Below are 72,089 nucleotides of genomic sequence, written 5' to 3'. Positions count from 1 at the left end.
GGCCAACATGGTGAACCCCCATCTCTACTAAAAATACAAAAATGAGCCCGATGTGGTGGTGTGCACCTGTAGTCCCACACACTCAGGAGGCTGAGGTAGGAGAATCACTTGCACCTGGGAAGTGGAGGTTGCAGTGAGCTGAGATTGCACCACTGCACTCCAGCCTGGGAAACAGAGTAAGACTGTCTCAACAACAACAACAACAAGAACAACAACAACAAAGAAAGTGAAATTACTGATTTTAACAATCGTGTTAAAATGATGATTGACATTTTTCTGATTGGGACCTCAGGCAGTATCTAATTTAACTATAAAACTTGAAATGGAAATTCAGAGAACTGAGTGACCTGTGTAAGGGCAAGTAGCTGAGTGGTAACAGGTCTCAGTGTCTCAAATCCAGGTTTTCTGATTCATTATTCTTTTTAATAGGTCAGTGGGCTCCAAACATATTTATGATCATGCATCCCTACTAGTAAAACCAAATAAACATTTTGAGCCAGTCCTTCCAACATCTTTGTACTTATGTTTAAAATGTTTACATGTGCTACTAACTAGTATATTAATCAGATTATACAATATATTTTAAAAATACATTTTTAAAGGACAAAATTGAAAATAAATAGTATACAGAAGATGTAGAAATTTTTTCATCTCCCTGCTTTGGAGCAAGGCCACTCAGACTTTTATCTTAGTAGGACAAAATGATTTATGTCATTTATGTCAGGGAAATAAAAAGTCCTTAATGGTTATAAGCAAGGGGTAACATACTTCCATCCCTAGTGCCTTATTTCCACAACACCTTGGTCCAGGAATGTTTATTAAACGACTGGCTCAGGACTCATTTCTGCACATTTTTTTTTTCACTGTAGTTTTTTTGTTGTTGTTAAGTTATACCACTCTAGTTTGATAAAAGAAAAGATTAAGACCTTTATTTATGAAACTCAGAAGGTAAATTTTATGCTGTGTATTGAAAAGTGCATTTTTTTCTCTAAATACCACACATATCTGTTTCATCTCTCTTTAATTCCTGGGAGAGCTGATGAAAGAGAGCTGTTTTTCTCCTTAGGAATTTCCTTCAGATTATTCTTATTTCAGTACACTAATCTTCTGTTTTTAAGTTTCTTCTACAGAAATTACACATATCTCAAAGCCAGAGGATTTTTATTTCGAATTTTCAAAGGGTAGCAGAAGGAAAGGAGTGCCTTGAGACCTAAGATCTTGTTTCCAAAGGAGGCCTTAGAAGTAACAGGGAAGGCTTGGAGTTTGGCAATGAAGGAGGTAGTGGGAGTAGGTGGAGGGAAAAGTAGATATCAATATAAGCAGATTATCTGTAATGTTTTACAGAGTGTTAAGGGTCTTTATAAACACAAACTGCAAGGAACCTGGGATCTGACAGCTGTGGGAGGAATGCCTGTGAGGAAGGAGGAGAAACAGAAGGTGTGGTTGCTAATTTCCAAACAACAACAAAGAAAGAGATGTCAGCCATTTTAATGGAAAAAATAAAGCCCCACAGGATGACAGATGACGGAGCACAACTAGCCAGCATTCATAATGCTGGGACCAAATATCTTTCATGAAACACTCAGACACAGATCTTTAGTGTTATGTTTCCCTGAGTTGGTAGAGAAAGAGATTGGATTGATCCCATGCTTCATCAAAGATGCTGGAGTTAGACTGGAAAGTGAAGGAATAATTAGCTTGTGGAAATATCCATTAAACAGATAACCTTATACTTGTTCACTCAGACCCCAGAGAGAGCCAGGTAAAAATTTCCTTCTTTTTCTCTCTCTCTACATAAACACATAAACAAATTATAGTAGGTAGGTCATGGGAGATTACTGAATTACACTGCTTAATTTTCTGAATTTACAACTGGGAGAGAAAAGCCTTCCTTTCAGAATCCTTGATGAGTGAGCTGATGGCAGTGACAGCACTTACCTTGACTTGTGTAAACAAATAGGACTGATGGGTGGCAGCTAGTCCTGACTCATACAGGTTTTGTACCATCAAAGGTTTATATCCTCTAAAATAAAAGTGACAAGAAAGAGAGTGAACTATCAGAATAATTCCTCCCAGCTGCAAGATTTGGTGCTAGGCACTGTCAAAGGCAAAGTGTGCCTGATCCAGTTAAGAACTCTCTCATTCTTTATGGAATTTGAGTATTAAATGAAGCCCCAAGATTTCTGGGTTCAGGTTCCATTTGTTTACTAACTAAAATAAAAGAACCCACAAAACTGTTCAGGAGGCTTTGTGCTTCAAATCATTCTTACCAAACATGTTGATGAGTTAAGTATAAATTAATCAGAAACATATGGTTCAAATTTCTGTGAAAATCCACAGAGTATATTAAGGGAATTAAAGGGAAATGTGTTAGGCCAAACATATTTAAGAATTTGACAAAACTGAAATCTAACAAAATAGTTTAACATGTTCTGGTGTGTCTATTCCAGTTTATTCTTTTTTAATAGTGTGTTTTCTCAAATGCCTTAAACTTGCATTTTTATATGATGTGATAAATCCATAAATAATTGTAGCATATAATCATGAAGTTACCAATCTAGTTCTTTATATGAATCTGAAATATCAGATTTATCACAGCAAATGATGCTATAGTTAGACAAAATTCAAATATATAAAAAAAATTAAGGAATTTGGACCAATCACAAATAAGCTAAGTTGTGAAGTGGTGAACTCAAAGTTATGTAATTTATTGAATTTAAGTCATTTCAAGCATATACATTCTTTTAATTTATTCATCACAATTTAGTATTGTTTAAAGCACTGTCCATAGGTGTTTTGGAGCAAGGAAGATTTTTAAAAAATAAATAAGTCAAATGTGGCTCATGCCTTCAAGGAAGATAGATGACTTTAGGTAAACTATGCTAAATTATCATAAACTCAGAGATATGATATTACTTGCTGCATAGTTTAATTATAAATATTATAGAATTTCTTTTTAAAGCGGCTCTTCTAAAGTGAGGAAAAGTTTATTATTCCCCAAAGAAAGCATTCATAGAGTTAATATTCATGTAACTTAGGGTATTACAGAAGACAAATTTTTCTCACTCTAAAAACAAATGGAAATTATCTTGTACTTAAAGTCCTTAAACATAGTCTGACTTTTTAAAATTAACAGTGCTTCAAGCTAAAGAAGATTAGGTTAATTAGATTTTGTTATTGTCAGACCCTGTGATATTTTAGGGTCCTTTAGTGACTCCTTCTAATTTCACTAAAGAATATTATACAAAAATGAATGTATAAAGCATAGTGGGGAAGAAAATTTCTTATTTGTTTTCTAATATCAATATATCACTCAGAACCATAGTTCATGTGAATGATAAAAAAAGAAGAGGAAACTTGAGCTTTAAGTGTCAGAAGATACCTAAAGATAACTCTCAAAAAGCATCTCACCAAACTATATTTCTGAAGGAAACATGAAGCTTTATGTAAGATGTATGCACTGAGGCACTTACCTTCATACAAAAATATAATTGTCATGGTGTTTATCGTTTTCATACTTTCTAGGTGTCCTGGAGAGATTATTTTCCTTCTTACCTCATCTTTCTTGGAAAATGCAACATGTTAGGCTGACAATATCTTTCAGCCAATAGGGTTTGATAGAGGCAACTCCTTGGATCTGAGCCTTTTTTGGGGATGTGGTAATTTAGGGTCCCTGCTTAAAATAGAACTCTTCCCTGACAGAGAACTAAGGCATGGGTGAGGCCACTGCAAAGAGCCAGGCAAGCAGGACCCAGCCAAACTGTGGGGGTGACGTTGCCACCCCAGTGTGTCTGTAAGGCAGAACATTGAGCCAAAGAGGATTGTTCTTGAGGTTTAAGGTTTCATGGAGCTTGCCTTGCTAGGTTTTGGACTTGCTTGAGATCTGTCACTCTTTTTTCTTCTTTCTTATTTTTCTCTTTGGAAATCGGAATGTTTATCCAATGCCTGTCACACAATTGTATTTGGAAAGCAAATAAACAGCACAGCTGGAGAGGAATTTTGCCTTAGGATGAATTGTACCTTGAGTTTCACCCCTATCTAATTTAGATGATATTTAGATGCTAATTTGAACTTTTGACTAGAGTTGATACTGAAATGAGTTAAGATCTTTGGGGCTGTTGGAATGGAATAAATGTATTTTGCATGTAAGAAGGATATGAATTTTGGAGGGCTAGGGTGGAATGCAGTGGATTGAATGTTTGTGCCCCCATCACAAAGTTAGTATGTTGAAATCCTAACCCCCAATGTAATGGTATTAAGAGGTAGGCTCTTTGAGAAGTACTCAGGTCATTAGGGTGGAACCCTTATTAATATATTAATGTCCATATAAAATGGACCCCAGAGACCTCTTTCCCTCTCTTCCTGCCATGTAAGAACATAGCAAGAAGAAACTGTCTATGATCCAGGAAGCAGGCCTTCACCAGAGACCAAATCTTCCAGTACCTTGATCTTAGACTTTCTGAGCCTTTAGAACTATGAAAAATAAATGTCTGTTGTTTATAAGACACTCAGTTTATAGTATTTTGTTATACCAATCCAACCTAACTAAGACACTGTCATTAGTTGGCATCTAGGCAGTTATGGTCCTTGAAATATATGTTCTGATTGAGTCCAGTCCTATTGGAGAGATGGTCATGTCATGGAAACCTCATTGTTGGAGCTGTTAGCTTGAAGTGTAAGGGTGCTAGGAGGGTAGAAAGCAACTGTAGTACTATGGGCAGCTCTGATGAGTGGAGGAGTGGAGCCTTGGAGCTCCCAGTCTGTGGAGAAATCAGACAGTGTGTTTTTTATTATTATTCTCAGTATGTGGACAACTATAAAGTAGATAATTTGTGCCCTTCTGGAGGTGTTTAGAGGCATTTGTGGGGAATTATCTGTGTATCAGGAACTGAGGGCTCTCTAAAGAGCATGACTAATTCAGATTCTGGCTCGTCTGGCATCGGTACCTGAGATCTCATCAGTGAGTGTAAGTCCAGGAGCTGAATCTTGAAAGAGCTTTGGTTCTTAATGGGGATAGGGGGCTGGGAAGTGGAGGAAACAATAGCAGGAACTAAAGAATCGCAAGAATGGCTTCAAATTAAGGTACAGTTTTATTCCAGGAAAAATGCAAGGAATTCAAAGAAGAGTGAAGTAGGAGTAGAATATTGGGGTAGTAGTGAGAAGTAGGAATGAAATTTGGTGAACCTCAAAATCAATTGTCTAACTTAGTTAACTTGGGACACAAATTATGCACCAAGACATTAAAGATTAGCTTTTTATTAGAGGCAATTCCAAAGCAGCTCAAGAAACCTGTTTCACTGAGAATATGATTCAGCATTTCAAAAATTTTAAAAAAAGACTTCAATGATTTTAAGTATAAGAGAAACTAATAGAACTAACAATTTTTCATAGCCTAGTCTATCTTAATATATGGCCATTTCATTATATCATTTTCTATATTTGTCTATATTTTCTTTCTCTCTCTTTCGTTCTTTCCTTCTTTCTTTCCCTTTTTTTCTTTCCTTCTTTCTTTCCCTTCCTTTCCTTTCCTTTCCTTTCCTTTCCTTTCCTTTCCTTTCCTTTCCTTCCTTTCCTTTCCTTTCCTTTCCTTTCCTTTCCTTTCCTTTCCTTTCCTTTCCTTTCCTTTCTTTCCCCTTCTTTCCTTCTCTTTCTTTCTTTCTTTCTTTTCTTTTCTTTTCTTTTCTTTTCTTTTCTTTTCTTTTCTTTTCTTTTCTTTTCTTTTCTTTTCTTTTCTTTCGAGACAGAGTCTCACTCTGTAGCCCTGTGGCATCATCTCAGCTCACTGCAGCTTCAGCCTCGCGGGGTCAGGTAATCCTTCCACCTAAGCCTCCTGAATAGCGGGGACTACAGGTGATATGCTCGGCTAATTTTTTGGTTTGTTTGTTTTGTTTTGTTTTGTAGAGATGGGGTTTTGCCATGCTGCCCAGTCTGGTCTTGAACTCCTGGGTTCAAGTGATCTGTCTGCCTGAGACTCCCAAAGTGCTAGGATTACAGATTGAGCCACTGCTCCTGGCCGGATTCTTATTAAATAAAGATTCCATGGAAAAAAAAAAAAAATAGACCAGATTGTGATATTTTAAAAATTGCTCATAAATAGCTCTTATTATTTTGAGGTACGTTCCATCAATACCGAATTTATTGAGCGTTTTTAGCATGAAGGGCTGTTGAATTTTGTCAAAAGCCTTTTCTGCATCTATTGAGATAATCATGTGGTTCTTGTCTTTGGTTCTGTTTATATGCTGGATTACGTTTATTGATTTGCGAATGTTGAACCAGCCTTGCATCCCAGGGATGAAGCCCACTTGATCATGGTGGATGAGCTTTTTGTTGTGCTGCTGAATCCGGTTTGCCAGTATTTTATTGAGGATTTTTGCATCGATGTTCATCAGGGATATTGGTCTAAAATTCTCTTTTTTTGTTGTGTCTCTGCCAGGCTTTGGTATCAGGATGATGTTGGCCTCATAAAATGAGTTAGGGAGGATTCCCTCTTTTTCAATTGATTGGAATAGTTTCAGAAGGAATGGTACCAGCTCCTCCTTGTACCTCAGCTGTGAATCCCTCTGGTCCTGGACTTTTTTTGGTGGGTAGGATATTAATTGTTGCCTCAATTTCAGAGCCTGCTATTGGTCTATTCAGGGATTCCACTTCTTCCTGGTTTAGTCTTGGAAGAGTGTAAGTGTCCAGGAAATTATCCATTTCTTCTAGATTTTCTAGTTTATTTGCGTAGAGGTGTTTATAGTATTCTCTGATGGTAGTTTGTATTTCTGTGGGGTCGGTGGTGATATCCGCTTTATCATTTTTTATTGCGTCTATTTGATTCTTCTCTCTTTTCTTCTATATTAGTCTTGCTAGCGGTCTGTCAATTTTGTTGATCTTTTCAAAAAACCCACAGCCAATATCATACTGAATGGGCAAAAACTGGAAAAATTCCCTTTGAAAACTGGCACAAGACAGGGATGCCCTCTCTCACCACTCCTATTCAACATAGTGTTGGAAGTTCTGGCAATCAGGCAAGAGAAAAAAATCAAGGGTATTCAGTTAGGAAAAGAAGAAGTCAAATTGTCCCTGTTTACAGATGACATGATTGTATATTTAGAAAACCCCATTGTCTCAGCCCAAAATCTCCTTAAGCTGATAAGCAACTTCAGCAAAGTCTCAGGATACAAAATTAATGTGCAAAAATCACAAGCATTCTTATACACCAGTAACAGACAAACAGAGAGCCAAATCATGAATGAACTTCATTCACAATTGCTTCAAAGAGAATAAAATATCTAGGAATCCAACTTACAAGGGGTGTAAAGGACCTCTTCAAGGAGAACTACAAACCACTGCTCAGTGAAATAAAAGAAGACACAAACAAATGGAAGAACATACCATGCTCATGGATAGGAAGAATCAATATCGTGAAAATGGCCATACTGCCCAAGGTTATTTATAGATTCAATGCCATCCCCATCAAGCTACCAATGAGTTTCTTCACAGAATTGGAAAAAACTGCTTTAAAGTTCATATGGAACCAAAAAAGAGCCCGCATTGCCAAGACAATCCTATGTCAAAAGAACAAAGCTGGAGGCATCACGCTACCTGACTTCAAACTATACTACAAGGCTACAGTAACCAAAACAGCATGGTACTGGTACCAAAACAGAGATATAGACCAATGGAACAGAACAGAGTCCTCAGAACTAATACCACACATCTACAGCCATCTGATCTTTGACAAACCTGAGAGAAACAAGAAATGGGGAAAGGATTCCCTATTTAATAAATGGTGCTGGGAAAATTGGCTAGCCATAAGTAGAAAGCTGAAACTGGATCCTTTCCTTACTCCTTATACGAAAATTAATTCAAGATGGATTAGAGACTTAAATGTTAGACTTAATACCATAAAAACCCTAGAATAAAACCTAGGTAGTACCATTCAGGACATAAGCATGGGCAAGGACTTCATGTCTAAAACACCAAAAGCAATGGCAGCAAAAGCCAAAATTGACAAATGGGTTATGATTAAACTAAAGAGCTTCTGCACACCAAAAGAAACTACCATCAGAGTGAACAGGCAACCTACAGAATGGGAGAAAATTTTTGCAATCTACTCATCTGATAAAAGGCTAATATCCAGAATCTACAAAGAACTCAAACAAATTTACAAGAAAAAAACAAACAACCCCATCCAAAAGTAGGCAAAGGATATGAACAGACATTTCTCAAAAGAAGATATTCATACAGCCAACAGACACATGAAAAAATGCTCATCACTGGCCATCAGAGAAATGCAAATCAAAACCACAATGAGATACCATCTCACACCAGTTAGAATGGCAATCATTAAAAAGTCAGGAACCAACAGGTGCTGGAGAGGATGTGGAGAAATAGGAACACTTTTACACTGTTGGTGGGATTGTAAACTAGTTCAACCATTATGGAAAACAGTATGGCAATTCCTCAAGGATCTAGAACTAGATATACCATATGACCCAGCCATCCCACTACTGGGTATATACCCAAAGGATTATAAATTATTCTACTACAAAGACACATGTACACGTATGTTTATTGTGGCACTATTCACAATAGCAACGACTTGGAATCAACCCAAATGTCCATCTGTGACAGACTGGATTAAGAAAATGTGGCACATATACACCATGGAATAATATGCAGCCATAAAAAAGATTGAGTTTGCGTCCTTTATAGGGACATGGATGCAGCTGGAAAGCATCATTCTTAGCAAACTATCACAAGAACAGAAAACCAAACACCGCATGTTCTCACTCATAGGTGGGAACTGAACAATGAGATCACTTGGACTCGGGAAGGGGAACATCACACACCGGGGCCTATCATGGGGAGGGGGGAGGGGGAGGGATTGCATTGGGAGTTAAACCTGATATAAATGACAAATTGATGGGTGCTGACGAGTTGATGGGTGCAGCACACCTACATGGCACAGGTATACATATGTAACAAACCTGCACGTTATGCACATGTACCCTAAAACTTAAAGTATAATAATAATTTTTTAAAAATCACTCAAATAATTTAAAAAGAAAGAGGGCAAAAACAGACATGTTAATGGTAATAAAGAGAGCTCTGTTATTAGGAAGATAGAGTATCTTGAAGACTTACTCTACAGATAGAATGTAAAAGAGATAAAATAGGTTTTTGGAACTGTATCTGTATAGTTTAGATTGACCAATCAATTACATGAAACCTTTCATCTCTTTTGCTTTTTGTCAGAAATCACAATACTTGGAATTTTAAATGATAAGGAGTCACTTTAACTATCCTAATGAAATTTAGTCTACCTTCAGCACACCAATCAATTGCTTAGTTATTATCTCTTAAAGTTAATATGGAAGTCTACTTCACTTGAGGGAATATGTTTTCGGCTTCAGATTAAGGAGGATGAATTTAGCAAATGAATATTTACTTCCTCTGCAGTGAAGTGAAAATAAATTTATGAGAGCTAGTGATTGTACATGCTTCTGCTTCGTGTTGTCAACAGCATTTATTTGTCATCTCTCTCTTCCTCAAATGCATGCTGTCTCACACCTCTCTGCAAGAACATCCTTTTCTACCATCTCAGCAAATTCTTACCTTTCAAGTAAGAAGTTCCTAAACTTCCCTCCAGCTGCTCACAGTTAAGTACACCCTACCCTGTTCTCAATATGTGTTTTTTATACTTTTAACAATAATTTCAAAAGTGTATACATCTACCTCCCTGTTTTTGTGATGGTTGCATAACACAGTGGTAAAAAGCCCATGCAGGGGCACTATACAACTTAGACTCAAATAAAAGGAACTGGCTCTGAGATCTTGGGCAAGTTCCTCAGGTCTTGAGGTCTTTCTGTTCTCACTTGTAAGATGAGGGCAATAATTTAATTTACCTTACAGGCTTTTTTTTAAGGAATAAATGAGTTAATATATGTAAAGAACCCACTTATATTAATATATGTAAATGAGTTAATGTATGAAAAGATTTGTATTTTCTCATCTATTATATCTATAGATTTACATATGTATAATTCTCATAGTCTATGTTTATCAAAAAATGTATTGGTATAAATATTGCTGAAAAATCTTAAGTTATATACTCATATTTCTCCATGCTGTATTTATGTAGCACAAAGAGGGCACTTGATAGTACACAGTTAATGTTATAGAAAGTTAATTCTAATAGTAAAAGTTAAAAAGTACTTTGAAGCTATCCACATTAAAACAGTTAACCAGAAGAGTGCCAGATCTTCAATACATACTGCCTGCCGTCCTCCGAATTTAAATTCTCAACCTTACTTTAGAAAAATAATGTTTACCAGCCAGGCAGAAGAGACCTAAATAAGCTTACAACTTAACTAATTTTGTCTTCATTCCTTCTAAAATATGTGGAATATGTTTGCTTTACTGTTTAAAAGTGTTGTTTTATTGATCTTTTTATATGATCCCTTTACAGCAAAAGGTTTTGATATAGTTGAATAGTATGCTATAGATTGTGTAATAATAACGACATGTTATTAAGACCTGGTATATATTTTCCCTTATCACTTGCCTGCCTTTCCATTGATGTTTTAATTTCTATCATCCCTCTCAAGCCTCTTCCCAGTTATTCCAGGAAGTGGGTTCCCAGTGCTAGTCAGCTGCCTTTCTTTTGGCATTGCTTCTTTAGGAAGTAACAATCACTGGGTCTATTACTCATGTCAATTATTCTTCCCTTCTTCAAATTCTGATTTTGATAGAAGAACAGCTTTTCCCTTTGCTCCTTTATTCTGAGAATATATTTCAAGACTCTATTATTTTCAGCTAAAATACTTTTCCTATGGTTTGGCAGTCATTTCTTTCACCCATTACTAAAGCTAAAATCCCTTATCTTGCTTCTAGTTATTTTTATATATGACACCTCCAAGAAATTACTAGATTTCTTTATATTTTTTGAAGGATTTCTGCATATAAAAGTTTTATGTCCCTTTCCCACTTTAGTGTAGTGACCTATAATTTCCTTGTTCTAGTGGTTTTAACTTGAAATATTTTCAATTGCTGAATCTTGAGCTCTTTCTTAAATCTATTTCATCTTCCTGCCGTAGGTTTCCCAGAAGCTCTCAGAGAACCAAATCAAGATGCTTTTTTCTTTCATTCAAAGTCCGTCCTCTAATTATTCCTATCATATTCTGAGCTGAATTCATACTGAACTCTTATCTGGTCATCTTACGTATATTTTCCTAAAAGTTGGATAAAATATATTTATGTTTCCTGCCCTTTTCATTGTGGTTTGTTGGCCTCAAAAACTCTTTACATAATGTAAGATTGGGCTTCTGAAACCCCAAAATCTTGCATCTTCTCAATCTAGCTGTCACCAATAGCTTTCTCAATTTTTTTTTAATTAGACAAAAAGATACGGGCTTTTCTCTTACCTCAGAGATAGTTTTAAATAAAAGAAAATGCAATCAGATGCGAAAAGAAAATACAGTCTTCCTAGGAGGCAGTTGGGAGGGCAATGAACACAGAGCAATTTCCCAGTAACATGGGGCCTCTGACGTAGGCTAAGAAAGCGCGGAAAACCTCGCAGGAATATAATTAAAGAACTTAAAAATTCAGAATATATTCTCCTACTTCACTAAAATGATATCTACCATCAACAAACAAAGCAACAAAAACAATAACAAAAAACACTGTTTCTTTAAGAAAGTCCTCATCCTGGTTCTGCGTTAGTCATGGAAGTTACTATATTGTTACAGTACTTTTACTCCTAAAAAAAATCCCATGTCAAATTCTTCTGCTCTCCTTCTCACTCTCCTCTACTGTAATTTTAATGTCTATTTCATATAATATGTACACTGTACATATTATTTCATTTAATCTTCACGACAATTTACAAATTAGACATTAGTACCTCATTTGCCAGATGAGGAAATTGAGGCTTCAAAGATTAACTTCTCAAACTGATTCAGCTAGAAACCTATTTGGGACAAATACTAACACATATATATTATGTATACCCTCTATCCCCTTTCCTGCCCCAGTGCATTTTCTTTTTAAGTGGAGAATTCCGTAAAAAATTAGAGAGATGGAAACTCCCAACTGGTAAGCCACAGAAGTATTGGCTCTAGTTTAGTATTAAAGGGCTTTCCTGATGGCCAGAGATTCGGGACTCCAGGAAGTTTCATTTTGTAGGCCTATATGAACAAAAACACATGAGTTACCATAAAGAAAGGACATAAAATATTGTGAGGGGCACCATGCCAATGATTCCTAAGTTAGAGAGGAGGAACTGCAGACCGGAGATTCTATTTTAACTATCATTGTATCCTCCCACTAAGCACATTAGCTGATGCTACCCCGTAGGTACTTAATAAAAGTTGAATTAATTAATAATGAGTGTATAAAACAAGGTGAATCAAAGGAAAAAAGAATCAATGATTGTTAGGGAATCAGACAGGGACACGGAGAACATCAACATCTGATCTAGTATCTGACACATATTAGTGGTAGCAATTGAGATTAGATACATGCATGAGCTTTGGATAAGTCAGCTTTTAGGTAGACACCTGAATTTACATCTACACATCAACCAGTGATGGTTTTTTTAAGCCACCTGAATGGAATTCAGCAATTTACACCTGTACTTTTTGTTCTTCAGATGCTTCCATAGCCTCTGAGAACTGAAGGAATGGGTAATCGCAGGGGAGGCAGGGACTCCATGGCATTATCCATGCTGGTCCTGATTCTGTTGTTACAACTCCATATAATTCATTTGTGACCCCAGGCCCTGGGAAGAGAGGGAATCTTCAAGCTCCCTTCATGCAGTAGAGAATCACTATTCTAGGACTAAATAAAAACCAGCAGAGAAAACCCCTCAATAATTTGTCAAGACCAGAGGTATGCACATCGCTATAGAGGGGCCTGCTGAGAAGTAGTGGGACACAGCAGTTGTGATCCTGGGCTCTGTAGCCAGGCTACCAGATGCTAATAGTGTGACCAATATTAGCATCCAGAGCACAGTGCTTAAATAAGGATCAAACGAGCCAATGTATACAAATTGGTTAAAACAGCGCCTGGCACTTAGTAAACTCTGATTCCATTAGCTATTAGTAGTAGTAAGGCAACTATTTGTAAAATGGAGAGAAGGAAACCAATGTGATTGGGGTATACGCGGGATGTGAGATAGGAAGTAGATATACATAGAAAAGAGGCAGTAGTGGGAGAGAATGGAATGTAGCCAGATGTATGGAGACATTATTGTTCCTGATGCTGTCTACATTGCCTTATTGGCTTGCCTTTGTATTAATTCCAAGCAGGGCCAGGTTGGGGAGTCCGTGGTTCATACTGGAAGAGGGGAGGAAGATAAATGTCAAGAATAGGGAGAAGGGTAGTTACTCAGAATTTCTGCTTGGTTCTGGCTTTCTAAATAGGCCTACTCAGCTGTTGGATAGGAAAATAGCTGGTAGGTTTCCAGATGTATGTCAGGAAAAGGAGGAAAAAAAGTAATGACCTAGCAACCTGACATTAGGATCATGACAGGGACATGAACTACGATAAAAAAGCTGAAAGAGCTCACAAAATTATAATAAACCGCCCAGCACTCTTTCTCCTCAGCCCTCGACCCCAGCCACATTTCTGGCCAAATAAGTTGTTAAGAGAAGATGCTGGTAATTCAAACATGGAAAATTCCATGGCTACTTTAATTCTGTTAGAATTTTATAATGCCATCTTCATACAGTTAAATTGAACTCTATGTACCCAGTGCAAACAAGGGAGAAATTTTACAATTACTCGGTTTGCTTGATCGATTCAGACAGCCAAACTGGGTTAGTCATTTTGGTATGATTACTTGATCCAAAAATATCCACTTGGAGGCTTGAATTATCTAGTTTAGCTGTCTAAATTGATCAGATTAATCAAATTTTAATGAAGTTTTAGGTTGAATTTCATCCAGGTTTGATTTTTTATTCAATCATTGTCTACATCTCTAGCTGAAAATAGCAGTACAATCAAAGGGAGTTAAAGCAATCTGAGACAATTTAGTAATACTATAAAGCACTTTATCTTTATTCAGTTATTACCAAAAAAAATTGGCAGTGATTATATCCGAAATATACCCATATGGTCTGTCCCCTAGATCTACAAAGCTAATCAAATCACTGTAGTCAGAAATCTGTTTTCCTTGATCAGTCATATTCTTGCAAGCCCTTGATCAAGCTTTTGCTGCTGAGACTAAGAGCATCACAGAACAGCAGCTGTGGCAATTTCTATGACACTTAGAATATTTTCCATGCTTATCTTTTTCTTCTACAATCCCTTCCTTCTTTGCTTTCTCCTCCATATATTCCTTTTCTCTGTTTTATTTTCCTTTGTTTCTCTTTTTAACTTCCTTTTTTTTCATTCCCTAATTTTCTAAGAGCTCTTGTGGACCTATTTATGTCCAACTGCTAGGGGCATTCAGTGCCTGTGGTCAAGACAGGGTGCTGACATTCAAAAGCAGCACAAATATTCAGAAGACTAACAAGTACTGCTCTCACACATCTCCTAGGAAAAACTTTAAAGTGGTCATTTTGTTTACAATTTTTTAATTGTAGTAAAATACACATATAATAGTTACTATCATAACCATTTTAAGTGTACAGTGTAGTGGTATTAAATACATGCCTAATAATTTGCAACCATTACCACCATCCATCTCCATAACTCTTTTCATCTTGTAAAACTGAAACTCTAAACCCTTTAAGCCAAAGCTTCCCATTTCTGCCTTTCTTTAGCCTCTGGCAATGACTATTATATTTTTTGTCTCTATGATTTTGACTACTCTCTGTATCTCATATAAATGGGTTCACACAGTACTGGTCTTTTGTAACTGACTTATTTCGCCTAGCATAATGTCCTCAGGGTTCATCTATGTTGTAGCATATGTCAGAATTTCCTTTCTTTTTATAGGCTGAATAGTACTTCATTGTATTTATATTACCACATTTTGCTTATCCATTCATTCATGATAAACACTTGGGTTGCTTCCACATTTTAGCTATTGTGGATAATGCTTATATGAACATGGATATATAAATACCACTTCAAGACCCTGCTTTCAGTTTTTTGGGTATATACCTAAAAGTGGAATTGCTGGATCATACAATAATTCTATTTTAAATTGTTTTAGGAAACGCCCTACTATTTTCCACACTTGTTATTCTCTGTTTTTGTAAATAGTAGCTATTTGTATTAGTAAGGATTTTCCAGAGAAACAACCAATGAGAGAGAGAGAGAGAGAGAGAGAGAGAGAGAGAGAGAGAGAGAGAGATATTTGGAGATTTGTCATAGAAATTGGCTCATGTGATTATGGAGTCTGAGAAGTGCCACAATATGCCATCTGCAAGCTAGAGAACCAGGAAAGCAAGTGGTGTAATTTAGTCTGAATCCAAAGGTATAAGCTTCAGAGTCTGAAGTTCCCAGAATCAGGAGTTTCTATGTGTGAGGGCAGGAAAAGAAGAATGTGCCAACTCAAGGAGAGAGAGTGAATTTATACTTTGGCTACCTTTTTGTTCTATTTGGGCCTTCAATGGATTGGATGATGCCTACTCGCAATGATGACAATGGATATACTTTACTCAGTCAAATACTATTAATAATATCTTCCAAAAACATCCTTAATGACATATTCAGAAGTAATGTTTTACCAGCTACTTGGGCATATCATAGTCCAGTCAAGTTGACACATATAGTTAACCATCATACCAACCTAATGGGTGTAAGGTAGTATCTTGTTGTGGTTTTGATTTGCATTTCCTTAATGACTACTGATGTTGAGGATTTTTTCTGCTTATTTGTCATTTGTACATCTTTTTTGAAGAAATGTCTATTCAAGTCCTTTACTCATTTTTCAATCAAGTTGTTGGTTTTTTGGCTGTTGAATTTTAGGAATTCTCTATACATTCCAAACATTAATTTTTTAAATCAGATATTAACTTGTAAATATTTTCTCCCATTCTGTGGGTTGCCTTTTTACTTTGTTGATACTGTCTTTTGATGCACAAATTTTAAAAATTTTCATGAAATCCAATTTGTACATTTTTTGCTTTGTTGACTGTAACTTTGGTGTCTTATCCAAGAAGTCATTGCCTAACTCATTGTTATAAAGATTTTACCCTAGGTCTTCATCTAAAAGTTTTATAGTTTTAAGTCTTACATTTAGAATTTTGAGTTAGTTTTTGTGTATGGTGTTAGGTAAGGGTTCAACTTTCTTCTTTGGCATGTGCATATCCAGTTTTCTCATAACTATTTGTTGAAGAGACTGTCCTTTTCCCACTAAAAGTTCTTGCCACCCTTGTCAAGAATTATTTGGCCATATATGTGAAGGTTTATTTCTGTGCTCTCTATTCTGTTCAACTCCATGTCTGTCCTTATGCCAGTACCACACTGTTTTGATTACCGTAGCTTTGTAGTAAGTGTTGAAATCAAAAAGTGTGAATCCTTTAACTTTGTTTTTCTTTTTCAGGATTGTTTTGTCTATTTAGGATCTCTTGAGATTTCATATAAATTTCAAAATGGATTTTTCTATTTATGCAAAAATATTATTGGAATGTTGACAGGGATTACATTGAATCAATAAATCACTTTGGGTAGTATTGGCATTTTAATAATAGTAAGTCTTTTGATCCACGAATATGGAATGTGTTTTCATTTACATATGTCTTTAATTTATTTCCGCAATGTTGTGTAGTTTTTATTGTACAGGTCTTTCATCTTTTAGTTTAGTACTTAGAAATTGACTTTTCAGTGCTATTATAATGGAATTTTAAGTGTTATTTCCTTTCAGATTGTACATTATTGGTGTATAAAAATGCAACCAATTTTTCTGTGTTGATATTGTATACTGCTACTTTGCTGAATTCATTTGCTAGCTCTAATAAATTTCTTATGGAATCTTTAGGATTTTCTACATATAAGATCACATAATATGCAAACAGAGTTAATAATTTTATTTCTTTCTTTCCAAGTTGGATGTCTTTTATTCCCTTGTCTTTATTAATTGCTCTGGTTAAAACTTTTAGTACTACATTGAATAGAAGTAGTGAGAGTGGGCATCCTTGTCTTTTTTTCTGATCTTAGAAGAACAGCTTTAAGTCTTTCATCATTGAATACAATGTTTGCTTTTTATAAATGACTTTTATTATGGTCAGGTCATTTCTTTCTACTCCTAGTTTATGGAATATTTTTATTGTAAAAAGGTATTCTGCATGAATTGGGATAATGATGTGCTTTTTGTTCATTCTGTTAATGTGGTATATTGCATTGATTGACTCTGTATTTGAATCATTCTTGCATTCCCAGATTAAACCTCACTTGGTTATGGTATATAATTTTTCTAATACGTCAGTGAATTAAGTGTGCTAGTATCAATTTTCACAAGAAATATTGGCTTGTAATTTTCTTTCCTTGTAGTATCTTTATCTGGCTTTAGTATCAGAGTAAAGCTGGCCACAGAGAATAAGTTAAGATGTTTTCTCTCCTCATTTATTTATTTTTTTTTTGAAAAGTGTAAGAATAATTGATATTAATTCTTCTTTAAATGTTTGTTAGAGTTCACCAGTGAATCCGTTAGGTTCAGGGCTTTGCTTTGCTGGGAGTTATTTGATTAATAATTTAGTTTCCTTACTAGTTATAGGTCCAATTGGATTTTTAATTTCTTAATAATTTAGTTTTGGTGGATTTTATATTTTTAGGAATTTGTCAATTTCATCTACTGATCCAATTTGTTGGCATACAATTGTCCATGATACTCTCTTATAACCTTCTTGTTTGTGTAGAATTGGTAGTAATGTTTTCATTTTCATTTCAGTAGCTTCTCTTTTTCTTAGTTCAGCCAACTAAAGTTTTATCATTTTTGTTAATCTTTCCGAAGAACTAATATTGGGGGGCTTATAATTTTCTCTCTTGTGTTTCTGTTCTCTACTTCATTTATCTCTGCTCTGATTTTTATTTTTTCCTTCCATCTGATAGCTTTGTGTTTAGTTTGTTGTTTTTCTAGTTCCTTCAATTGTAGTTAAATTGAGGATTTGAGACCTTTCTTGTTTTTTAATGTAATAAGTTATACCTATATGTTTCCTCCTTAGCACTGTTTTTGTTGCATCCCATACTTTTTGGTATGTTATATTTTCATTTTCATTCATCTCCAAATATTTTCTTCATTTTTTGAATAGTTGTTTAAGAGCATGTTGTTTTATTTCCACAAATTTGTGAATTTTCCAGTTTTACTTCTGTTATTCATTTATAACTTTATCCCAGTGCTGTCACAGAAGATACTTTGTATGATATCTATCTTTTATAATTTATTGAGACTTAATTTGTGGACTAATGTATGGTATATCCTGGAAAATATCCCAAGTGCACTTGAGAAAAATCCGTATAAGTCTGTTAGATCTTGGTGTATTGTGTTGTTTAAGTTCTCTGTTTTCTCACTTTTGTCTGGTTGTTCTATTCATTATTGAGAGTAATGTATTGAAGTGTTCAATTATTATTGTAGAGTTGTCTATTTTTCCCTTCAATTATTTCACATTTTCCTTAATATATTTTGATGGTCATTAAGTGCATAAATGTTTATGTTATTATATAAACTGTTATATCCTCTTGATAATTTGACTCCTTTATCATTGTATTATAACCTTTTTGTCTCGTGATCTTTTTGACTTAAAGTCTATTTTGTCTGGTATTAGTGTAGCCATACTTGCTCTATATTGGGTACTAGTTGCATGAAATGTCTTTTTCCATCCTTTCAATTTTAATTTTTGTGTGTCTTTGGATCTAAAGTGAGTCTCATGTAGACAGCATATAGTTAGATTGTGCATGTTCTTTTTAATCCATTTTGCCAATCTCCCTTTGATTGAAAAATCTAATCAATTTATATTTAAAGTAATTACTAATAAGAAAGAATTTACTTTTGAATTTTGCTATTTGTTTTCTATGTAACTTTTGTAGCTTTTGTGTCATGCATTTCATGCATTGCTGTCTTCTTCTGTATTTAGTTGATTTTTTGTTTAAACTACTTTCTCATTTCCTTTTGTATATATTCTATAGCTATTTTCTTTGTAATTGCCATGGAGATTATATTTAACATCCTAATGATGTAACACTCTAATTTGAATTTATACCAGTTAACTTCAATAACATACCAAAACTCTACTTCTTTAATAGCTCAGTTCTTACCCCATTCAATTTTTGATGTCATGAAATTACATCATTATAAATTGTGTGCTCAAAAATATAAAATAAGAATTTTTCTAAATGCATCAGTCTCTTAAATTATGTAGAAAACAAAATGTGGGGTTACACATCAAAGTTACAATTATATTGGGTTATAGAGCAATACTTTTTTAAATGTTTCTTAAGCAATACTTTTTCAATGTTTCTTAAAAGTGGAGTTACAAACCATCATTACAATAAGATGGTACCAGCTTTTATTATTGCCTGTATATTTACCTTTATTGAGATCTTTATTTCTTCATATGGCTTTGCATTACTCTCTAGTGTCTTTTTTTTTTTTTTTTTTTGAGGCGGAGTCTTGCTCTGTCACCAGGCTGGAATGCAGTGGCGCGATCTCGACTCACTACAACCTCCGCCTCCTGGGTTTAAGCGCTTCTCCTGCCTCAGCCTCCTGAGTAGCTGGGACTACAGGTGCATGCCACCATGCCCAGCTAATTTTTGTATTTTTAGTAGAGACGCAGTTTCACCATGTTGGCCAGGATGGTCTTGATCTCTTGACCTTGTGATCTGCCTGACTTGGCTTTCCAAAGTGTTGGGTTTACAGGCATGAGCCACAGCACCCGATCCTGTCTAGTGTCCTTTTATTTCACCCTGTAGGACTTCCTTGAACATTTCCCTTAAATGTTTGCAAAGCAGGTCTAATGTTTATCTGGATATTTTAAATCTTGTCCTTTATTTTTGAAGGACAGTGTTGCTAGAAATAGAATTCTTGGTTGACAGTTTTTTTTTTTTTCTTTTACTACTTTGAATATATCAGCCTAATAGCTCCCAGCCTCCAAATTTTCTTATGAGAAATCTGATAATGTTATTGAGGTTCCCTTGTATGTGATGAATTGCTTTTCCTTTGGTGCTTTCAAAATTCTCTCTTTGCATTTGTCTTTCTAAAGCATCGTTATATGTCCTGGTGTGGGGTTGCTTTGAGTTCATCTTACATGGAGTTTGTGGAGCTTAAAGTAACTCCATCTTGGATGCTAATCTGCCATATTGACTTCTGATGAACTGCAATTCTGAGAATGCCCCTTAGATTTCTACTTTCACATGCTTACTGCAAATCCTGTCTTTAGGTCAAAACAACTTTGATATTATCGTAAATATACTTACCATAAATGCTGCCCTTCAACAAATTTTCTATGGTATGTAAGTCCTGGGTCTAGGGGATAATGACGTGAGGATCCACCAAGTCGTTTTGTGGACTTCTGAGACATGCCTTCTGTTTTTAAGTCCCTAGTAAGTGTTCCAGCCACACTACCCTCCTAGGTGCTCCTTTGACACACCAGGAGCTACTTGGCCCTTGCTGTATTCCTGTGCACTCTTCCCAGGCTGTTCACATGGCTCACTCTTTTACATCTTTCAGCTCTTTCCTCAAATATCCTTTTAGTTAGACTTTCCCAGACACTTAATTAAAATTGCTACTGAAACCAGTTTTGCAAAAATTACAACAGTGAAGAAATTATGACAATGAAAGTGATCTAACCTAACCAACTCCATCTTTCTTTTAATCTTCAAACCGCCCTTTGTCATTCCTAGGCATGGGTCAGAGTAACTTTGGGAGAAATTTAGTTTTTAGTTTAAATAATAATAGCCCCTCCTTAAACTAAACTGCCTTTGTAAAACTAATGAAAGGTCACCAGGTTAGGATGATGAGAGGGGCCTGAATTCTGCTAAGATGTAAGTGTAGTTAAATAATTATCAGCTGTTATACTAGGGGTCACAAGATTTGCAACTTCCTCAATTACTCCTATAAATAACATCACTATTGTAGAACCTAAAACTGGCCTTTTAAGATTTTTTTTTCAGGCTTCTGCCTTGTTGACAACCAGATGGTCCCACGCAGACTGGTGACTCCTCTGTAGCCCCACCCACAAGGGGACTCAGTGCACAATGACTGTTTTCCACACCCCTATCATTGCATCTCCAACTAACCAGCAGCACCCAGTCCCTATCCTCCTACCCACCAAATTGTTCTTGAAAAACCCTAACATCTCGATTGTTGGGTCAGCTGATTTGAGTCATAATAAAGCTCCAGTCTCCTGTTTAGCTGACTCTATGTGTATTAAACTCTTTCTCTATTGCAATTCGTATCTTGATAAATTGACTGTATCTGGGCAGCATGCAAGACTAACACATTTGGTGGTTACACTACCCACTCAACACTTCCTATCCTCCCCTGCTTAATTTTTTTTTGACACTCTTTGTGACCATCATCACACTGTATTTTATACTTAGTTATGATGTTCAATGTCTCTCTCTCCCTACTAGAACATAAGCCCTGAGGACAGAGATCTTTGTCTTTGCCTTTTCCTCCTTGCTTATATCCCCAGGGCACAGAGCAGTATTTGGCAGCTTCTTGATATATAATAAATATGTGTTAATGAGTGCCTATATAATTAATTTACAAATGCATTGGCATGAAGACGATTGCATATATAGGAATTTTTAAAGAGATGTTTGTTAATGTTTTGAGGATGTGGTTTTTGAATAATGCTTTAAATAAACACTTCTTTTGCTAACAAGTAGGCATCTAATGAAAAAAAGAAATTGTCAATTTCTTTTCTAAATTCCAGTCACCTTCTTTCTTCCCTGCCTGGGCCAGCCAAAAGAAGGGGTAGTATTTTGCTAAGTTCTAAAAAATTCTTCATTCGGCTCTCTGTCGTTTAGTGTTAAATTCAATCTGATGGTTGTCTATATATTATGGTTATATTCTTATATTATGAATGTCTTATAGAGATGCAGTTGCTAGGAATTAACACTGATCATTTCAGAAAAAATATAAGATTAATGAATAAACACACTGTAGACCTGGTAAACCCTGTGTAATGAAGTACTTTATGCGTATCCTTCAACTAAGGTTTTGCCTATGTTCACAATAATCACTTCTGCCCATTTGAGGATATATGTGCTTACACATCTTGAAGCATTTAATGTTCTTCACATTAAGTTTTGGCACCTCATAGAGCATAACCCATACCTAGGATAATCATGGGAGCTGACATTCTTCATTTTCTGTACCTTAAAGTTAAAACTTATTTAAGGTAATCTTTTTTTTTTTTCATATTTTTTTCACCAAAGTAAAACTTCCAGAGCATGAAACAATGCAGTTAGGGTAACAGATTTAAAAAAAAAAAAACCACTAACTTTTTGTTGTGGCTATATAATGGCAAGGTCAAACTAAGGTGCCATCTGTCTAGATTCCTGTCTCAAAATTCAAAATGAGTGAGCATTGGGAAGCCTGCTTCACTGATAAAAATCAGTGACCAACACAAGAAAGGGAAATGATGAAAATCCTCATCATTGGCCTGTTTTTTTTCTGTGCAAATAGGTCATCAGGAGGAAGCCCAATGGGAGTTTCTAGTGCCTCCCCAAACTTCCTCCCTCTATTTGAAGTGTCTCTACAGTCTGATTCTCTTCATCAGCTATCCAAACTTATTTCCCACTAATTTCATTCTAAAGCCTCTGTTTCTGTCATAATGATCCTGACTGTCTCCAGCTCTATTGCTCTCATGGCTGTTTCTTTACCTTGTTTAAATTGTTCCCTTTGCTCATATTCACCCTCTGTTCCACCCCTGCCACAGTTTCAGAAATTTGAAAAACACATTTAAGTTTTACCTCCTCTAAGATACCTTTCCTGGAGAAACCAATTCATACAATCTCTTTTCTTATTCTTTTAAAAATTCATTAGTTATTTCATTCACGCTATACTTGAAATCTACCCATGTGCCAGATCCTGCTGGAAGTAATGAGGACAAAAGTGAATAAGAATTAATAAACTTAGCCAGGCACAGTGGCCCATGCCTATTTTCCCAATACTTTGAGAGGCCAAGGCAGGTGTATCACATGAGGCCAGGAGTTAGAGACCAGGCTGGCCTACATGCAAAACTCCGTCTCTACTAAGAATACAAAAATTAGCCAGGTGTGGTGGTGTGCACCTGTAATCACAGCTACTCGGGAGGCTGAGCACAAGAATCACTTGAACCCAGAGGTGGAGGTTGCAGTGAGCTGAGAGTGCTCCAATGCACTCCACCCTGGGCGACAGAGCAAGACCTTATCTCAAAAAAAAAAAAAAAAAAAAAAAAAAAAAAAAAAAAAGATTAATAAACTTGCAATTCATGGTGAACAATGATGGAAAATGACAGAGGATGTTATATAAGTACTCAAGAGAACTCACTGATTCCTACCTGCTGTTCTTTATATACTTTACCCAAATTCACCAATTTCAATATTTTGTTACATTTGTTTTCTTTCTTGCTTGCTTTTTCTCCCTACATTTCCTGAACTACTTGTGAATAAATTGCATACATTATTTCCCTTTACTCTTTAATAATCTGTGTATTATTTTCAAAGAACATTTCTCACATAACCACACTCAAATGGTCAAATTCAGAAAATGTACAATTGATACAATATATACTTTTATGCTTTGCTATTTTCCCTTGATATATTGTGGAAGTAACTCCCTACTGCTTCAGTGAATTCTTCTTCATTTTCTTTTGTAGCTACCTAATACTATACTGTTGTGTTGTGTGCATGTAACATAGTATATTCAACCAATCTCCTATGCCTGGATATTTAGGTAGTTTCCAGTATTTTGCAATGACAAATAATGAGGTAATGAATAACCCCTTGCATGTATTTTCAAATTGTTCCGGGTAAATCCCAGGAAGTGGAATGGCTGCATGAAAAGATAAATACATACAGTTTTGTTTAAATATTGCCAAATCTGCCCTTCCCTAAGAGTTAAGCCATTTTGCCTTCCTTTCAGCAACATATGAAAGAATCTTGCCAGTAGTGTATTTATATGCTTTTGAGGTTTTGCCAATATGATGGATAAGAAAACTTATCTCAGTGAGTTTTAGTGTACATTTCTCCTTCTATGAGTAAAGTAAACTTTACATTTAGGGACTACTTGGTTAATTATGTCTTTATGCTTTTGCCCATTTTCAACAAGATTTTAAGTCTTTTTTTCTCAATTTTCAAGGCTTTTTACATATTAGGAATATTAGCATTTTTCTTTTTTTTTTTCCTTTTTTTTTAAATTTATTTATTTTTTATTATATTTTAAGTTCTAGGGTACATGTGCATAACGTGCAGGTTTGTTACATATGTAAACTTATGCCATGTTGGTGTGCTGCACCCATCAACTCGTCAGCACCCATCAATTCATCATTTCTATCATGTATAACTCCCCAATGCAATCCCTCCCTCCTCCCCCCTCTCCCTACCCCCTCCCCATGATAGGCCCCAGTGCGTGATGTTCCCCTTCCCGAGTCCAAGTGATCTCATTGTTCAGTTCCCACCTATGAGTGAGAACATGCGGTGTTTGGTTTTCTCTTCTTGTGACAGTTTGCTAAGAATGATGGTTTCCAGCTGCATCCATGTCCCTACAAAGGACGCAAACTCATCCTTTTTTATGGCTGCATAGTATTCCATGGTGTATATGTGCCACATTTTCTTAATCCAGTCTGTCACAGATGGACATTTGGGTTGATTCCAAGTCTTTGCTATTGTGAATAGTGCCGCAATAAACATACGTGTGCATGTGTCTTTGTAGTAGAATAATTTATAATCCTTTGGGTATATACCCAGTAGTGGGATGGCTGGGTCATATGGTACATCTAGTTCTAGATCCTTGAGGAATTGCCATACTGTTTTCCATAATGGTTGAACTAGTTTACAATCCCACCAACAGTGTAAAAGTGTTCCTATTTCTCCACATCCTCTCCAACACCTGTTGTTTCCTGACTTCTTAATGATTGCCATTCTAACTGGTGTGAGATGGTATCTCATTGTGGTTTTGATTTGCATTTCTCTGATGGCGAGTGATGATGAGCATTTTTTCATGTGTCTGTTGGCTGTATGAATATCTTCTTTTGAGAAATGTCTGTTCATATCCTTTCCCCACTTTTGGATGGGGTTGTTTGTTTTTTTCTCGTATATTTGTTTGAGTTCTTTGTAGATTCTGGATATTAGCCCTTTGTCAGATGAGTAGGTTGCAAAAATTTTCTCCCATTCTGTAGGTTGCCTGTTCACTCTGATGGTAGTTTCTTTTGCTGTGCAAAAGCTCTTTAGTTTAATTAGATCCCATTTGTCAATTTTGGCTTTTGCTGCTGTTGCTTTTGGTGTTTTAGACATGAAGTCCTTGCCCATGCCTATGTCCTGAATGGTACTACCTAGATTTTCTTCTAGGGTTTTTATGGTATTAGGTCTAACATTTAAGTCTCTAATCCATCTTGAATTAATCTTCGTATAAGGGGTAAGGAAAGGATCCAGTTTCAGCTTTCTACTTATGGCTAGCCAGTTGTCCCAGCACCATTTATGAAATAGGGAATCCTTTCCCCATTTCTTGTTTCTCTCAGGTTTGTCAAAGATCAGATGGCTGTAGATGTGCGGTATTATTTCTGAGGACTCTGTTCTGTTCCATTGGTCTATATCTCTGTTTTGGTACCAGTACCATGCTGTTTTGGTTACTGTAGCATTTTTCTTTCATATTTGTTGCAGTAATGTTTTTCTGTTTGCCATTTATCTTTGAGTTTACTTATGGTGATTTTTTTGTTTGTTCAATTTGTTTTGCCATTCAAAAGCTTTTAAATAATTTTTTATATAGTTAAATTTATCAATCTTTCCTTTTATTGCATCTAGATTTGGGGGCCATAGTTATAAAGTTTGGCTCTATACCAAAGTTAATAAGCAAGAATTCACTCGTGTTTCCTTTTAGTACTTGTATGATTTCATTTATTACATTTAGATTGCTGATAACATTTGCAGTTTATTCTTGGTAATGGTGCAAGGAACAAATCTAGTTTTACTTTTACTAAATGATTACCTAGTTGTTCGAGCACCATTTATTAAGGAGGTCTTCTTTGTCCGATTGATAACATCTTTTACATAGCATGTATATATATACACACACATATATATATACACGCACACACACACATATATGTACACACACATATACATGTACACGTACATACATCTGTGTGTGTGTGTGTGTTCAAATTGGTGAGTCTGGATATAGTGTATAAAGAGCAGCAAGCAGGAATCAGTGACTTCTCTTGAGTACTTATAATACCCTCCGTTATTTTCCATCATTGTTCATCATGGATTGTGAATTTATTAATTCTTACTTACTTTTCTGTCCTCATTACTGTCAGCAGAATCTGACACATGGGAAGATTTTGTTTATAGTGTGAATGAATTTTGTATAGGTGTGTGTGTGAGAGAGGCAATCTAGTTTTAGACCTAATATTCTACTTAACTCATCTGCTTATTCATGCATCAATTCCATACTTAATTGCAAAGTTATCCTTATTTAATATAGTAGGTCTTAGCCACATGTGGTTACTGAAATTTAAATTTATTATAATGAAATCAAATTAAAAATTCAGTTGTTTAGTTGCACCAGGTACCTTTTAAGTGTTCATTTAGCCACATGTGGCTATTTTATTGGACAGTGCAGATATAAAAAGTTCCATCATCACAAAAGATCCACTGGATAATGCTGTTAAAGAGGTTTTTTAGTATGTTCTAATACCTGGTATGGTTAGTTCTTTCTTATATCTCTTTAGAAAATATTTCTCTGGCTTTCCCTTTTGGTCTGTTTAATTTTTATTTTTTGAGACAGGGTCTCCGTTTGTTGCCAAGGCTGGAGTGCAATGACATGATCATTGCTCATTCATTGCATCTTGACTTCCTGGGCTCAAGTGATTATCCCACTTCAGTGTCCTAAAGTGCTGGAATTACAGGCATGAGCCACCGCACATGGCTATTTTTAAAATTTTTAAAATAGAAACAGGGTCTCAATATGTCACCCAGACTGGTCTCAAACTGGCTTCAAGCAATCTTCCTGCTTCGGCTTCCCAAAGTGTGGGGATTACAAGCATGAGCACTGTGCCTGGCTGTTTATTTTTTTTTTATATGAATTTTGTTATCACCTTGCCTAGCTCAAGGAAAAAGCTCCTCGGTATTTTATTAGGATTATATTTAATTTATAAATATAAATTATAAATTATAAATAACTTTGGGATGGCTGATACAACTGATGATGTTGAGGTGTACTTCCATTTGTTCATGTCTACTTTTGGATTTTCAGAAGTGTTTTGGATTTTCAGAAGGGTAGTTGCCCGTTACCCACAGTTTTGCTTTCCACGGCTTCAGTTACCCAAGGTCAATTGTAATCTAAAAATATTAAATAAAAATTCCAGAAATAAACAATTTGTAAGTTTTAAATTGTGTGTTGTTCTGAGTAGTGTGATGCAGTGTCATACCATCTTGCCTGGGATGTGAATCAGCCCGTTTCCAGCATATCCACACTGTCTACACTACCTGCCAAGGAGTCACATAGTAGCCATCTTGGTTATCAAATCAATTGTTATGATATTGCGATGCTTGTGTGTTCAAGTAACCTTTATTTGATTTAATAACAGCCTCAAAACACAAAAGTAATGATATTGGCAATTCAGAGATGCCAAAAGGAGAATCCAGGAAGTGTTGTTTTTAAGTGAAAAGTTGAAATATTTGACTTAAGGAAAGAAAAATATTGAATACCACATCTAAATCTTCTATCCATGAAATCGTGAAGAGGAAAAAGAAATCTGTACATAGAAGCTAAAAGAAATCTGTGCATAGTACACGTAGGGTTTAGTACTACCTGCAGTTTCAGACATCCACTGGGGTTGTTGGAATGTAGTTTCCATGGATGAGCAAGGACTACTCTAACTTCCTTCATGTCAGCTTCACACATTTCTTGTAAGTTTATCCCTCAGGATTTTACTCATTCTTATGAAAACATTAATGGAATTTTCTCTTCTGTTATATCTTCTACCTGCTCCTTATTTATGTACAGGCTTTAATGTTTATCTTATATTCTGCTATGTGACTGAATTATTTTATTGTTTTAGTTTTATTATTCATTTTCTGTTGTTACTGGATGTTATTAAAGGCCTTTTCAGCATCCATGGAGATAATTATGTGATTTTTTTCCCTTAAGTCTATTAATGTGACCGATTATATCATTTGGATTTTTCAATATTAAACAATTCTTACACTTTTTATATCAATCCTTCTTAGTCATGGTAATGACTTCTCCTAAGATCCCTCTAAAGTTACTTGTTTGCCTGTATTAATGAACATTTTCTGATCCAAATCTTCTTGTTACCAGGCTCCCATCTGCCAACAGATATCTTCTGTTATCTCAGCTATAGTTTTTGATACCAAAAATTTCTTCTGGTCACGACATCTGCCACTCATCAGAGTCTAAACTTAGCGTCTTCACTGGTTCAATGCCTTTTCCTATCCTCCCCCACCTTCCCATTATTATCCCACTGTAGAGAACACATCTAGTCTGAATCAGCCCCATCTACATACGTATTGTCATGTCTCCTGTGTACAGCTACATCATATATAAGTAATAGTAGCAATTACTCTTGTCCATGAATATATATTAACAAATATATATTCAACGTGAACTAACTACTACATGTGGTACCATCTGCTCAACTATCTAAACTCACAATCCCTGTCCTAATTGAATTTAAAGTCTTGTGGGAGTTGCAAACAAATTAACAAAAATTATCTTTAATGAGAGGAGCACTGTGTGCAACTAGGAAGTCAAAAAGACTTCCTACAGTTAATGATGTTTACCCAAATCTGAAAAACAAAAATATGATGAGGGAAAAAACAGAGGGGAGAGTATTCTTGGCAGAGTTTATAGGAGGTGCAACATTGTGAGAAGACCATGACTTGTGTGTGGAACTTGGAAAGGTCTGTATAAAGAAGCGGGGAGCGAGGAGGAGTGAAGTGATGATTAAAGTATTTCCATGACTGTTCCTATTTTGGTCATCTTTTTCACTGAATAAATTAATATCTGAAGTGGTCTTCATTTTTACATTATGTCACTTTGGGTTTCCTCTGTGGAACCCTTTCCCTAGCTAGGAATTATGTGTTGCAGAGCAGATATCTTACACTCTACTTTTCACAACATAAAGTGGTAACTGCTCCTAATGAAGAAGAGGCCATTGTTCTCTTTCACTAGGAAAAACTTTATAAACCTCAAATATGTTTATTTATTTTGTCAAAACTCCCTGCCTTGACAAATAGGACCTAACTCAGAGTCCCTAGAGACTGGGTTGGACACAAACTGTGTGTTTCTGGCCAGAGAACGTAAGAGCAAGGAGCTCAAGTAGATCCAAGGATGCAATTGAAATTAAAAGCCAGGGAGGGAGACAGTTTAAGGGCTCAACCTTAAGAAGCAAGGCAGAGGGGGCAGAAACTATCAGTTTATCCAGGAATAAGGCATTTGGAACTAAGGCAAGTGAGTATTAGACTAAAACAAGGGATTTGGACAAAAGAGTGGGAGTGGATTCTGGATATACTCCATGAAATGTTGGAGTAGCCCCAGGGACATTTTTATAGGGCACATATGGTCTCAGCTGTGAGTGAGGAAGGAGCTGTTAAGGGCTAAGCTAGATCTTGAGGAGGTCAGTCATTTGTGGATGAAACAATAGCAATGCAGTCTGAGAACTTGTATACTCAAGGCATGCTCCAAGTAGGAGAAAGCTTTAGGATTTTAATGAGGACTTTATAGGAGTAGCATTTGAAAAATATAAGTTGTATGATTGGACGAAGGTAAGGAAAGCCTAAGAGGAGCAAATAACATGGGTCAGAGTCGATGTATAAAACAGCATCATGTTGCATTTATGACTCAGTGTCTAGACTGTAGAACAGTAACTTATGTGGAATATGCCAAAGGTATGTTTGTTCCTGTTAGGTACCAACTGGTAAAGATGCAGTAATCCTAGGATTAGGGAAATTAACTTCAGCATACACTGGCTTCAGATGACTCATTTGGCGCTATCTGGATTGGCATTGATAGGCTCAAGTTCTGACCTATTGCATGCAACACAGCTGTAGGAGTCTCAAGATGATGGTGATAACAAAGTCTCATGTAAGTGACCAATTAAGTTGGGTCAGATCTCCAGGCAGCAGGGAAGGTCCAGTGATATGACTCTTGCTCTAGTTATGTAACATACTATAAGCCTGTTCAAGCAGGGTAACCTTCAGTACAAAGCTAGAGTTCTGGTGTAAGAAGTGGAGGGTAAACAAGGAAATTAAAGCCTAAACATATAAGAATTAGACAAACATTGAAAAGTCAGTGAGAAGGCTGAATCTTGGTGGGCTTATACATGCTAAGGGTTAACACACAGCATAACAATGACCAGTCTTAGGGCAGGAAAACTGGACCCTAGGGCCTGATCTTCCCAAAGAGTTTAAGTGACTCAGGCAGAATTCATTCCAAACCGTGGTATGGGCTGGGCACAGTGGCTCACGCTTGTAATCACGGCACTTTGGGAAGCTGAGGCGGGTAGATCACTTGAGGCCAGGAATTTGAGACCAGCCTGGCCAACATGGTGAAACCCCATCTCTACTAAAAATACAAAAATTAGCTGGGCATGGTGGTGTACATTGGTAGTACCAGCTACTCTGGGGGCTGAGGCATGAGAATCATTTGAACCTGGGAAACGAGGTTGCAGTGAGCCGAGATCTTGCCACTGCACTCCAGGCTGGGCAACAGATAAAGACTATCTGAAAAACAAAAAAACAAAAACCAATCAAACAAAAATCCCTTGGTAAGGTTGTCTTCTGAGTGAAAATCTTTGGGGTCCATAGCTGAATAGGTTGTAGTTATAACTTTTAATCAGCGAGTTTTCTATGTCTCGCTAAGAAGTCTGGGCTTTATCCCTTAGGTAACTGAGGATCTTTGAATAATTTTTGGAAGTGAAGTAACCAAACGTAATTTTTCTTTTGGGAGATGACTCTGGTGGTAATATGGAGGACCGATCTGGAAACTCGTAATCTCATCAGGAGACTTTTTGCCTTAAGATAGATTACGTGGTAATGGTTTGAATTGAGTCAATGACAATAGGCATGGAAGTAGATATAAGGGAATATCAATTTACTCCTTTATGAATTGTTGTTTCTAACAAAATGTGGCTTATGACTCTTTGAAAAGGCAATTAACTTACCTGTGTTGTTTTGTAAACACTGCCAACCTCACATGTAAATGGAGAGAGGCAGCCTTTATATGTGTGCCCACCTTTTTCCCAAATCCACATGACAATCCTCCTATTTATTGAGTGATACCCTAGGCTGACATTAATGTCTTTTTGTAAGTGCAAGGCTTGGCTCTGTTAGTTCCTAATAAGGTACTGAACCTTAAGCTATGACTCATTTTTTTTTCTGCATCTGAATAAAATCAAAGAATACATTTGGAACAAGGGGGTCAGTAGACATAAAAAGTCTCGGTCTGCTAGGTGAGAGCAAAGGAACTACTTATGTTCCCAGATAGGAAGACTGAGTTCACTGAGAATAAAGATTTTTGGCTGCTTCACAGCCGTGACCAGGTGATGCAATAAAGAAAGAGAAACCTTTCACCAAAAATGGAATTCAAGCAGATTGGATTTCATAAGATGATTTGGAAAGTTTTCATCAAGCGCACAAGCAGAGATTCCAATAGCAAGTGATAATGGACTCTGAGAAGCTCTTCACACGCATTGTATTTGTACTAGATAATTCACACTAGAGAGAGGCAATGAGCTAAGCCCAGTATTAATTTCAGGCCACCTCCCTTCTTATTTAAAGGAAACCCATGCTGTTTTACAAAATTGTCAAATTTGGCTGCATTTCGTCTATTACTGTAATTGACATTCATCCCAAATGTCAGGTGGCTTTGTCTAAACTAAAGCAAATGGCCTTTTTTCGGTGTGTTTTCTTTCTTTCTGTTTTCATTATTATGGATCACAGTTGTGTGCTAGTGAACATAGGGTAATATTGGCAAGCATGTCACATTTTGTCTACTTTGCTATAGATATACATTATAAAACTAAAAAAAAAGACTTCATTGGCTATTCTATCTCCAGCCTGACCCATGGATAATTTTTTTGTCCCATACTTCTTCCCCTAAATTAAACATTTTAATGTACTCTCAATTTACAAAATGAGAAAAAAAATCTATTTACTTTCAAAGATGAAGTATGTGTCTAAGCTGCATTTATATAGAGCCTCTGGCTTAAACATTTCTATCAAAATCTATTTTGTTACCCATTCAAAACCAGAATATGCACATCTCCAAGGGTGAATAAACAGCCCAAGTGAAATTTAAATTTTTGCAATTATTGATTTTGAAGTAGCCAAAATGCTTCAGGAAATACCTAGAAACTTTTATGTTTTATTTCAGGACACTCAAGAAACAGAAAGCGTATTTAAGTATGTATCAAGACGCAAAATGTTGTAATAACTAGGTACAGTGGGCATCAGCTATCCAATATCGTTGGACCACCATTGTCTGCATTTGTATAATTTCCTACAGTGTAAATCCCACTTTCCAAGGAAGAATCCCTTTCTCCTGAAACAAACATTTAATTTGGTTTCTATAAATACAACACACCTGGGGAAGACTTTGCTTAGAAACTGAATCAGGCAGACAAAACTGAAAGATATGATGCCTTCCTTTCTCAGAGTGGACTGTGGCAGAGCTGTAATCACAGCTTTCTGAATCTTAAGCTTCCTTATTTTGGCAGAGGCATCAGCTTCCTTGGTGGGCCAGTTGGGAGTGTGATTCTGGGAGTCGTTCCTGGAACTTAGCCTAATGTCTGTTTCCTCAGCCTCACGATGACTCTGTGAGCCACCCAAATCTTGTAACAAAATCCTTTCTTCCTAAAGAAGGTAGAGTGAATTCTGTTATCGCAACTAAGAATACTAGCATATTTGATAATTGCACTGCAGGATGGATGATACTAGCAGCCAGTTTGAGCTGGGAACAAATCAAATTATATAATAGCAAGAGCCTTGGCATGAAGGAAAATGATTTTGAAAGTGGGAGAGATCTAACTTGTTTCGACTGTGTTAATTTAATCTTGTGTGGTCCACAACATGATTTGAGCATCTGAACGACCATGTCTTATATTTATTTAATATAAAATAAAGCCCCAATGTGATTTAGAATATTGATCTTGAAAATATTTTACTGTAAAAAGTAGCCTGAAATTAATGTAGTATTTTTATAGTGTTATCTTATTTTTTAAATAATATTTAATTATATTTTTCCAGCATATTAGTTGGAACTTAGAATAGTGTGTAGAAAATAAAACATTATTTAGGCATAGAAAAAAAAATACTTACCTACACAAATGCCTTTGCTTCACTCCAGACCTCCTGATTCTGAAATTCTAGTAGTAATCCCTAGTACTTTGCAGTTTTTAATAAACTTGCAAAATCATTCTTATGCATTCTTATGCACTAAAGTACAAGGAGCAGTGTTTTAGAACACTAAAATAAAATTATCTTTAAAGAATTCTAAGAAATTTATTTCAAAATTGTTGAAATTTGTTAACAAATTTGTCACCCAGTTTTCAGTTCAGTGACTTTCACTCTAAAAGTTAAACACTGCATAAGAAAAAGTTGTTCTTAGAGATGAAATTTAAGTAGTTTTTTTCCAACTATCTTCTAAAATTCACAGCCAGTAGTTTAAATATTCAAAACAAACAAAAGTTCAACTTTTACCCAATCATCCTTTTTCAACTACTTTTTTAGCCTTTTTTTTTTTTAGCCTTTTTTTTTTTTTTTTTTTTTTTTTTTCCTGATCGGTATAATAAGAAAAATGATCCAGGGGAATGTGGAGCGGTGTACAGTTCTCTTCCACTTAATTCAACATTTACTGAACACTTATTGTGTAGTAGTCATTGTGCTAGGCATTAAATTTGACATAAAGTGAAATAAAATAAAATAAATTAAAAGGCCGTGATTCTTGTGTCAGTAAAGGAGGAGAGATGGACATGTGGACAGTTTTGGGGTACACATATGATGTTCAGGAACATAGATCAAGGATTCTCGTCCTTGGCTGCACATTGAATCCCTTGAGATGCTTTGAAAATACTATTGCCTGGCTCCCACTTCCAGAATTTCTAATGTATTGTTCTGAGATGTGTGGCCTGGGCATCAAGATCTTAAAAAACTCCCCTGCTGATTCTAATGTGCAGCAGCCAATTGAGGATTAAGGCTCACAGTTGGTTCCTAGAGGAGATGATACATAAAACAAGCCTTGACGTAGATGAAGTAGCTGTCATTAATCAATTGGTAGGTCTACATCATAATCTAACAAGTCATTTGTTCAATTTATTGTTTACCAGAGTAATAAAACTAATTCAAATAAAGAAAAAGCCATAATAAAGTTATCTCCCATCTTTAAAAATAACTATATTTCTTTCCTTCCACTTTATTTTAGTATACAATTTTACGTATTTGATCTCATTTGATTTTTTTCAACAGAACCATGGGAGTGAAAAAAAAAAAAATAGAGGGGCTTTTTTCAAGAATATGACAGTGAAGTCGCTGTGCACGTGAGGGAGTTCTGCTACCCAGATTTCACTGTGTAAGCCTGGGCTTTTTTCCAGCAGCTGTTCTTATTCTTGGGAGAAGTCAAGAAATTCAAGTTAAAATACCTTGGACTTGAATCAAAAAAAGTAGAGACATCTGGTGAAAAGAGTGATGCAAGGCTATATACTTGGGTGGAGGTCAAAGGAAAGGCAAGGGATTCAGTGGCCAAAAAGCAAGCAAAAGGGGTTGATGGGCCATGCTACCATGACTCCGCAATAACAGATAGCACTTGGGAAAATCAGCAGGTCATGTTGAAAACAACACATTCTGAGAAATGATGACAGATCCATTTATTTGCGACTTGGATTTAACTCATAAAAACGAACAAAGGAGGCTGCTGAAAGAAAATGTTCTACAGGAAGAGCCCTCAGAAAATCAGAAAATGCAAACTCAGGTTTTACTTATCAAAGAGCATGCTCTTAGTTTTAAAATAAGTACAGAATCTAAAATACAGCTGTCAGATGCTGTTTGTGTGTCCTTTAGCCTTTCTTTTCACTGGTAAAGATATGTATTTTTTGCTCTATAGGATATGAATTAGCTTTGCTTTCTATAACTTGTTTGTATCATAAAATTATCAGGCTTCTTTAAAAAAATTTAGGCTGCAGAGTCATGCTAAGTCATTCATCCAGGAAGAGCCTGGATTACCTAATTAGAAACAGATGGTGCAAGGGTGGTGCCATCAGTGCACATTTAGTTGCACACCCTTTTTCAAATTCATACAGAAATGAGTGGAATATTAAAATTGGGACACACCTATATGTCAGGAAAATAAAATAATTTAAAGTAGGAAATCATTATTTTCCATAAATGTCTCCAAAGCCTTTATGGAGAAATAACAATAGAAACTATAATCTCCTCCTTCTTTCTTATATTAATGCTTTGTTTAAGATGCATTGCTTCTCTGAAATTTCCTCCCTGACTCCACCTACCCTTCCTCTATCCCTGAACTTACAAAGGTTCAGTTTGGTGTCCCTCTTCTATGCTCTCTCAGTGCCATATAATTATTACTATTATTGGTTATCTCTCTAAATTTTAATTATGTATTTATATCTTCTCAACAATTAAATTTGCCCTTTATGACAATTAATAACAGTATAACTTCATATTTAATCATAAAATTAATAAGCTAATATTTGCTTCTCCTGCTAGAAAGCTACATGTAAACAATGACTATTGGTTCCATTCATCATATAGTCCTATACCTGCTTGAATCCTGCATATATTAGACACTTAAAACATGTTTGGTGAATCGAAGAATGAATGAACATAGGTGAGCTATTCAAACACAAGGACTGGATCTTATTTCTCTCCATCCCCAATATTTAATTATCTTCCTGGTCAGGGGACTGAGAATCCTAATACTTTCAAAGGCTAGGCAGATGATATAAATGTGTGAAGCAACCCTGCCCCTTGTAAACCTGTCAAGAGTGATGAGCTTGCAACAACCAGAAAGGCATGTATTGCTTAAAATCATGCACACAGCACTTTTCTTGCTGAAAAAAAAAATGTCTGCAAGCTACTTTTTCAACTGGTCCACCAGTTTTATTGGTATTTCTAGGTTTTTAGTAAATACTGGTTAAAAATTAAATATTTTTGTTAATTCCTCTCTGTAGTCTTTGCTCAAAGTATTATTTCTCCATGTAACATTTTACTTTCAAAAACTCATTTATTCATCTTTGTCACCTGTCTTGGCATATGCCTATTCTATATAACACTATTGAAATCTATCTGAAATGCTGTCATCCCTATCAAAGTATTCTTGCTCCAGGAAAGTACCATAAAGTAGAGGTTTAGATAATGAGCTCTAGTGCCAGCTGTTCACCTGCCATGCACTAGCTATGGGAGATCTGGACAAGTATCCAGTCTTTCTGTATTTCACTTTGCCCATCTGAAAGTAGGGATAATTTTAGTATGTATCTCATAATATCATTATATGTATAAATATCATATGTATCAATGTATGAAAATCATTATGAGATACATAATGCACAGTGTGTGGCACAAACTAAGTGCAATAGAAGTATTTGTTGAATAACCTTTTTAGAAAGTAAAATGAATTAGATGTAAACTTGCCTCTTTTTTTATATGTATGACTTCTGTGAAATTGTTGCCTATAGGTTGTTCAGTACATATTAGTCACGTTGCTGTAAAAATGAAATAAATTAAAAAATTCAACTGGGGTAAAAGGATACTGAATCCAGATGAAAATCTGGATGGGGGGGTGTCAGGAGTAAACATTCTGCTTTATTTTTCTCTTTAGCACTTATGATATAATGCATATTTATTTATTTGCTTATTGACGTCACTCCGCTAGAGGATGTTCCATGAAAGCAGGTAAATTATTTTGTTCACTGTTATACCTCCAGTGTTTTGCATATATTTAGTGCTTAATAAGTAAGTAGTTCTTGACTGAATGAATGAATAATACATTTAAAAGGCAGTCATATTCTTAGCTGAATTTTAATGAATATTGGATAGCTTGGAGTTTGAGGTTTTCTTTGTTGGCCAAATGGAGTTGTGATATCACTCCATTTCTCTTTTCTTTATGATATAAAATAATTATTTTTTCCTGCTCTTAGGGCCTAGAAGATGCTTCCATTTATTTATGTTTATATTTATATTTATTTTATTTTTTAAAATTTAACTTCTATTTTAAGTGCAGGGGTACATGTTCAGGTTTGTTAAATAGGTAAACTTGTGTCATAGGGGTTTGTTGTATGGATTATTTAGTTACCTGGGTATTAAGCCTGGTACCCATTAGTTACTTTTCCTGACCTTCTTCCCTCTTTCCCTTCACCCTCTGACAGGCCCCAGTGTGTGTTGTTCCCTTCTTTGTGTCCATGTGTTCTCATCACTTAGCTCCCTCTTATAAGTGAGAACTTGTGGTATTTGGTTTTCCATTCCTGAGTTAGTTTGCTAAGGATAATGGTCTCCAGCTCCATTCTTTTGCTTAGGATTGCCTTGGCTATTCAGGCTCTTTTGGAGTCCATATGAATTTTAAAATAGCTTTTCTAGTTCTGTGAAGAATGTCGGTGGTAGTTTAATAGGAATAGCATAGAATCTATAAATTGCTTTGGGCAGTATGGCTATTTTCATGACATTGATTCTTCCTATCCATGAGCATGGAATGTTTTTCCGTTTGTTTGTGTCATCTCTGATTTCTTTGAGCAATGTTTTGTGGTTCTTCAGATACTTTTCAGCTCCCTGATTAGCTGTATTCTTAGGTATTTTGTGCATGGGTACGTGTGTGTGTGTGAGTGTGTGTGTGGCAATTGCAAATGGGATTGCATTCCTGATTTGGCTCTTGACTTGACTGTTGTTGGTGTATAGGAATGTTAGTGATTTTTGCACATTGATTTTGTATCCTGAGTCTTTGCTGAAGTTGTTTATCAGCTTAAGGAGCTTTTGGGCCAAGACTATGGGGTTTTCTAGATATAGAATCATGTCATCTGCAAACATGGGTAGTTTGACTTCCTCTCTTCCTATTTGGATGACCTTTATTGTTTTCTTTTGCCTGATTGCCCTGGGCAGGACTTACAATGTTATGTTAAATAGGAGTGGTGAGAGAGGGCATCATTGTCTTGTGCCAGTTTTTAAAGGGAATGCTTCCAGCTTTTGCCCATTCAGTATGAGGTTGGCTGTGTGTTCATCATAGAGAGTTTTTAACATGAAAGGGTCTTGAATTTTGTAGAAAGCCTTCTCTACATTTATTGAGATAATCAGTGTGGTTTTTGTCTTTAGTTCTGTTTATGTGATTAATCACATTTATTGATTTGCCTATGTTAAACCAACCTTGCATCTCAGAGATAAAGCCTACTTGATTGTGGTTGATAAGCTTTTTGATGTGCTGCTGGATTTGGTTTGCTAGTATTTTGTTGAGGATTTTTGCATTGATGTTCATCAAGGATATTGGCTTAAAGTTTCCTTTTTTGTTGTGTCTCTGCCAGGTTTTGGTATTAGAATGATGCTGGTCTCATAGAATGAGTTAGGGAGGAGTCTCTCCTTTTTAGTTGTTTGGAATAGTTTCAGCAGGAATGGTACCAGCTCTTCTTTGTACCTCTGGTAGAATTCAGCTGTGAATTTGTCTGGTCTTGGGCATTTTTTGGTTGGTAGGCTATTCATTTCTGAGTCAATTTCAGAGCTGGTTGTTGGTCTGTTTAAGGATTCAATTTCTTCCTGGCTCAGTCTTGGGAGGGTATGTGTGTCCAGGATTTTACCCGTTTCCCCTAGATTTTGTAGTTCATGTGCATAGAAATGTTCGTTATATTCTCTGATGTTTGTTTTTATTTCTCTGGGGTCAGTGGTAGTATCCCCTTTGTCATTTTGGATTGTATTTGGATCATCTCTCTTTTCTTCTTTATAGGTTGAGCTGGCAGTCTATTTTAGAATTAAAAAAAAAAAAAAACAGCTTCTGAATTTGTTGATCTTTTGAATAGTTTTTCATATCTCAATCTCCTTCAGTTCAGCTCTGATTTTGGTCATTTCTTGTCTTCTGGTAGCTTTGAGATTTGTTTGCTCTTGGTTCTCTAGTTCTTTTAGTTGGAGTGTTAGGTTTAACTTGAGATTTTTCTAACTTATTGATGTGGGCATTTAGTGCTATAAATCTCATTCTTAGCACTGCCTTAGCTGTGTCCCAGAGATTCTGGTATGTTATATCTTTGTTCTCATTAGGTTCAAAGAACTTAATATCTGCCATAATTTTATTATTTACCCAGAAGTCATTCAGTGGCAGGTTATTCAATTTCCATGTAATTGTATGGTATTGAGGATTTTGAGTGAATTTCTTAGTCTTGATTTCTAATTCGATTGTGCTATGATCCGTAAGATTATTTATTATGATTTCAGTTCTTTTGTGCTTGCTGAAGAGTATTTTACTTCTGATTATGTGATCAGTTTTATAGTATGTGATCTATTTTAGAATATGTGTCATGTGGCTATGAAAAGAATGTATATTCTGTTGTTTTGGGGTGGAGAGTTCTGTAGATGTCTATCAAATTTATTTGATCCAGTGCTGAGTTCATGTCCTGAATATCTTTGTTAATTTTCTGTCTTGATGATCTGTCTAAAATTGCCAGTGGGATGTTAAAGTCTCCCACTATTGTTGTATAGGAGTCTACATCTTTTTGAAGGTATCTAAGAACTTGCTTTATGAATCTGGGTGCTCCTGTGTTGGGTGCATGTATATTTAGGATAGTAAAATCTTCTTGTTGAATTGAACCCTTTACCCTATGTAATGTGCCCTTCTTTGTCTTCTTTGATCTTTGTTGTTTTAAAGTCTGTTTTGTCTGAAACTAGGGTTTCAACCCCTGCTTTTTTTCTGTTTTCCATCTGCTTGTTAGATTTTTCTCCATCCCTTTGTTTTGAGCCTATACATGTCATTGCATGTGTGATGAGTCTCTTGAAGACAGCATACCAACAAGTTTTTGTTCTTTATCCAGCTTGCTTGCCATTCTGTGTCTTTTAATTGGAGCAGTTAGCCCATTTACATTCAAGGTTAGTATTGATATGTGTGGATTTGATTCTGTCATCATGATTTTAACTGGTTATTTTACAGACTTGTTTATGTGTTTGCTTTATAGTATCACTAATCTGTGTGCTTCAGGGTGCTTTTGTAGTGGCTGGTAACAGTCTTTCCTTTTCATAGTTAAGTGCTTCCTTCAGGAGTTCTTGTATGCTGCCACATCTGGTGGTAACAAATTGCCTGAGAATTTGCTTGTCTGAAAAGGATCTTATTTCTTATTCACTTAATAAAGCTTAGTTTGGATGGATATGAAATTCTGAGTTGGAATATATTTTGTTTAAGAATTGAATACTGGCCCCCAATATCTTCTGGCTTATAGGTTTTCTCCTGAAAGGTCCACTGTTAGTCTGATGGGCTTCCCTTTGTAGGTGACCTGGTCTTTCTATCTGTCTGCCTTTAGCATTTTTTCTTTCATTTGAACCTCGGAGATTCTGACGATTATATGTCTTGGAGATAATCTTCTTGAGAAGTTTCTTACTTGAGTTCTCTGCATTTCCTGAATTTGAATGTTGGCCTCTCTAGCTAGTTTGGGGAAGTTTTCATGGATGATATCCTGAAATATGTTTTCCAAGTTACTTATGCTGCCCTAATATTTTTCAAAGACACCAGTGAGTCATAGATTTGGTCTCTTTACATAATCCCATATTTCTCAGAGGTTTTCTTCATTGAAATATGTTTTCCAAGTTGCTTATGCTGTCCTCATCTCTTTCAAAGATACTAGTGAGTCATAGATTCGGTCTCTTTACGTAATCCCATATTTCTCAGAGGTTTTCTTCATTCTTTTTTATTTTTTCTCTATTCTTATACAATTGTCTTATTTTTGAATGCCAGTCTTCAAATTCGGAAATTCTTTCTTCCGCTTGGTCTATTCTGTTAATACTTGTGATTGCATTATGAAATTCCTGTAGTGTGCTTTTCAGCTCATCAGGTCAGTTACATTTTTTTCCTATATCAGCTATTTTGTCTGTGAGCTCCTGAATTGTTTTATCATGATTTTTACCTTCCTTGAATTGGATTTCAATGTACTCCTGTAGCTCAGTGATCTTTATTCTTATCCATATTCTGAATGTTATTTCTGTCATTTCTACCATCTCAGCCCAGTTCAGAATCCTTGTTGGAGAGGTGATGTAGTTGTTTGAAGGAAAGAAGGCATTCAAGCTGAATTTTCAAGGTCCTTGCACTGATTCTTTCTCAACTTGTGGACTTATCTACCTTCAATCTTTGAGGTTGCTGACCTTTGGATTTTTAAAAAATCTTTTATCCTGTCTGATGACCCTCAGGATTTGATTGTAGTATAAGGTGGATTCAGCTGACAGATTTTATTTCTGGAAAATTTTAGGGGCCAACCCTCAGCTCTTAACTCCTGGACTAAGTGTTCTTACTCTGGGAGACTTGTCTTGGGCCTTGACTTTGTTATCTTACTCCTTGAGATGCAGAATCCACTGCACTTGGGGAACTAAGGGGTTCCCAGAGTTGGGTTGGTTGCTACACTCTAATGGGTGGTGTCAGGCAAAGTGTTTCATAGTGCAGTAACAGCAGACTCTGTCTACATTAGCCTGTGCCAATACCAGCAGTAGTGGCAGCTGAGGCAGAATGCTAGCAGGTGCCAGGGTGCCCTCCTCTCTGTAGGCATTCACCACAGTGGTAGAGGCAATGCAGCTGTTTGTGGGTGGGGGACCCCTGCTGGCAACTGTGTATGCAGTCAGATTGGAGGTGGTGTTGACTCAGGGGCAGGGTACTGGTAGGCACAGGTCTGGGTTCCTTCTCTGTACCCTGCAGGAAGGGGTGTTCACTCAGCATAGGGTGAACTCACTCACAGTTCACTCTGTGTAGTGTTAGTGCAAGGGCAGAACACAGGCGGAAGTGGGGCTGGCTGGCTCTGTGCCTACCAAGGCTCAGTCTCCAGTGGAAATCTGTGGGGGATGTGGGAATGAACTGCATTCCTGCCCACTGGTGGGGCAAGGAAAGCAAAACCCACCTGCGCAGATATGTACCAGCAAAGTGATGTGGGGAGTTGCCATGAGCTGGGAGGAAGCTGCAATGTGGGGAATGAGCAGGTGGGCTGGTGAGTGGCCATAGGGGCTGCCTTGCTAGAGCTCTCTGCTGGTCAGGCAGAGTCTGCAAGTGCAAAAGCTATGGCATGGGCCTCTCAGGCACCTAAGACTGCCCTGCAAGCAGGCATGGCCAGGGTGGGGCCTGGGAGAGGCCAGCACACCAAAGAATGCTCAGATCAGACTGGCCCTGTCTGATGGGCAAGAACACCCTGCAGAGTTCAGGTCAGATAGTTCCCCTAGGTCTAAAGCCTCCTGTAGGAACAAGTCAAGCTTAGGGGGATGGCTGCCCCTGGCTGTCCTCTGCTGCAGATGCTCCTACACCAAACTCTCTGGGCTGTACATCTGCTAGTTTCCTGCCCCACCACTTCACTAAGCAGCTCTCTGCCAACTTGAGTGTCTGTCGTGGTTAAGGGGACTTCTCCTGCTGGGATATAAGAAGACCATGGTGAGAGGGAGTTTTTTCTTGTCATTTCAACTCACCCGTTCCTCTGGAGCCATTAGGGACTGGGAATAAATCCTCATGTGTGGTAGGCCCATGCAATGTTCCCAGCTTTCTCCCCCTTCAGCTCAGCTTCTGTGTCTTCCCTCTATCCACTCTCAGGTCCTTCCCTCTGAAGATCTGTTAGGAGCATGACAGTTGTCTCAGTCCCTCAGTGGGAACTGTTCCACTTGGTTGTCTCTAGTCAGCCATCTTGCCCTCCTTCTCAATTATTTTTAACGGCATCATTGAAGTATAGTAAAAATACAATAAACTAAAGAGATTTAAAGTGAAATTTTATAAGTTTTGTCATATGTATACACCTGTGAAACCATCACCACAAGCAGGATAGTGAACATAATGTATTCATTATCCCTAAATGTTGCCTTGTGCCCTTATGTAATTTCTTTATCCTTTCTCTCCTGTCCCACACTCCCCAGGCAATCATAGCTCTGCTTTCTATCACTATAGATCAGTTTGCATTTCTTATAGTTTTATATAAGTGAGTCATTCAGTATCTATTCTTTTTTCTCTCTGATTATTTTCACTCACCTTAGTTAGAGATTTATCCATGTTGTTGCGTGTATCAATAATTTACCCATGTTGTTGCAGGTATCCATGTTGTTGTACATGTCATTCCTTCTTATTACTAATTAATATTTGATTGTGTGGATCATTCATAATTTGTTCATTCATTCACCTGTTTATAAACGTGTAATTATTTCCAGTTTTGAGTTATTATGGGTAAAGCTGCTATCAACATCTTATACCAGTCTTTGCATGAATATATTTCTTCTTTTCTCTTGGACAAATGTGTAGGAGTAAAATGGCTAGATCATATTGTACCATTTTACATTTCTACAAGTTCTTCCATGACCTTACCAATATTTGGTTGGTCAGTCTCTTTAATTTCAGCCATTTTAGTAGGTATGTAGTGGTATCTCATGGAGATTCTGATTTGCATTTTCCTAACAAATAATGATGTTGAGAATATTTTTATAATTTTACTTGACAAATATATGTCTTCTTTGGTGAGATGTTTCTTATAATCCTTTGCCCATTCAAAAAACTGGGTTTTCTTTTTGTTATTCAATTTTAAGAGATCTTTATAGACTCTGAATATAAGACTTTTATCAGACATTTGATTTGCAAATATTCTGTCCTCATTTGTGTCTTGTCTTTTTATGTACTTCACAGTGCCTTTGAGAAGCAGATATTTTAAGTTTTGATGAAGTCCAAATTATCATTTTTGTTTTTTTCATGGATTATGCTTTTGATGTCATGTTTAAGAAATATTTGAATGTGGTGAGTCTCATGGCAGCAAAGATGTTTTCGATAAGCAGTATTGGTTTCAAAGAGGCAATGGAAAGCAAGAAGGTCAAGAACACAACCCTGAGATACAAAGGCATGACAGGATCAAAATCCTCAATTTAGAGGTTTTAATAGAAATCTAGTTTTAAGTGAAGAGAACAGCTACCACTTATAGTTGCTCATTGGAAATTTCTAGTGTGCTTTAGCCAAATCCCAGTGCCTGCCTAGATGGACTCCACCCCTGATAAATTTAACTATAATATGTATGAATCAAATGCAGGCATTAGTATTTTAAATTTCTCCAGACAATTCATATATGTAACCAGGATTGAGTATTATTGAGTTGAAGCAAAAAGATAAAGGAATATTCTGGAGTTACCTCAGCAAGATCATGGAATAAGAAGTCTCAGAACTCATTCTCCCACATTTAACAACAAAATACTACACAAAATTCCTTTATAAGAGGTTTAAAATACAGTTAAAAGTTGCAGTATTCCAAACCTGAGAACCTACCAAAATGGGTAAGAAGAACAGTTTCACTCTACCCATGCCAGTCCCTCCCACAAGACAGCACAGTTCAGTGTCAAGAGAGCTCATCTGGCCCATGACTTCTCTCTTGAGGGGAAATAGTGAGGCTTCATGTCACTCTTCTTTCAGTGTGCTGTCAAAGAATCTGGTTTTTGTCTCACCTCATATGTAGTGTTTATGGATCTGCCATAGCTCAGATGCCTTTGGGAAGTTAAGAACAAAGAAAAGTGGGGAGCTTCTTGCTATGACTGGTACAGCTCTGTGAGATTGAGAGAAACTGCAGAACTGAGGAGTTTTCCACAGTAGGAAGGAAGAAGCAGAGTACATGAACATCTATGGAAACAGTTTAAAAGGCTCTCAGAATCTCTAGCAATAAAATCTGGTTGATGAAAATCTTATCTCATCTAAGTTAGTCTATAAACACTGGGAAAGGTGGCTGATAACTCTAATGTGCAGGCACCAAAGCAAAGCTACAAGGATCATGATCAATCAAGGAAATATACCATGATTAAAGGAACAAAATAAATCTTCAATAAGCATCTCTTAAGAAGTGGAGATCTATGAATAGCCTAACAAAGAATTAAAAATAATAATTTTTAAATAAGCTCATTAAGTTACAAAAGAATACAGACAGACAACTGAACAAAATCAGGAAACCAACACGTGAACAAAATGAGACTATTAACAAGGAGATAAAAACCATAAATAGGGCTGGGCGCGGTGGCTGAAGCCTGTAATCCCAGCACTTTGGGAGGCCGAGACGGGCGGATCACGAGGTCAGGAGATCGAGACCATCCTGGCTAACACGGTGAAACCCCGTCTCTACTAAAAAATACAAAAAACTAGCCGGGCGAGGTGACGGGTGCCTGTAGTCCCAGCTACTCGGAGGCTGAGACAGGAGAATGGCATAAACCTGGGAGGCGGAGCTTGCAGTGAGCTGAGAACTGGCCACTGCACCAGGCGACAGAGTGAGACTCCATCTCAAAAAAAAAAAAAAAAAAAAAAAAAAAAAAAAAAAAAAAAAAAACCACAAATAGAAAACCAAACAGAAATTCAAGAGCTAAAGAATGTAAAAATTGAATTGAAAAATTAAATAGTTTCAAAAGCAGACTTCATGAAATAAAATAATAGCAAACCCAAAGACAAATCATGTAAAATTATCTGTCAGAGAATCAAAAATAGAAAATGAAATGCAAAAGAGTAAAGAAAGCCTAAGAGACTTATAAGAGACTATAAAGAGAACCAATATGCATTATGGGGGACCCAGAAGAAGAAGAACAGAAAGAAGAAAAAAATTTATTTAAAAAAAATGACATGTTTTAGTAAGAGATCTAGGAAATCAAAACAAAACAAAACAAACAAATAAAAAAAGAAATAATGTCTGAAAATTTCCAAAATCTGGAAATGTAAATGGACAACCAAATTCATGAAGCCAAAAGAATGCAAAAAATAGTGAACCCAAAGAAGTGTACACAGACCCAAAGAATTGTACACAGAGACACATAGGAATCAAATTATCAAAATTCAAACACAAGGAGAATTATGAAGGGAACAAAAGAAAAGTGACTTGCCATGTACAATGGAAACATCCCCAAGACTAGTAGCAGATTTACCAACAGAAGCCTTGCAGGCCAGAAGAGAGTAAGATGATATATTCAAGTAACTAAAAGAAAAAACAAACAAAAATCTATCAACCAGAATACCATATTAAGCAAAACTACCCTTCCAAAATGAGGAAATATAAAGACTTTTTGAGGCAAATAAAACCTGAGAGTTCCTCACTACTATCACTGTCTTATAAGAAATACAAAAGGGAATTATTCAAGTTGAAATGAAAGGATGCTAAATAGTAACACAGAAACATAAGAAAATGTAAAACTTACAGTAAAGGTAAATATATGGACAAATACAGAATATCATAGTATACTATTGGTATCACTTTTAACTTTAGTATAAAACCAAAAGACAGAAGTATTAAAAATAACTCTAAGTACAAAATTTGTTAATGGATATACATAAAAAAGATATAAATTGTTTCATTTATAACATAAAGTGTAGGGGGTTGCTAAAGTGTAGCTCTTTTGTATTCCATTATATTAGGTTGATTCAAAAGTAATTGTGGTTTTGGACCATGGATTTTAAATCATTATAACTAGGCTCAGACACATCTTTATTAATCAGAATAGGAACCATTACAATCAACACATTTTTGACAATGAGAAATAAGTTTGTTTATTCCTGTAGCATAAAAATCTGTGCTTTGGGATTTGATGAACTCTTGGAAAGCATTTTCTGCATCCTGCTGGTTGTGGAAATGTTTTCCCTGCAAAATGTTCTAGAGATGCTTGAAGAAGTGGTAGTTGGTCGACAAGAGGTCAGGTGAACATGGTGGATGGGGCAAAACTTCATAGCCCCATTCTTTCAACTTTTGAAATGTTGGCTGTGCAATGTGTGGTCAGGCATTGTCATGGAGGAGAATTGGGCCCTTTCTGTTGACCAATGCTGGCTGCAAGCATTGCAGTTTTTGGTGCATCTCATTGATTTGCTGAAGATATTTCTCATTTGTTATAGTTTTGCCAGGGGTTCAGAAACCTGTAGTGCATCAGACTAGCAGCAGACCAGCAAACAGTGACCATAACTTTTTTTTGGTGCAAGTTTGGCTTTAAGAAGTGCTTTGGAGCTTCTTCTTGGTTCAGCTGCTGAGCTGGTTACTGCTGGCTGTAGAAAATCCACGTTTCATCACACATCACAATCCAACCAAGAAATGGTGCCTTGTTGTTGCATAGAATAAGAGAAGATGACACTTCAATAGGACAATTTTTTTCATTTTCGTTCAGCTCATGAGGCATCCACTTATTGAACTTTTTCACCTTTCCAATTTCCTTCAAATGCTGAACAACCATAGAATAGTCGATATTGAGTTCTTCAGCAACTTCTCATGTAGTTGTAACAGGATCAGCTTAGATGATTGGTCTCTGTTGGTCGTTGTCAACTTCCAATGGCCAGCCACTATGCTTCTCATCTTCAAGGCTGTCATGTCGTTTGCCAAACTTCTTGAACCACCACTTCATTTTATATTTCTTAGCAGTTCCTGGGCCAAATGCATTGTTGATGTTGCGTGTTGTCTCTGCTGCTTTACGGACCATTTTGAACTCGAATAAGAAAATTGCTCAAATTTGCTTTTTGTCTAACATCATTTCCATGGTCTAAATTAAATATAAAATAAACAGCAAGTAATAACTCATTAATAAAAAAGAAAAGCAAGAAATGCACACTAAAATGACATGTAACGTAACCACATTTACTTAAAAATGTATTTCAATATCAAATGGCAAATTTCAACAATGCAAAAACTGCAATTACATTTGCACAAACCTAATAGTTATGTTTCTAATCAGCTTAGACTGTTATACCTGTAAGATATTTTATGTAAGCTTCATGGTAACCACAAAGAAAATATCTGTAGATAATAAACAAAATAATTAACTGGGTGTGGTGGCATGAGCCTGTAATTCCAGCTACTTAGGAGGCTGGGGAAGGAGAATCACTTGAACCTGGGAGGTGGAGGTTGCAGTGAGCTGAGACTGAGATGGTGTCACTGCACTCTAGCCTGAGCAACAGAGTGTGACTCTATCTAAAAAAAAAAAAAGAAGAAGAAAGAAAAGTGACAAAGAAAGAAAGAAAGGAAAGAAGAAAAGAAAGAAAAAAGAAAGAAAGAAAGAAAGAAAGAAAGAAAGAAAGAAGAAAGAAAAAAGAAAGAAAGAAAGAAAGAAAGAAAGAAAAAAAAAAGAGAAAGAAGAAAAAGAAAGAAAGAAGAAGGAAAGAAAGACACAAAGAAAGAGAAAGAAAGAGAAAGAAAGAGAGAGAGAAAGATACACCGACACAAAGTACCTGCGTACGTTCCATTCCCACTTCATTCCTTCCGTAATGACTCACTGCCTTCCCCTCGGTCCTTTCGTTTTCTTTATTTAAGCAGACATACTCCTTTCTGGTAACTCAGGCCTGTAATCCCAGCACTTTGGGAGGCCAAGGTGGATGAATCACAAGGTCAGGAGATCGAGACCATCCTGGCTAACGCAGTGAAACCCTGTCTCTACTAAAAGTACAAAAAAAAAAAAAAAAAATTAGCTGGGCGTGGTGGCATACGCCTGTAGTCCCAGCTACTCGGGAGGCTGAGGCAGGAGAATGGCCTGAACCCAGGAGACAGAGCTTGCAGTGAGCAGAGATCATGTCACTGCACTCCAGCTTGGGTGACAGAGTGAGACTCTGTCTCAAAAATTAAAAAAAAAAAAAAAAAAAAAAAAAAAAGAAGAAAAGAAAGAAAGAAAGAAAAAGAAACCGAGTGAAAGAGAGAGAGAAAGGAAAGAAGGAAAATAGGGAAAGGAATCAAAAGCTATCACTAAAAAACCACCAATGAAACACAAAAGAAGACAGCAAGAGAAGAAAAGAAAAATGAAAGAACTGATGTCTTATGTCTCCATGAAACATATAAAATTAAGCTGTAACCCAATCATGTTGGGCACATGTTTTCAGGACCTATGCCTTATATTTATATAAGACAAAATATACTTTAAGTTAATAAAAGTCACAGGAGATGAAGAATAACATTATATACTGATAAAAGAATCAAATAATGAAGAAAGTATAACAATTACAAATATGTACGCACCCAACGTTAGTGTACCTAACTATATAAAGCAAACATTGATAGATGGAAGAAATAACAAGCAATAGATAATGGTAAGAGACTTTAATATTCCTCTTCCAGTAATTAATAGAACATCCTGAAAGAAAAAGCAATAAGAAACAGTGGACTTGAACAAAACCATAACTCAAGTGAACCTTTCAGAAATATAGGTAATATTCCATCCAACAAGAGCAGAATACGCATTCTTTTCAAGCACATGTAAAAGATTCTGTAGGATGGATTAGATGTTAGGTCACTAAATAAGTGTTAACAAATTTAAGAGTATTGAAATCACTCCAAGTACGTTTTTCAACCACAATGAAATAAAACTAAAATCAATAGTAGCAGAAGTATTGGAAAATTCACAAATATGTGGAAATTAAATAATACACTTCTGAAAAACCAATAAATAAAACAAGAAATCAAAACAGAGAGGAAATATCCTGAGACAAATGAAAACAAAAACACAACATACCAAAATAGTGGGACACACAAAAGACAATACTGAGAGGGAACTTTATAGTAAGAAATACCTACATTAGGAAATAAGAAGGATCTCAAATAAAGAATGTAACTATATACCTCAATAAATTAGAAAAAGAAAAATGAACTAAGCCCAAAGTTAGCATAAGGAAGGAAGCAGTATAGTTTAGAACAGAAATAAGTGAAATAAATGAAAGAAAAACAATAGAAAACATCAATGGAATTAAGTTGATTTTTTTAAAAGATAAAATTGTCAAATCTTTAGTTATATTCATTATAAAACAGAATACTCAAATAAAAAAATCAGAACTGAAAGAAGAGACATTACAACTAATGTCATAGATATAAAAAGGATCACAAGAGACTCCAAGTAACAATTATACACCAATAATTTGGATGGTGTTCAAGTTAAAAAACTTATAAAGGTTACAGGAAAGAAAATCAACATACAAAAATTATTTGCATTTCTATATACTGACATTAAACTCTCTGAAAAGGAAATTAAGAAAATGATTATGTTGCTGAAAAAGCCAAACTCTGTAAAATATCTAAAGAGATTTATTCTGAGCCAAATATGAGTGAACAAGGCCCAAGACATAGTCTCAAGAGGTCCTGAAAACATGTGCCCAAGGTGGTTGAGTTACAGCTTAATTTTATATGTTTCATGAAGACATAAGACATCAATCAATACATGTAGGGTATACATTTGTTTAGTTGAGAAATGTGGAACAGCTCAAAGCAGAGACTTCCAGGTCATAGGTGGACTCAAAGATTTTCTGATTGGCAATTGGTTGAAGGAGTCATTATTTAAAGATCTGGAATCAATAGAAAGCAGTGTCTGGGTTAAGATGAGTGGTTGTGGAGATGAAGGTTCTTATTATGTAGATGAAGTCTCAAAGGCAGCCACCCTTAGAGGCAATAGATGGCAAATATTTTCTAATTCAGTTCTTTTTAAGGTGGTAGACTCTCAACTAATCTCCTTAGGCTCAGAAAGAGACCTGAAAGGAAGGCGATTCTCTACAGAATGTAAATTTCCCCCACAAGAGCCAACTTTGCCAGGCCACTTCAACGTATGTCAAATAAGTATATTTTGAGATTAAATACTTCAATTTCCTTTAGGGCCTGCTATTTGCCATGTGATGCTTTGCTAGGATCGGATTGAATTTGGTATCATACTGCTACAAAGAATCAGTTTTGTCAGTGTAAAGACCTCTGTTTTAATGTTAATGCTGGTCAGTTGTGCCTGAATTCCAAAGGAAGGAGAGTATAATGAGGCAAAACTGAACCCCCTTCCCATCATGGCCTGAAATAGTTTTTCAAATTTTTTTGGGAATCTTCTTGGCCAAGAGGAAGGGTCCATTCAGTCATTTGGGGGGCTTAAATTTTTACTTTTGGTTTACAATTCCATTTATGATAGCATCAAGAACAATAAAATACTTAGGCATAAACTTAAACAAAGAAGTGAAAGACCTGTACATTGAAGACTACAAAAAAAAAAAAAAAAAAATGCTGAAAGAAATTGAAGAAGACCAAATAAATGGAAAAACACCTTATGTTAAAACCTATCAAATTTTATATATTAATTATGTGCAGCTTTTTGTGCATAACAATTACACCTTAATAAACCTATTAAAATAAAGGGAACATTCTGAACAATAGTAGGGGATTAAGAGAGTTGCCTGACTGCAAAGGAGAAGATTCAAGAGTTTCAGAACTGAGTGGAGAAATAAGAACTAGATCAAGGGTAAGAAAAGTCAGTTAAATGAAATAAAGAAAACATGTATAATAAGGTTTGAGATCACAACACCTTTGAGGAGATGAGTACAGTAGCTGATGGCCAAATTATGTAATTACTCTGGGATGGAGTGATGCCAGTGCCTGTTCACCTCTCTGTTGGCAACCGGAGGCACTGTCAGTTGTATTGGATGATCACTATGCTTAAAATATTTCTACTATTATTACTGAAACTGCTGTGACTCTAAGGACAGAGATGATGACAATTACAAAATACCTCTTGAATCTGTTCATTTTCCTCCACATTTACCATTTTATTCTACTCCAGGCCACCATCATCTCTTACCTGGAACATTGCAGTAGCTGCCAGACTGTAATCTCTGCTTTTGCTTTTCCCTAGTTCTAGGATAATTCTCCAAAAATCAATCAAATGTGGGATGGTTTATTTGCTAACTCTCTTTGAAGTATTTGTTTTTTTATTTTATTTTATTTTTTTACAATTTATGGTTATGTTCACTTTGTCTTTGCCTCAGCTTCCTGATGCAACTGTAGCTAGAAGAGGAGCGAAAAGAGGACATTGGGGTGCATGAGAAGAATATATTATAAAAGAATATTGCTTGATTAAAAAACAATTTTTTACTGAATAATACTGCTTAATTTAGAAAAATACCAATGAGGGCTTTAAAATTGTGTCTTACACATATCTGGATCTCTTTCACAGTCTCTGCACTTTCCCCACATTCCCTGTGAGTTTTTTGTTTCTTCTTCCTTTTGACTTGTTTATTTTCTTTAGCGACAGGGTCTTGCTCTGTCACCTAAGCCAAAGTACAGAAACATGACCGTAGCTCACTTTAACCCCCAACTCCTGGACTCAAGTGATCCTCCAGCCTCAGCCTCCTGAGTATCTGGGATTACAGGCACACACCACCACAACCAGCTAATTAAAAAACAAAATGTAGAGACAGGATCTCATACTGTTGCCCAGGCTGGTCTCCACTCCTGGCCTCAAGCAGTCCTCCTGCCTCAGCCTCCCAAAGTTCTGGGATTATACACATGGGCCACCATGCCCAGCCTCTTCATCCTCTTGAAAAAGTAGTGTTATCACAAATGCATGTATGCTTAAAGTGGCTATATATTTAGTTGAGCTTGTTTTACATTTCTATACACATAATATTGTTACTGAAAAAGCAGAGGTTCAGTCTAGGTCCTGCCACTTGCCATAAAGAAAGTCATTCACTGAGATGCCAATTATTGCCAAGGAAGAAGGCCTTAATTGGATGCTGCAGCTGAGGAGATGGGAGCTCCATCTCAAATCCATCTGCCTGACTGACTAAAACTACGGGTTTATATAGTAGGGAATAAATGCAACAATATGCAAGAAACAAGAACTAGGGAGGGGCAAGCAAGCAATCATAATGAATGAGGGATCTGGCATCTCATTGTCTGGATGTGGTGCTCTGGTGAATTTCAGTTCTTTGGTACTTTGGGAGGCCTGAAGGTCATTTCCTGAGGAAGGAACTCAGAGCAAACAGATGTAAGGTTCAAGCTTTAAGACCATGAGTCAACTTCTGTGTTTATCCAAACAACTATCTATGGGACTATTGGGTTGATTTCAGCATTATATTGTATGTAGCCTTCTGGGTCTTGATGACTTTTATTCAACATATGCTTCTATGGTTTATATATGTTATTGCATACAGTAGAATTTTATTTTATTTTCACTGTCATACAATAGTCAAATATGTGATGGCATCACAATTTTTCATTAATTTCGTGTTAGACTCTGGGTGACTTTCAGTTTTCTGATAATATAAAGACTACCGCTATAAACATTGTACATATCTTGCAGTCACTTGAATAGTTTTTCTAGGATATATACCTAGTAGTGGAATTTCTGAGTTATGGTATATACAATGCTCAACTTTGGAACATAATAATACATAGTTTACCAATGCAGTTGTACAAATTTATGCTTTCAAAAGCAATGTGTATAAATTACTCACTCCAACACTAGATGTAGTCAGACTTCTTAATTTTTGCCTATCTCTCAGATATAAAGTTTCTCGTTCTGGTCTTAATATTCATTTATCTGATTGCAAATGAGATGAAGCATCTTGTATATCTAGCAATTCCTTATCTATGAAATATATATTTGTGTCAGTTTATCTATTAACTTATTTGTTTTTATTATTAATTTGTGGGAGTTCTTTACAAATACTTAATTTTAACTCTTTGTTAAGAATGTATGTTACAAATATTTTCTCTTGGTTTATGGCTAGTTTTTTAAAATCTTTCTTTCACTGATCTATCTTTTGCTGAACATATGTTCTTAATTTTAATGTAGTTAAGTCTATCATATTCTTTTGATTAGTGATTTTTGTGTTTTATGTAAAAAACCTTCCTTAACCAAAGGTCAGAAAGGCATTCTCCTATATTTTCAACTTAATGCTGTTTTTCACATTGAATTTCTTACCTACCTAAATTTTTAAAAAATATTTTCCTTTCTGGATAATGACAATCATAGTACAATTTACTGATGAGTCCCTTTCTCTACTGACCTGCAACACATATTTGTCATATGTGAATGTTTCATAAATATTGGGTCTGTCTTGTATTTAATTTCATTTCATTGGTAAAGTTTTCTTTATCTAACTCACTCAGTGTCCTACTTTGTAGTTTTAAAATAATACATCTAAATATCTGCAGGGTAATTTACTTGTTTTCTTCTTTTGTTTCAGAATGTCTTGGTTATTCTTGATCCTTTGCTCTTTCACATAAACTTTATTATTAGCCTGTCAAGTTCCACTTGACTCCACTCTAGATTTGGCAAGCATTAATGTCTTTACAGTTTTAAGTCTTCTTATCCCAAAACTCATGCCTCTCTCTAAGTTCTTTTTTTTTTTTTTTACATATCTTTAGCACATTTTTATAATTTTCTTCATATAGGTACTGTCTATATTTCATTAGATTTATTCTCAGGTTTTATATAGTTTTCACTGCTGCTATGAAAATGTCACTTTTTAAAATTATATTTCCTACTGAGGTCTTATATTGATTTTTGCCTATTGATCTTATTATACCTAGCTCTCTTACTGAACACCCTTATGATTTCTGATTATTTGTCTTTGGAAGTATTAGTCCATTTTCATACTGCTATGAAGAAACACCCAAGACTGGGTAATTTATAAAGAAAAAGAGGTTTAATGGACTTAAGAGTACCACATGGGTAGGGAGGCCTCACAATCATGGTGGAAGGCAAAGGTGGAAGGCAAAGGAGGAGAAAGGCATGTCTTACATGGCAGCAGGCAAGGGAGCATATGCAGAGGAACTTCTTTTTATAAAACCAATAGATCTCATGAGACTTATTTACTATCTTGAGAATGGCACAAGAAAACCTACCCCCATGATTCAGTTACTTCCCACTGGGTCTCTCCCATGATACCTGTGGATTATGAAAGCTACAATTCAAGATGAGATTTGGTTGGAGACACAGCCAAACCATATCATTATACCCCTTGCCTCTCCCAAATCTCAAGTCTTCATGATTCAAAATGCAATTACACCCTTCCAGCAGTCCCCCAAAGTCATTTCAGCGTTAACTCCAAAGTCCAAGTCCAAAGATTGTAAAATCAAAAGTAAATTAGTTACTTCCTAGATACAATGGGGGTACAGGTGTTGGGTAGATAGACCTGTACCAAATGGAAGAAATTGGCCAAACCAAAGAGGCAACAGGATCGATGCAAGTCCAAAATCCAGCTGGGCAGTCAGATCTTAAAGCTTCAAAATGATCTACTTTGACTCTGTGTCTCACATCCAGGTCACACTGATGTAAGAGGTGGGGTCCCATGGCCTTGGGAAGCTCCACCCTTGTGGCTTTACAGATTATAACCCCACTCCTGGCTGATTTCGCAAGCTGGCATTGAGTGTCTGCAGGTGCATGGTGCAAGCTGTTGGTGAATCTACCATTGTGACGACTGGAAAATGGTGACCCTCTTCTCACAGCTTCACTAGGCAGTGCACAAGTGGACTCTGTGTGGGGGCTCCCACCCCACATTTCCCTTCCGCACTGTCTTAGCAGAGGTTCTCCCTGAGGGCTCCTCTTGTGCAACACACCTTTGCCTGGACATCCAGCCGTTTTCTATACATGCTCTGAAATCTTGGAGGAGGTTCCCAAACCTAAGTTCTTGATTTTTGTGTACCCACAGGGCCAACATCACTTGTAAGCCACCAAGGCTTGGGGCCTGCACCCTCTGAAGCAACAGCCTGAGCTGTACATTTGTCCCCTTAAGGCATGGGTGGGACACAGGGCACCAAGTCTTGAGACTGTACATACCAGCAAGGCCCTGGGCCTGGCACATGAAACCATTTTTTCCTCTTAGGCCTACAGACCTGTGATGGGAGGGGATGCTGTGAAGACTTCTGACATGCCTTAGAGACATTTTCCGCAGTGCCTTGGCAATTAATAGTTGCTTTTAAGAGCACCAAAGTCACCTCTTGCATGCTTTGCTGCTTAGAAATTTCTTCCACCAGATACCCTAAATCATTCCTCTCAAGTTTGAAATTCTACAGATCTCTAAGACAGGGACAAAATGCCACCAGTTTCTTTGCTAAAGCATGAGAAGTATCAGATTTGCTCCAGTTCCCAGTAAGTTCCTCATGTCCAACTAAGACCACCTCAGCCTGGACTTCATTGGCCGTATCACTATCAGCATTTTGGTCAAAACCATTCAACAAGTCTCTAGGAAGCTTCAAACTTTCCCACATCTCCCTGTCTTCTTCTGAGCCCTCCAAACTGTTCCAACCTCTGCCTCTTCCAAAGTTGCTTCCACATTTTCCAGTGTCTTAATAGCAGTACCCCATTCTACCAGTACCAATTTGCTGTGTTAGTCCATTTTCATACTGCTATGAAGAAATATCTAAGACTGAGTAATTTATAAATAAAAAGAAGTTTAATAGACTCACGGTTCCACATGGCCTGGGAGGCCTCACAATCATGGCAGAAGGCAAAGGAGAAGCAACCACATCTTACATGATGGCAAGCAAGAGAGTGTGTGCAGGGGAACTGCCCTTTATAAAACCATGAGATCTCATAAGACTGTTTCACTATCACAACAACAGCATGGAAAAACCAGCCCGCATTATTCAATTACCTCCCACCAGGTCTCTCCCGTGCCATGTGGGGATTCTGGGAGCTACAATTCAAGAAGAAATTTGGGTGGGGACATTGCCAAACCATATCATTGGATAATTTGAGATTTTGAAAGCAAATGATATCACTTGAAAATTATGATAATTTTGAATTTTTTCCTTTCTAATCCTTATGCATTTATTTGCATTTTATTGAATTACATACTAACTAAACTTAAAGGAGAATGTTGAGTAAAAATTGTAATATGAAATATACTTGTATTAATTCTAAAGGGAACTCTTCTAATGCTTCTCCATACTGAAAGATGTCTCGTTTTTGGTAGACATACATTATAAGACTAAGGAAGTCCTTTGTTGCTACTGTTTGGTAAGAGGTATCATCATGAAGTTAGGTTAAATTTTATGAATTATGTTCTTCATATAGAATAAAACATTTCAAAATGTATTCTGTTTGTTTGGTTAATGGCATTTATTGATTTTCTGATTTAAACTGCCTTGCAAGTTTGTGATAAACCCCAACTTGGTTATATGTGCTTGTATTTTTTTAGCTTCTTAAATTTAGTTTGGTTGTATTTTTAACAAAAGTTGAATCTCTTTGTGAGACTCACCAACAATTATCTTCTCTATTGTGTTTGTGTGGTTTTGATACTAGGGGAATACTGACCTTATACAATGAGTCTCAACTCGTTGTATAGCCCCTCTTTTTCCATATTCTAGAATTGCAATACAATAGAATGGCTGCTCCTTGTAAATCAACTAAATAATCTTAGTGGGATATTTTCTTTTTAGGAAGATTTTCAACCCCCAATTCATTCTCTTCAGTATACACAAGATTAATATAGGCTCAATTTGTGTCTTCAGTAAGTTTGGTATGGTATTTACTTTTAAAAATTTTATTTATCTAAATTGGAATTTATTGTTTTTATGTCTTTTATTTTGCTTTCATATTTAAAAAATCCCTGTTATGTTTGTGATATACCCACATTCTTATTTCTAAAATTTTTCATTGAGGAGATTTCTTTATCTTTTTGATTAAGTTATCAGAGGTTTGTCTTTCTTATTTCAACGTAACCAACTTCTGGTTTATATATATTTCCTATTTTATTTGTTTTCTGTTCATTGATTGGCATTGATACATTCATTTTATTATTTTTTTCTTTTTAACATGACAGTTACTTCATTAATTTTCAGCATTTATCTGTTTCAAAAAATAAGCACTTTGAAGCTATAAATTTCCCTCAAAATATCAATTCTGCTTTATCTCTTGCTTTGATATTTTCATTCTTATCTAAGTATTTTATAATTCCTATTATGGTTTATTTTTTATGCGGTATCTTAACTTATCAATGGTTTTCTGTTTTCTATTTTTATTTTTTAGGAATGCATAGTATATATATATGTTTATGGGGCATATGAGACATTTTGATAAAGACATACAATGGGTAATAATCACATCAAAGTAAATGGAGTATCATCACCTCAAGCATTTATTACTTTGCTGTTTTACGAACATTCCAGCTGTACTCTTATGATATTTAAAAAATGTACAAATTGTTGACTATAGTCACCATGTTGTGCTATCAAATAGTAGATCTTATTCATTCTAACTGTATTTTTGTACTCATTTCCACTCCCCCTTACCTACCACCCTTCCCAGCCTCTGGTAACGATTATTCTACTCTCCATTACAATGAGTTCAATTGTTTTAAGTTTCAGCTACCAAAAATAAGGGAGAACATGTGAAGTTTGTCTTTTGGTGCCTGGCTTATTTCATTTAACATAATGTGCCATACATATCATGGCAAATGACAGGATCTTATTTTTTTAAAGCTGAATTATACTTCATTGTGTATATGTACCACATTTTCTATGTCCATTTGCCTGTTGATAGAAACTTAGGTTGCTTCTAAATTTGAATATTGCAAATAGTGCAGCAATACATATGGGACTACAGAAATATCTTCAACACACTGGTTTCATTTTCTTTGGATAAATATTCAGGAGGGGAATTGCTGGATCATTTAGTAGTTCTATATTTAGTTTTTTGAAGAACCTCCATACTGTTCTCTATAGTGGCTAAACTCATGTACATTCCCACCAATAGTGTTTGAGGATTCCCTTTTCTCCACATTGTTGCCAATGTTCATTGTTGCCTTTATTTTGGATAAAGGACCATTTTAAGCGGGATGAGATGATATTTTATTTGCATTCATTTGATGATCAGTGATGTTGAGCATCTTTTCACATACCTATTTGCCATTTATATGTCTTCTTTTGAGAAATGACTATTTGGACATTTTGCCCATTTTTAAATTAGATTATTAGATTTTTTCCCAATTGTTTGAGCTCCTTATATACTCTGGTTGTAAATCCCTTGACAGATGGATAGTTTGAAAATTTTTCTCCCATTCTGTGGGTTGTCTCTTCACTTTGTTAATTTTGTTTTCTGTGCAGACGCTTTTTAACTTGATGTGATCACATTTGCCCATTTTTGCTATGGTTATCTCTGTTTTTGAGGTGTTATTCAAGAAACCTTTGCCCAGACCAATGTCCTGTGGAGTTTTCCCAATGTTTTCTTTTAATAGTTTCATAGTCTGAGGTATTAGATTTAACTCTTTAATACATTTTGACATCATTTTTGTAGATGATGAAAAATAGGGTTCTAGCTTCATTCTTCTGCCTATAGACATCCGGTTTTCCCAGCACAATTTGTTTAAGAGATTGTCTTTCTCCAATGTATGTTCTTGGCACCTTTGTCAAAAATAAATTCAACATAACTGTATGGATTTATTTCTGATTTATCCTGTTTCTTTGGTCTACATGTCTGTTTTTATGCCAGTACCATGCTGTTTTTGTTACTATTGCTCTATAGAATAATTTAAAATCAGAGAATGTGCTTCCTCTCATTTTGTTCTTTTTACTCAGAATGACTTTGGCTATTCTGGGTCTTTTGTGGTTTCATATGAATTTTGCAATGATTTTTTTTCTATTCATGTGAAGAATGTATTGGTATTTTAATAATGATTGCATTGAATCTGTAGATTACTTTGAATAGTGTAGACACTTTAACAATATTGATTCTTCCAATCCATGAGCATAAAGTATCTTTTCATTGTTTTTTGTTCTCCTCAATGTCTTGCATCAATGTTTTATAGAATGCATTGCATGTATCTTTCAATTCTTTAGTTAAATTCATTTCTAGGTATGTTATTTTATTTGTAGCTATTGTAACTGGGATTACCGTCTTGATTTCTTTTTAAGATTGTTAACTGTTGTAATATGTAAATACTGTTGATTTTTGTATGTTGATTTTGTATCCCTCAACTTTGCTGAATTTGTTTATTTGTTCTAATAGATTTTTGGTAGAGTCTTTAGGTATTTTTCAGATATAAGACCATATCATCTGCAAACAAAGATGACTTATTTCTTTTCAATTTGGATGTTCTTTATATCTTTTTCTTGTCTGATTGCTCTAACTAGAATGTCAATACTATGTTGAATAATAGTGGTGAAAGTGGACATTTTGGTTTGTTCCAGATCTTATAGAAAAAGTTTTCAGTTTTTCTGCATTCAGTATGATGCTAGCTGTGTGTCTGTCATATACAGTTTTTATTGTTTTGAGATATATACTTCTATACTTCATTTTTTAGGGCTTTTATTATGAAAGGAGGTTGAATTTTATCTAATGCTTTTTACCATCAATTGAAATAATGATTGCATGTTTTTGTCCTTCCTTCTTTTGATATGATATATCTCATTGATTTATTTGCATATGCTGAATCATTCTTGCGTCACTGGCATAAATCCCTCTTGGTCATGATGAATTATCTTTTAAATGTGTTGTTGAATTTGGTTTCTGAGTATTTTGTTGAGGATTTTTGCATCAGTATTCATCTAGAATATTGGCCTGCAGTTTTCTTATTTGTTGTCTCTTTGTCTGATTTTGGTATCAGGATAATACTGCCCTCATAGAATGAGTAGGGAAGTATTTGCTTCTTTATTTTTTTTTGGGAATTGTTTGAATAGAATTATATTAATATTAGTTCTTTAAAGTTTGGGTGAAATTTGGCAGTTGAAGGCTTTGGGTCTCTGACCTTTCTTTGCTGGGATACTTTTTATTATGGTGTTGAACTCATTCCTTGTTGTTGGTCTATTTAGATTTTGGAAATCATCATGATTTGGTCTTGGTAGGTTGTATGTGTCTAGGATTTAATCTATTTCTTTCAGGTTTTCCAATTTACTGGCATGTTGTTGCTCATAGTAGTCTCTAATGATTCTCTGAACTGCAGTATCAGTTGTAATATCTCCTTTTTATCACTGATTTTATTTATTTGGGTTTTCTATCTTTATGTCTTTGGCTAAATGTTTATCAATTTTATTTATTTTTTGAAATAAGCCACCTTTTTGTTTAATTGATATTTTGTATTGTTTGTTTTGTTTCAGGTTCATTTATTTCTGCTTTGATTTTTATTATTTCTTTTCTCCTACTAATATTGGCTTTTGTTTGCTCTTTGTTTTCTAGTTCTTTAAGATGCATCACTAGGTTGTTAATTTGAGGATTTTCTGCTTTCTTGATGTGGAGTGCTTATTGCTATAACCTTTCTTCTTAGTATTGCTTTTGCTGCATTCTATAAGTTATGATATACTGTTTCCATTTTTGTTTGTTTCAAGGAATTTTTAAGTTTTATTCTTAATTTCTTCATTGACCCATTGGTCACTCTAGAGCATATTGTTTATTTTGCATGTGTTTGTATAGTTTCCAAAATTTTTCTAATTATTTATTTCTAGTTTTATTCCATTGAGAATAAAACTAGAAAGATGAGGCATTTGATATTTTTTCAATTTTAGAATTTTTTTAAGACTTGTTATTTGTTCTAATAGATGATCTATCCTTAAGAATGAGCCATGCCCTGAGGAGAATGTGTATTCTGCAGCTCTTAAATGAAAGGTTGTGTAAATATATATTAGGTCCATTTGGTCTATAGTGCAGATTAAGTCCAATTTTGTTGTTGGTGGTGGTTTTCTGTTTAGAGCTTCTGTCCAATGCTGAAAGTGGGGTGTTGAAGTCTCCAGCTATTATTGTATTGTATTACTCTTCAACTCTAATAATATTTACTTAATATGTTTGAGTGTTCCAGTGTTGGGTGTATACATATTTACAATTGTTATAACCTCTTGCTAAGTTGACCTCTTTATCATTATATAATGACCTTCTTTGTCTCTGTTTATAGTTTTTGTTTTGAAATCTATTTTGTCTGATGTAAATATAGCTACTTCTGCTTTTTTTGTTTCCATTTTCATGCAATGTTTTTCAGTTCCTGTATTTTCAGTCTGAGTTAGTCTTTATAAGTGAAGTGTGTTTCTTATAAGGACCAGATTGTTGGATCTTGTTTTTTTATTATTATTATTGTTCAGGCTCTCTATGTCTTGTGATTGGAGAGTTTAGTCCATTTACATTCGATGTTATTATTAGTAAGTAAGGACTTACTACTGCCATTTTGTTAGTTGTTTTCTGGGTGTTTTATGTGTGCTCTTCTCTTTCTTCCTTCCTTCTTCCCTGTATTCCTTTTTGGGATGTTAATTTTCTTTGTTGGGTTGTTTTAATTTCTTGATTTTTAGTTTTTTGTGTATCTGTTGTAGGTTTTATGGTTCGAGGTGACCATGATGCTTGGAAATAACATCTTAGAACCCATTATTTTAAACTGTTCACAACTTAGCACTGGATACAAAAGCAATCAAACTAACAACAAGCAAAGAGGAAACTAATAAAACCTTTACACTTTAACTTAATCCCCCTGCTTTCTAACTTTTTGTTACTTCCATCTACATCTTATTGTACTATGTCTTAAAAAGTTGTAGTTATTATTTTTGATAGGTTTGTCTTTTAGTCTTTCTATTCAAGATATCAGTAGTTCACATATCACAATTACAGTGTTATAATATTGTGTGTTTGTTTGTGTACTTACCATTACCAATGAGTTTTGTACCTTCAGATGACTTCCTATTGCTCATTAGTGTCCTTTCTTTTTAGATTGAACAGCTCCCTTTAGCATTTCTTGTAGGGCAGTTCTGGTGTTGATGAAATCCCTCAGCTTTTGTTTGTCTGGGAAAGCCTATTTCTTCTTTATGTTTGATGGGTATTTTCACTGGATATACTCTTCTAGGATAAAAGTCATTTTTCCTTCAGCACTTTAAATATATAATGCCACTCTCTCCTAGATTGTAAGGTATGTTATTTGTTTCTTTTCTCTTGCTGCTTTTAGAATCCTTTCTTTATCCTTGACCTTTGGAAGTTTGATTATTAAATGTCTTGAGGTAGTTTTATTTGGATGAAATCTACTTGGTGTTCTACAACCCACCCATACTTGAATTTTGATGTATTTCTCTAGGTTTGAAAAGTTATCTGTTATTATCCTTTTGAAAAAGATTTATACCTTGATCTCTGTACCTCTTCTTTAAGGCCAGTAACTGTTAATTTGCCCTTTTGAGATATTTTCTAGAACTTATAGGCAAGCTTCATGCTTTTTTATTCTTTTGTTTCTTCTGACTGTGTATTTTCAAATAGCTTGATTCTTTCCTCTGCTTGATCAGTTCTGCTGTTGGGAGACTCTGATGCATTATTCTGTATGTCAATTGAAATTTTCAACTCAGAATTTCTGCATGTTTCAAAAATTATTTCAGTATCTTTGCTAAATTTATCTGATAGGAATCTGAATTCCTTCTCTGTGTTATCTTACATTTCATTGAGCTTCCTCAAAATATATATTTTGAATTTTCTGTCACTCTTGGATTGATCAGTGGTGACTTTTTCAGTTTGTTTGGTGAGGTCATGATTTCGTGAATGGTCCTGATGCTTCTGGATGTTTGTCAGTGTCTGGGCATTGAATAGTTAGGTATTTATTATAATAGTTGCAGTCTGCATTTGCTTGTACTCGTCTTGTAGAGGGGTGATGCAAGCTCCACTGTGACTACCACACTGAGACTGTGCTGGGTCACACCCAAAGATAGCACAGCACTGGGTCTTGCTCAAGACCCATGGTAACACTGCCTGGTTACTGCCAGTAGAAGGAATGAGTCTCCCCCAGGTTACTGAGCTGCACTGCCTGGGTTGGGGGAGGGGTGATGCAAGCACTCCCTTGTCTACCTGGCTGGTATCTCATTAGGTCAACCCAAGTCTACTGCCTCCTAGCCCAGCACAGCACCAACACTTGCCCAGGAATTGCCGACCTTATGGCCTAGACTGCCTTTGAAGTTTATGTAGGATCCCAGAGTGCTTTGGCCTATGGTGATAGGCTAGCCAGAACTCTGGTTCTAACCACTGGGAAGGACAATTCCTCTCTTGCTGGGACTGATATAAGGGCTCCCTCCATGGGCACTGGCTGTGTTCTGCCATATGTTGTTTTCTACTGTGGCTGGGCTGCACTGAGTTCCAGTGCAAAGTCCCACATCACTGCCCTGTCTCCCCTACAAGCACACAGATCCTCTCTGCAGCATCAGCAATTCAAAACTATCTTTCCTAACCTCTTCAATGCCTCTTTCTTTGATATGATGTTAGAACCAGGTACTGTGATCACTCACTTGATTTTCGGTTCTCATAAAAGTGCTTTCTTGTGTGGATAGTTGTTCAATTTAGTGTTCCTGTAGGAGGACTATTGTTGGAGAGTTCTATTAGGCCAACCTGCTCTGTGTCTTCCCCTATAGTTTCTTTTTGACTGAGTTACATTCAAATTTACTTTTTATACTTTATAGAAATGTTAGGGGAGTTAAAATGTGTCCTTTATTTACTGAGTTCTAATTTAACAGAATTGAAACTGTGGTCAGAGAATGTATTAGGTTTGACACTAAGTCTTTGAAATTTATTGAGATTTGCTTTAAAGCCTAGTGATATGCCTAATAACCCATTCTATGCCTATGTGGAGGAATCATAAGGGAAGGGACAGACGCTCTCTTTCAATGTATAGCACAAGGGTTCTTATTTATTCTCTAGACAATAACATATAGATACATGTGTCAAGTTTACTTAGTAAGATTCTCTTGCCTGTAGCTTTGAATAATGGGGGTTAGAGATTTTTCCCAGCCAGTGTGAAAGGTTTGAGAGACTGCTGGTGTGGCAGCAAGAATCCAGTAGCAGCAGTATCAATTCCTGTGTCCTGAGCAGACTTCAGGCTCATAACCTGCTTTCCTTGTTTTTCTGCCAGAATCTCATTCTCAACTCTTGATTAATTCTCTAAGTTATTGATATCTTGCCAATACATTCCTTTTCTGATTAATGTAACAAAGTCGGTTTCTGTTGCTTAGAACTCAGAATTCTGAGAAGTGTGAAACACAATGCTTCTGAGGGAATTATAGTATATTACTTTTTGCTTTATTTTATTTAGTCTTCTGTTCTCTCCTCAGTGTTATTTGTTATCCTCATTTAACAGATAGGAAAACTGGGGATTCAATATTTGAAGCACTTTGTTCAATACCACACAGCCTGTAAACTGTGAAACCAGAATTTAAGCCAGCTCTGCCTGATTGTTGAACTGCTACTCCTTAAGCCTTCCAGATATTCAATGGGTGATTTTAAACCTTTCTTCCTGACTCTAATATTCTATGAACTGAAGAATAAATACAGATTGCCAAGTGTAAATCAGGAATAGCTTAGGTACTGAGAAGTATATTCTTAAGTTTTAATTGGGAAAAGTACTTCTCCTAGGCTTTTTACTTCATACACTCTGTGAGATGAATCTTTAGAAACTGACCTTCTCTTATTCACTGCCCCAACTCTGCAAATTTGCTACACGTGCCTTGGCAACATGAACCACCATAACACAGAGGGGCTGGTGACTTAACATACTTTGTCATCCCCCTGGCATAACAGAGGGGTTCTTTTAGGTCATGGGCCACTTTTCTTCTTGTAGTTTATTGAAAGTTTGTGTGTTCATGCTCATTAAGTAACTTCTAGCAACCTTGGCTAAATAAGTTGGTAAAAGGCTGAACTCATAGTCAGTATTGCTTCATAATACACACATGCAGAGCTCATAATATATGTGACAGTTGACTCACTTAAATCACCCAATTAACTTTTGCCGTCTTGTATAAATATAATAAAGTAGCTATAGAAATGAAAGATGTTTTCAAGTTAAATTTAACTCCACTGAACTCATAGAATGAGAGTTAACTTATATTTCATTTTAGGTGATTTTAGAGAAAGTTATTTTAAAGGCAAAACATTCTTAAAAGATTGAATTTGTTTCTACCCCCATTTTTCTTAATTACTTTCATGAAAAACCTATTGATTTTATAATCTATTAATTTGCAGTGGAAAAAGTGTGCTCTTTTGTTGATGTAGAGCTAATAATGTACATAAATGTTTATAACTTTTAACCTCATCTTAAATATTTTTTTGTTTTAAATCACACATAGCTGACATTTTAAGGTATTTCTTGTTTGTTTGTTTTTTTTCCCCCATTTGCAGAACACTTTGATGTCTTAAGTGGTACATCCAAACTTAAGTGAAATAGAGCTGTGAGGACGTTTTGGGGGAAGTGATCTAGATAAGTACTGACCGTTGCATTCATCTATCATCTTGCTGATCGTGATAATTTCTTGTGCCATAGCAGATCAAAATCTGCCAAAAAATGGAAATAATTAGGGTCTCACAAGTAGTAGCCAGATACACAGATGAAATTAAACTATCTCTGTGAATAGGAGTTTGCTTTTTGAGAGGAGTAGAGTAAAACAGAGTTAAGGAAGAAGTGTTGATTTTAGCTGTCACATACCAGTTGAACAATTCTAATAGCGATACTGTTGTTTTCCAGGTGAGTAAAAGAGTCATGGAAATTAGCATACAACATAAAATCTGTAGAAATCAGGGGAGATGTGTGACAGGAGTGGCCAAGGGAAATCCATTTGGGGATGAACAACAGGAATTCCTCATTTGGACTGCTTCTGTTATTACTCACTCAGAGACTAGAGCAAATTGTTAGACTTGCCTGTGGTGTCCTTTATCTATCCCTACAATGTAGAAAGTGAAGTAGGGAAGGATGAGGAGTTGATATTTCAGAAGAGGAAGCTGAAATAACCTTCCTTCAATTATTTTTCTTAAAATTGCCCTCTGAAGGGAACCTGAATGTTTATGCTTTATTTCACTCTGTCTTACACTCTATTTGTGACAGATAAATGAAATGGCAGACTGATTGGCCATTCTTTGGCTAATGTCAGCAGCCAAATTAATGTGGGAAGTTGCCGATATGTTTATATGAAAATAACTTTAAAAAAAAAGGCCCATTGTCCACCTGATTTGTTTCGTGGTTGAGGCCAAATATATTTATCTGATATATTATGTGATAATATTAGTAATTAAAGTCCCTAAGTTAGCAAATGGTTTGCTTCCATCTCCAAGTTCTTTGTTCTTTCCATCCTGTACCACTGATATTCCACCTGAATTAGGGAAATTAATTATCAAAAAGTGCCTGTTTGTTTCCATCTTCTTTCTTATTCAAATACTATTTATTTTAAATTACTATTTCCTAATTAATGCTAAATAAATAAAATGTACACTTAGCTAACCAGAGATTTATAAATAACTGCATTTCTTCATTTTCTCCCTGGATTTTCTGCTATTTATTATTATTTAAGTTTTAGTGTTTTGAGAGTACAGCTGGTATTTCAACAGCACTTTCCTCTAATGCTTAATCCTAACTCATAACTGAAATATGTATTAAAAGCTTGAGCACATGCATATAAAGAGAAAACGTTTTTCTTAACCTTCAACACTTCACATTAAATCTTTGGAATATTTAGTGCCTTATCGTCATTTTAATTCTTATTCTGAGTCACAGACAGCATGAACAGAATTTACAGGGTAATCACTGCAGTAACATTTTCTTCCTCTAGCTTATCTTTTCTGGGATTAATTATATTGAGATCACTGCCCTGAGTTATAGTCTTCTGTATTTTAATAGAGTATCAGGCATGGTTCAGATAAAGAAACTTTATTGGGGCTATTTTTGTATCATCTGTGGATTGGGTGAAGATGGAATGTTCTTTGGAGAAATTGTGAGGAAGAAAGAACACAGTTTTCTCCAATACTATTTAACTTAACAGAAATTTTTATCAGTTGGATTTTAAAGCCCATATTTCAAAACTTTCTTAAAAGTTTGCATACTTTAAATTCAAAATTTTAAAAATTAAAATTAAATAATTAAAATTAAAAAAATAAAATAAAGTATGGTTTATGTATATATTCCTTAAATAATTTCAATAAAAATTTTGTTTACATTTATACAGATTTTTAAAGAATAAATTATATTATAGTATTATTTTAGTCTCTCAGATGAATGCTTTTTATGTACCAGGTAATTTTCTCATACTGGGATACATCAGCAGATAAAAAAACAAAGAACATGTTAAATATCTGTTCTCCTGGAAGTCTATGACAAATGGGGCAGGCTGAGAAATAAACAAACAAGTATATGGATATTATGTCAGATGCTAATGAGTACTGTGAAAGCAGGAGAACCCAGCAGGGTTAGAGGAATAGGGAATGTGTATGTGTTGTTTTGTTTGTTTGTTTGTTTGTTTGTTTTCTGTTTTGTTGGGTTGCCATGGAAGGTAACAGAGTACTAAGGCAAATTAGAGAGTGAATGGTTCATGTAATGCACTGAAAATGGAGGAAATAGCAAGAGTGAAGTGTCTGTGGTAATATCTTGCTTACTATACCAAGGAACAATAAGCAGCCTAATATGACTGGAGTGAAGTGAGCTAAGTGGAAAGTATTAATAGTAAGAGATGAGGACAAAGAGTTATCAGGCGGTCAGATTTGCAGGCCCTTTTAGGTTCATGTGAAGAACTGGGTTCTGTACTTAATGAGATGGAAAGCCGTTGAGAGTGACATGATCTGATTTAAATTTTAAGAGAATCACTATGCCTGTCTGCCATGGGGAAAAAAGTGGTGTATGTATCTCTGCATATTTTGGTATAATAGGGAGTTAGGCACTCTAGAAAATGTATCTTAAAATATAAAATCAGACAGTCAAATAATTCCTCAAGCCAGTCCTCTTATTTAATGTTCTAACTTAAATCACTACTAATTACAAGCAGAATTTATTTTTGCATGAAGCCTTTTGTATGATCACTCTTCAAATATAAACATAGAAAAATGCCTCATATAATACCATGTAAATTAATTAAGAAAAAATATAGTGACTCTCAAAAGAAAGGAAGGAAATCACTAAGTGCCAGAAACAAATAAAGAACTCAGTTCCAAAAGGAACCTTGACGTGATACCCTAGCAGTTCATAAGACTGTCAGATGCAGCCTTGAGTCTCTCCAGGATAGGGGATTAGAAAAAATGTCTTTGAAGATTTTGAAGACAGCCCTAGCTAAATGCAAAAACAATCTTGCTGGCTTCCCAGGCTCTGGAAGTAGCTATAAATCATCTCCTGAGAGAAAAGTCAAGAACCCAAGCTGCACCAAAAGTATGTGGTCAAAATTTGTAGTAATACATAAAGCAGGAATAATAAGCTTTGAAATTCATTTTAAAAAACTGGTCTGATACCAGGGAAATCTTCTGTACTGAGGCATAAGCAATAAAATCTCAATAACCCTGTAAAGAAAATTCTGCATCCCTGGATGTATGGGACACACAAAGGAAAAAGTAAATCACCCACTGAAAGTGATCTCTCTTTGTGCATATACAACTTATTCATTTTTTACAAAGACGCAATCTATACAGAGAATTAACAGAGGAAAGCAGTCACCAACTAAAGATAATATGTCATATATATACATATACAGACACACACACACATTTTTTTTACAGAGACACAATTTTGAGAGAGAGAGTAGGCAGAGAAAAGCATGAAAATCACATGCTAAAAACAGTGATAATAGAGCAATTTGGAAGAGATTAATAAGTGTGTTCATAGTTATTTAACAAAATATAAAATTATCAAAATATTTGAAGAAGAAATAATAGCCTAATGTAATGACAGAGCAAAAACACTAAAGAACAAAATGGAAGTATTAGAAATAAAAGTAATATAGTCATTGCTAAAACAAAACCCTGGGGAGGAGGCGGAGCAAGATAGCCAAATGGGACCCTCCAGCAGTTGTCTTCCCCACAGGAACACCAAATTAAACAACCATCTGCACAAGGAAACATCTTCATAAGAACGAAAAATCAGATGAGTGATCATTGTATGTAATTTTAACGTCTTATCAAGGAAAGAGGCACTGAAGAGGGTAGGAAAGATGATCTCGAATGGCCAACACCACCCCAACTCCATCCATCAGCAGCAGCTACATGGAATGGAGAGAGAGTATGTGTGCTTGCAGGAGAGAGAGCTCAGTGATTGTGGGACTTTGCATTGGAATTCAGTGCTGCCTGCCACCATGGAAAGCAACACGTGCAGAACTCAACCAGCAACCACAGAGAGAACATTTAGACTAACCCTAGCCAAAAGAAAATAATCCATGCCAACGTTTGGAACCTGGGTTCCTGCTGTTACCACCACTGCAGGCTAACACTCTCTGAGGTACTAAATAAACTTGAAAAGCAATCTAGGCCACAAGGACTGCAATTCCTGTGCAAGTTTTGGTGCTGTGCTTGGCTCAGAGCCAGTGAATTTGGGATGCACACAACCTAGTGAGACACCAGCTAGGGTAGCTAAGGGAGTGCTTATGTCACCCTCCCACAACCCCAGGAAGTGCAGCTCACAGCTCCTTCTTTCCAGTTGAAGAGAGAAGAGGGAAGAGGGAAGAAAGTAAAGAGGACATTGTCTTGCAACTTGGATATCAGCTCAGCTACAGAATAGGGCATCAGACAAATTCCTGAGTCCCCTATTTTAGGCGCTAACTTCCAAATGACATTTCTAGACACACCCTGTGCCAGAAAGGAACCCACTGCATTGAAGGGAAAGACCCTGTACTTGCAGGATACATCACCTGCTGACTACACAGCATTTGAGCCTTGAAAAAACATGAGTGGTAACCAGGCAGTACTCACCACAGGCCTTGGGTGATACCCAATGCCATGTTGGCTTCAGGTGTGACCTAGTATATTCCCAGCTGTGGTGGCCATGCAGACAGACTCCTGCTTGAGGAAAGGAGAGGGAAGAGTAAAGACGAGTTTGTCTTGCAGTTTGGGTATCAGGTCAGTAAATAAACAAACAAACAAAAAAAACAACAGGCTGCTTTTGTTCCAGGCCTTGCCTCCTGGATGGCATTTTTGAACCCACCCTGGGCCGGAGGGGAGCCCACTTCTTTGAAGACAGAAACACAGGACTGGCAGCATTTACCGTAAGCTGACTGAGCAGACACTGGGCCTTGAGTGAACATTGGTGGTAGCCAGGCAGTACTTGTCTCAGTACTTGCCTCAGGCCTGGGGCGTGGGTGACCACAGGGAGATCATCCATCTGCTTGAGAAAAGGAGAACGAAGAAAGTAAAGGGCTTAACCTTGCACTTGATTGCCAACTCAGCCATAGTAGAATACAGCACCAAGTAAATTCCTAAGGATCCTGATTCCAGGCCCTGGCTCCCAGATGACATTTTAGGACCTGGGCTAGAGGAAGCTCATCATCCTGAAGGGAAAAACACAAGCCTGGCTGAATTTGCCACCAGCTGAATAAAGAGTGCTTGGGCGTTGAATGAACTTTGGCAATAGCCAAGGAGTGGTCACCATGGACCTTAGGCAAGAGAGCCAGTGCTGTGCTGGCTTTGGATTTGACCCAGCATAATCTCACTGGTATTTTAGTTCTTGTACATTTACTTTTTAGTTTATCCTACACACCATGTTTACTAGTACTAAAACTGTCTTACAATATTACAATTTTGACCCTTTTTCTAATGGAACTTTATGTTTTTACAAGCACACGTTATTACATATGAATGAGACTTTACTATGTTATAGATAACTCTTAATTCTGTAAATAATATATCGCTTATCTGAAATATAGCTGGTATTTGTTTCTTAATTATTTGGCTATTCCCTGTATGTTATACTCTACTAAAGATCATGGGATGTAGATTCAGAAAACTTACTTCCTAGCTCTTATTATTTCTGTGATCTTGCAAAAGAAAAAAAAATGTGAACTATTGTTTTTTTATCTGTGAAACACGAAATGTACTTCACAGAATTGTAATGAGAATTAAATTAGATGATATACATGAAAATCACTTCTGAATTGTCAAGTAATTTGTCAATACTGTCACTATTATGTTTGGTAGACTTAAATGATTTGCCTTTGCCTATATACTGAGTAAAGAAGCAGCATTTTGGCATTACCAGTTCCAAAACCCAAAAGAATACAGAATTCCTGTAACAGAAAATTAAATAGTCTAACCTGGATTCCACCTACCCCACTGCCCACCAACTTCATGCTGTGATTCCCAAGATGATTGGAGGGAAAATGCCAGAAACAGATCCATAAACTGCCCGTGAGACATACTATAAACAGAAAATGAACCCGTCTTATGTCAGG

This window comes from Rhinopithecus roxellana, chromosome 8 (genome assembly GCF_007565055.1).
Source record: "Rhinopithecus roxellana isolate Shanxi Qingling chromosome 8, ASM756505v1, whole genome shotgun sequence".
Taxonomy (NCBI): Eukaryota; Metazoa; Chordata; class Mammalia; order Primates; family Cercopithecidae; genus Rhinopithecus; species Rhinopithecus roxellana.
Note: the sequence above shows the minus strand (reverse complement) of the source record.